The 52,870-nt window shown below is 59.6% G+C and overlaps 3 protein-coding genes and 1 long non-coding RNA gene across 9 annotated transcripts; 2 read left to right on the forward strand and 2 right to left on the reverse strand.

Annotated features, from left to right (window-relative positions):
• Positions 1-9,472: 9,472 nt before the first annotated feature.
• Positions 9,473-14,196, reverse strand: ZNF511 (zinc finger protein 511). 3 transcript variants are annotated; one of them, XM_036828461.1, is made up of 6 exons: positions 13,933-14,196; positions 13,610-13,683; positions 13,105-13,321; positions 12,863-12,987; positions 11,593-11,742; positions 9,473-10,787 (listed from the first exon to the last, which is right to left on the reverse strand). In XM_036828461.1, exons 1-6 carry the CDS (start codon positions 14,083-14,085, stop codon positions 10,769-10,771), a joined length of 738 nt encoding a protein of 245 aa, XP_036684356.1. In that variant the 5' UTR covers positions 14,086-14,196; the 3' UTR covers positions 9,473-10,768. The 3 variants fall into 3 exon arrangements, with proteins under 3 accessions (XP_036684356.1, XP_036684354.1, XP_036684355.1); XM_036828459.1 differs by having other exon boundaries at positions 9,473-10,816; positions 13,933-14,191; XM_036828460.1 differs by having other exon boundaries at positions 9,473-10,816; positions 13,105-13,306; positions 13,933-14,185.
• Positions 14,146-32,816, forward strand: TUBGCP2 (tubulin gamma complex associated protein 2). Of its 3 annotated transcripts, none has more exons than XM_036828456.1 (18): positions 14,146-14,241; positions 16,057-16,226; positions 17,133-17,261; positions 17,986-18,162; positions 19,024-19,183; positions 22,550-22,757; positions 22,922-23,139; positions 23,391-23,580; positions 24,155-24,300; positions 25,779-25,959; positions 26,374-26,554; positions 28,575-28,747; positions 28,878-29,006; positions 29,279-29,399; positions 29,911-30,054; positions 30,172-30,300; positions 30,974-31,137; positions 32,562-32,816. In XM_036828456.1, exons 2-18 carry the CDS (start codon positions 16,077-16,079, stop codon positions 32,695-32,697), a joined length of 2,736 nt encoding a protein of 911 aa, XP_036684351.1. In that variant the 5' UTR covers positions 14,146-14,241; positions 16,057-16,076; the 3' UTR covers positions 32,698-32,816. The 3 variants fall into 3 exon arrangements, with proteins under 3 accessions (XP_036684351.1, XP_036684348.1, XP_036684349.1); XM_036828453.1 differs by lacking the exon at positions 14,146-14,241 and adding an exon at positions 15,158-15,497; XM_036828454.1 differs by lacking the exon at positions 14,146-14,241 and adding an exon at positions 15,164-15,497 and having other exon boundaries at positions 22,940-23,139.
• Positions 30,307-52,232, reverse strand: LOC118882556. The gene is made up of 3 exons (XR_005016795.1): positions 52,220-52,232; positions 41,044-41,048; positions 30,307-30,561 (listed from the first exon to the last, which is right to left on the reverse strand). It is a non-coding gene; the product is annotated as an uncharacterized LOC118882556 (long non-coding RNA).
• On the forward strand, positions 35,028-47,119 carry ADAM8 (ADAM metallopeptidase domain 8). Of its 2 annotated transcripts, none has more exons than XM_036828457.1 (24): positions 35,028-35,152; positions 36,252-36,355; positions 37,297-37,373; positions 37,532-37,610; positions 37,705-37,781; positions 37,945-38,128; positions 38,447-38,509; positions 38,597-38,665; positions 38,971-39,140; positions 39,239-39,320; positions 39,627-39,775; positions 39,893-40,070; positions 40,326-40,415; positions 40,503-40,692; positions 40,788-40,869; positions 41,176-41,338; positions 41,776-41,853; positions 42,477-42,561; positions 43,203-43,362; positions 43,861-44,047; positions 44,493-44,558; positions 44,742-44,792; positions 46,127-46,204; positions 46,584-47,119. In XM_036828457.1, exons 1-24 carry the CDS (start codon positions 35,107-35,109, stop codon positions 46,632-46,634), a joined length of 2,559 nt encoding a protein of 852 aa, XP_036684352.1. In that variant the 5' UTR covers positions 35,028-35,106; the 3' UTR covers positions 46,635-47,119. The 2 variants fall into 2 exon arrangements, with proteins under 2 accessions (XP_036684352.1, XP_036684353.1); XM_036828458.1 differs by having other exon boundaries at positions 43,203-43,317.
• Positions 52,233-52,870: the final 638 nt, after the last annotated feature.

Genomic DNA, 52,870 nt, shown 5'->3' on the forward strand with positions numbered 1-52,870 from the left:
AGGCTGCCCGAGCTGGCCGGAGCCAACGCGGGAGGATTCACCCATCAGGACCCTGCATGGAGGGGTCCGAACTCCAGAGTCCTGCTCCCCCCAACCCCGCTGGTTCCCAGCCACCTGCCTCATGCCCGGCTGCTGGATTTGGAGACAGCAGCCCTGCCCTTGGGAGACCACCTGGACAGGGGGACAGGAGAGCAGTTCAGGGCAGACCACGCCTCTCTGGAGGTGCAGGGGCCACCTGATCTGGGGACAAGGAGTGGGACAAGTTACGCAAAGGTGTGGACGGTGCTGACCCCGGTAGTGCCCGAGTGGGGAAGGTGGGACCATGGAGGACCCTAGACAGTGACCCACCCAGCAAGCCTGGGTCTCAGGAAGACTGCCCTGAGGCTCCCACGTCAGGGTCACCTCTGGTTCCTGGGTGGGGATCAGGCTGGACCCCAGGGTCCCTTCCTGGCACCCAGTCAGCTCTAGGGCCCCTGCTGGCCCCTGGACCAACCTTGCCTACTCTGTGTCTGGGGATGCTGCTCTTGGCCCACCCCAGGCATGGACCCCAGGCCGCAGGTCTTGCACCTGTGGACCGCTCAGAGGGTTGGGCCAGGTCAGTCCTGCTTCAGTACTTCTGGGGGAGGGACTCCCGCAATCTGACCATAGGTCTTGAACGATCATAAAGAAGCAGTTGCCAGGAGGGTAGAGGCCCTCTCATGGGACTCCTAAAAGTAAACACTGGGTGCTTCTTAAGCTGGGTTGTGGGGCTGTGGTATCTACTGTCCTTGCCAAGACGTGTGATTTTATTTTTTTATTTTATTTTTTATTTTTATAAATGTATTTATTTATTTATTATTTGTTTTTTGCTGCATTGGGTCCTCGTTGCTGTGCGCGGCTTTCTCTAGTTGCGGCGAGCAGGGGCTACTCTTCGTTGTGGTGCGCGGGCTTCTCATTATGGTGGCCTCTCTTGTTGCGGAGCATGGGCTCTAGGCGCGCGGGCTTCAGTAGTTGTGGCTCGCGGGCTCAGTAGTCGTGGCTCGCGGGCTCTAGAGCGCAGGCTCAGTAGTTGTGGCGCACGGGCTTAGTTGCTCCGCGGCATGTGGGATCTACCCGGACCAGGGCTCGAGCCCGTGTCCCCTGCATTGGCAGGCGGATTTTTAACCACTGCGCCACCAGGGAAACCCAGACGTGTGATTTTACATTTGCTTTTGTGCGTTTAAAACATTTCATAACAAGAAAACACTACTTAGGCGGTACTTCCTCCCAACAGACTGTAAAGGTAAAATGATTGGCATGTTAAGAAAAATGCCATTTCTGCATCGCCAGAGATGCCATGCTTCATGGACACAGCCAGGGGCAGGCAAAGGGCAGGGTTCTCTGCTGGCCTCGCTGGTCCCAAATCTGTGCACGCCCTCAGGAAGTATTTCTGAATCACTGTACTGCACTGTGTTTCCCTGGTGTGATAATGCATAATGCTATCCAGATGGCCTGAAGCTCTGGTACTTTCATTTGACTTTTAAAAAAGTGTTGCCTCATTAACTAAATATACACAGTGTTTGCTATTTCTGATATTCTATACATTATGCTGTATTTCCATTGATTAGACCATTAAGAAAAATAACCATATAGCAAGTTAACCGACATGGCCATGATGATAAGATGCTAAATTTCAGAGGCAGTAAAATGTGAGCAGGAAATGTCTCAGCATGTTATGAAGCACGTGTTTTTAAAAACCACACCAAACAGCTGCATTGTTCCTTTACGCATCCAAGGGGTGTTACCGTTCTTCCAGGTTGACTTTGAAAATCTGTAGAACGAGGAACCATGTACTCACCCCTACCCTCGGCGAGCCCCTGTTTCCACAACTTGGGGCGGTGAATGCTGCACTCAGAGGCCCAGAGGCAGCGCCCCGGACCCTGCAGGAGGCTGGGGAGGCCTCAGGGGCCAGAGAGGATTGCGTTCCTACCCGTGTAAGCAATTGTTTGGGTTTTCTGTTAAATGGAACTGAAACAAAGCGCAGTGGTACCCGTCTCTTACCTCTTTCTCCTGTCTTACTGGGCTGGCTAGAGCCTGCAGTGTGAGTGTGGCTAGGAGTTTCCAGAAGGGGCATTTTGTCTTATCCTTGCTTTTTAAAGGAAATACTTTTAACATTTCACCATAAGCATGATATGTGCAGGGGGGTTTTCAAAATACCTTTTCCAGGTGACCTACATTTCCTTCTGCAACTAGTTAATAGGACATTTTATCATCAATGAATATTGTACTTTATCAAATGCTTTTTCTGCATATATTGAGATGATCAGTTGATTCCCCCATTCAATCTGTTAATGTGGTAAATTATAGTGCAAAGTTCGATTTCTCCATATTCTTTCCAACACTTGCTATTATCTGACATTTTGATTCCAGCCAGCCTAGTGGGTGTGAAGTCTCAGGCTTTAATTTGTGTTTCCCTGATGGCTAGGGATACTGACTATCTTCTCATGTGCTCATTGGCCATTTATATATCTTCTTCAGAGAAACATCTACTTAAGTCCTTTGCCCATTTTTCAGTTGGGTTGTCTTTTGTGTTGAGTTGTAGGAGTTCTTCATACGTTCAGGATATTAAATCCTCATCAGATACAGGATTTGCAAATATTTTCTTCCATTATGTGGGTTGTCTTTCCACTTTCTTGATTGTGTCATTTGAAGCACAAACTATTTTAATTTTGATGATATCCAATTTATCTATTTTTAATTTTGTTGCTCATGCTTTTGGTGTCATACCTAAGAATCCTTTGCCAAATCCAAGATCATGAAGATTCACTCTGTTTTTTTCCTAAGTGTTTTATAGTTTTGTCTCCTACATTTAGGTCTTTGATGCATTTTGAGATAATTCTTGAATATTTTGTGAGGTAAGGGTCCAACTAGATTCTTTCTCGTGTGGTTATCCAGTTATCCCACACCATTTGTTGAAAAGACTACTCTTTCCCCATTGGATGGTCTTTTTATGCTGTCAAATATTACTTGACCATAGGGGTATGGGTTTATTTCTGGACCCTCAGTCTATTCCATTGATCTATATATCTATCCTCCTGCCAGCACCACAGTGTCTTGACTACTGTTGCTTTGTAGTAAGTTTTGAAACCTTCCTATTTTGTTCTTCTTTCAAGAATGTTTTGGCTATTCTGGGTTCCTTGCAATTTCATATGAGAATTAGGTTGTCAATTTCCACAAAGACGTCCACTGGGATTCCGATAGAGATTGCATTGAATCTGTAGATTAGGGACTGTTTCAGGAAATATTGACATTTTAACAATGTTAAGTCTTCCAGTCATGAGCGTGAGATGTTTTTCCAATTATTTAGATCTTCTTCAATTTCTTTGAACAATGTTCTATAGCTTTCAGGGTATAAGTTTTGCATTTTTTTTTTGTTAAATTTATTCCTAAGCGTTTTATTCTTTTTGATGCTATTGCAATTGGAATTGTTTTCTTAAGTCAATTTTTGGATTGTTCATTGCAAGGGTATAGAAAGATAATTGATTTTGTACATTGATCTTTTATCCTGCAACCTTGCTGAGTTCTTTTATCAGTTCTAATCATTTTTCAGTGAGCTCCTTAGGATTTTCTACATACAGTATCATGTCATCTGTGAATAGAAATAGTTTTACTTCTTCCTTTACAATCTGGGTGCTTTTTCTTTCTTTCTTTCTTTTCTTTTTCTTTTTTGCCTAATTACTCTGGCCAGAACCTCCAGTACAATGTCGGATAGAAGTGACCAGACAGGTATCCTTCCTTGTTCCTGAAAGCATCCAGTCTTTCACCATTGAGTATGATGTGAGCTGTGGGGTTACCATAGATGCCATTATCAGATTAAAGAAGTTCCCTTCTATCCTTAGTTGGATTTTGTCAAATGACTTTTCTGCATCAATTGAGATGATCGTGTGGTTTTTGTTTTTTATTCTATTGATATGATGTATTATACTAAATGTTTTTCTGATGTTAAACCAACCTAGCATTCCTGGGATAAATCCCACTTAGTCATGGTGTATAATTCTTTTTTTTTAAAATATTTATTTATTTATTTGGTTGCACCGGGTCTTAGTTGCAGCAGGCAGGCTCCTCTTAGTTGCGGCTCACAGGCTCCTTAGTTTCGGCACGTGGGCTCCTTAGTTTCGGCATGTAAACTCTTAGTTGCAGCATGTGGGATCTAGTTCCCTGACCAGGGATCAAACCTGGGCCCCCTGCATTGGGAGCATGGAGTCTTAACCACTGCACCACCAGGGAAGTCCCATGGTGTATAATTCTTTTTATATGTTGCTGGATTTGGTTTGTTGAGGATTTTTGCATCATAGTCACAACAGATATTGGACTATGTCTCCTTTGTGATGTCTTTGGTTCTGGTAACACACAAATACTGGACTATAAAAGGAGTTGGAAAGTGTTCCCTCCTCTTCTGTTTTTAGGAAGTTTTTGAAAAATTTGTATTAATTCTTCTTTAACTATTTGGTAGAATTGGTGAACCTATCTGGTCCTAAACTTTTCTTTAGGGGTAGTTTTTTTGTGTGTTTTTTTTTTTAACTAATTTAATCTTTTCAGCTGTTATAGGTCTATTCAGATTGTCTGTTTCTTCTCGAGTCAGTTTTATGATTCTGTGTCTTTCTAGAAATGTGCCCGTTTCATCTAAGTTATCTAATTTGTTGGGATACAATTGTTTCATAATATTCCTTCATAGTCTTTTTTATATCTGTATGGTATGTGGTGATGCCTCCACTTTCATTCTGATCACTGGATGTAGGATTCTTGACAAATTTTTTTTTTTTTTTTTGGCTGCGCCTCAAGGCACGTGGGATCTTAGTTCCCCAACCAGGGATGACCCATGCTCCCTGCATTGGAACTGTGGAGTCTTAACCACTGGACTGCCAGGGAAGTCCCCTTGACAGTTTTTTAATAGCATAAGAGCACTTTGAATATGTTATCTCACTTCTTTCTGGCGTTTGTTATTTCTGATGAGACGTCAGCTGCTACTTTTATTATGATGTGCCTGGACACCCTTTGCATTTATCCTACTTGGAATTCATTGAGATTCCTGGATGTATAGGTTATTTGTTTTTCAATAAATTTGGGAAGCTTTCAGCCATTATTTCTTCAAATGTTTTTGCTCTTTTCTCTGTCTTCTCCCCCTGGTACTCCCATTACATGCATGTTGGTGTTCTTAACGGTGTCTCAAGTTTCACTGAGGCTCTCCTCATGTTTCTTCATTATTTTTCTCGATGTTTTTTGGCTTACATAATCTCAATCAATCTGTCTTCAAGTTCATTATTCTTTCTTCTGCTAGTTCAGCTCTACTGTTGGGTCCCTCTAGTGAGTTTTTAGAATTTTTCAGTTTTTGTACTTTTCAACTCCAGAATTTCCATTTTCTTTTTTAAAAAAATAATTTCTATCTCTTTATCGATAGTCTCTATTAGATGAGACATTGTCATCAACCCTTCTTTTCATTCTTTAATCATAGTTTCCTTCAGTCCTGTGAACATGTTTATAACATGCTTATAATGGCTACTTTGAAGTCTTTTCTGATAGATTTGACATCCTGTAATGCTCACAGGCAGTTTCTGTTGCTTGCTTTTGCAGATATATGAGTTATACATTCCTGTTTCTTTGCATGCCTCATAATTTTTTGTTGGAGATTGGACATTATAGATAGTATGTTGTAGCAACTCTGGGTACTGGTCCCCCTCCTCTGGGGCTTATTATTATTTGCTTGTTCATTGTTTTGGTGACTGGCTGGGTTATTTCCGTGAAGACTATCTGCCGCCCCACGCCCACACCCACAGTGTTAAGCCTCTGATGTCCTGAGGGAGATGCACCTCTGGGTAGGTCCACAGTCACCTGGGACCACACCCAGCTGTTAAACTCCAATAATTGCCAGCTGATTGCTCTACTGTTTTCAACAATCCCCTGGGCATAAATTCCTCTACAAAGTAATCCAATCAAGTTCTCTGACACAGTCTTTTCTGAGTCAGCGTTTCATGTTTGTTTCCACCCCACCCCGCTTTTCTTATCTCTTGTTTCCCTCCTGTGAACCAGCCTCCAACTTAGCCTGTATCTTGACCCTCCTCCTGAGTGCCCACCACTACCTCACTGTTCTTGAGAACTTGGGCTTGAACTTCTCCACAGTCTGTTGCAAACAGAGTCAGTTCCTTTGGGAAGAAATTAGGAGTGATCTGTTTTTCCGACTTGCTCATCACAGCCCCCCATCCCCCCAATCTCTGAGCCGTGGCTCTGGAACTGGGGTGAGGACAAGGGCAAACTTCTGTGTGACGCCCCCTCCAGGAGCTCCACGAGAGGGGCACCAGCCTGGTGTCCTCTCAGCCGCCTCTCCTGGTGAGAACCACTGCCCCACAGCCAGGGAAGGTGAGCAGGGCCTCAGCACCCTCAGTGGTGCCAAGGTAGAGCCTCCACTCCAAGAGCTGGGCTGGGCAGGAGGGAGCCCCTGCTCTCAACCAGCCTCACCCGCACCTAGCCTCAGCAGCAGGCACTGGGCAGATAGAAACACCTAGGCCTGCTGCTCAGGGAAGGAAGCCCTTCCACGCGGAGCCAGGGGACAGGAAGTCTTGTGTTCTCAACTGCAGCCTCTGGCGCAGGGTCCCTGCGTCCCCGAGCTGAGTGGGGAGGAGGGAGTGGTCTTGGGTCAGATACCCCACTCTCCTTTCTTACCAAATTTTCATAGATTTTCTTGGATAGATGCTTCTCTATTTGCTGTTTGCCTGTAGGACCATTCCCAGAGGTTGTAGGTATTGTTGTCTTTTTGTTTTTGTTGTTACAGTTTTCACCACTTTCATTGGGAATGGGTTGTGGAGCGCCTCACGCTGCCTTCATGTAAGTTAACCCGCAGGTAGTCTTGGTTTGGTTTTTTCAGTTTGTTTATTTGAACCTGGATCTCACTAAGGTCCACACACTGCCACTGACTGGCGTGTGTCTTGGGGATTTGGTGTCTGGGTCTTGCTCCCTGCGTCCTGGGTGTGGTTCACGTGTTCTGTGTCTGGAAGCTTGAGCAGGGCCCCGGTGCCTCTGTGCCCGCCTCACATCTCTCCGGCCAGCTGAGAAATGAGCAACTCCTCCTTGGGAGCACTCCTCCCAAGATGCCTGGGCCTGCCGACAGCATCTCCCACCGGCCGCTCTGAGGCTCCCCGCCCTGCGGCTTCTCTGACCACACTGACCCTTCACACTGCAGACCTGGAAGCGTGAGGGAGCGAGTTCATGCCCGTGGGGACGCCGGTGGACGAATCCTCTGCTCTCGGGTCTCCAGTGGGACAGAGCCTCAATTGCCCACAGTGGGGACCACTCCAATAATGCCCCCCTAGGGTGGGCTTTCCCTCTTTCCTTGTTTCACCCTCCCAGCCCCCCACTCCTGTCCCTCAGGATCATCTCTCAAAATAAACCACCTCCATGCAACCCCTTACCTCAGGCTCTGCCTTGATGTTTTGGCAAGACTACGTAATAGGTTGTGTGGTGAATGTCTATCAGGAAACAGCCAGTGTCTGGTTCACCCTTTTCGTAATGTCCGTAGATGCTGACATCAACACCTCGTTACCCAGAGGTGTAGTTCTTTCAGGAAAGGTAGGAGAAGTCCTTGACTTTCCCTTGATTTAGCAGTTTTCAAAAGATGTCAATTCCTGATATCCTCCCAAAGGTAGTCAATGAGGTTTTGCTTTTAAAGAATGATCATGAACTCATGGATTTAAGTATATTTCACGTGTTTCATTCAATGGTAGCTACTGTTCTCAGTGCCACTCAAGCTGCCCTGTTCTCGGCCAGCAGGACCTTTGTACGGTGGCTCCTGACGCCCAGCTTGGCGCTCCTCAGTAACTTCCTTGATTCCAAACAACTAGTCCAGGCTTTCAGTGAAGTTATTGATTTAATAAATACGGTATATACATTATGGGCTTATAGCAATACTTCAAATTCAGGACTATGGGGTTTTTATTAACTTCAATGATCCTAAACCTGTATCTTCTTTTTCCCAAGCCAAAAAATTTCAGTTCTCAACACTACTCAGATCATTTGGTACTTGGGACATTTGAGTTGTTCTCAGTAATTGGCTATTAAAAATTTCACTGAATAGTGAAATACCTTTAGGGTAGATATTTTGAATTTTTGCTAATGTGAGTTCAGGATATATCCCCAGAAGTAGGACTGCTAGGTCAAAGGGTAAGTAAGTGCAGAAGTGATTTTGTTAGGCATTGGTAAACTCCACTTCGTAGGTGGCTGCAGCATTCAGCACCCCACTGACAACGTGTGAGAGTATGAGATGCGTGTCCCCCCACCCCCTGCAACAGGGTGTGCCATCAAACCTTTGGGTTTTGTCAACTGGATGTGTAAGAAAGGGTCTGTGTGTTTTTATTTCTCTTTCTCTTGCTATGAGTGAAATAAGGGGGTGTGTTTCTGTCACTCAGATGCTCTGCTTTGGCTAAGGTTGTGGAAGGACAACACAGAAAAGGCATTTGCGGAAAAGTGAATTGGGGGTGAAAACTCATACCTAATGATTTTTTATTTATTTATTATTTTATAAATTTATTTTATTTACTTATTTTTGGCTGCGTTGGGTCTTCATTGCTGCACGCAGGCTTTCTCTAGTTGCAGTGAGCGAGGGCTACTGTGTGTTGTGGTGCGTGGGCTTCTCATTGCGGTGGCTTCTCTTGTTGTGGAGCACGGGCTCTAGGCGCGCGGGCTTCAGTAGTTGTGGCACGCGGGCTCAGTAGCTGTGACTCCCGGGCTCTAGAGCGCAGGCTCAGTAGTTGCAGCGCACAGGCTTAGTTGCACCGTGGCATGTGGGATCTTCCCAGGCCAGGGCTCGAACCCGTGTCCCCTGCATTGGCAGGCGGATTCTTAACCACTGTGCCACCAGGGAAGCCCTTTTTTTTTATTTTAAATTTTATTTTCTTTATTTTTTTGGCTGTGTTGGGTCTTAGTTGCGGCATGCAGGATCTTCATTGAGGCATGCAGGATCTTTTCGTACAGGTGCAGGCTCTTCGTTGTGATGCGCAGGCTTTTCTCTAGTTGCGGTGTGGGTTTTTTTTTTTTTTCCTCTCTAGTTAAGGCGCATGGGCTCCAGGGCGTGTGGGCTCCGTGGTTTGTGGTGCTCAAGCTCAGCAGTTGTGGCATGTGGGCTTAGTTGCCCCACAGCATGTGGGATCTTAGTTCCCCGACCAGGGATTGAACCCAAATCCCCTGCATTGGAAGGCGGATTCTTTACCACTGGACCACCAGGGAAGTCCCTCTTTTTTTTCTAATAATTTATTTTAAAGTTAAAGTGGTCCTAGATCATAGCTCCCCAGTCACGTGGCAGAAGCAAATACTAATTTTTTCATTAAGAACCCAGACATGTCAGAGAAACTCCAGAGGTAAAGTTCCAAGAAATACAAACTCACAGCCAAAAATCACAGAATTCACCAGGAAACAAGGCACCATGAGTGAGTCAACAGAAAAAATGGACAGAAGAATCAGACCCACAGAGTCTTCAAACATTGATATTATCAACCAGAGAATGTACAATAAGTTTAACATGTTAAAAAAGAAAAGAATGAGTTGAAAATGTGATAAACAAAAGCTATAAAGTCCAGCAAATTAGAACAACAACATAGAACTTAAAGAATTGAAAATCGTAACTATGGAAATTAAACACTGAATGAGTTCAACAGCCCATATGATACAGCTGATCAGAAAATTAGTGAACTGAAAAGTGGATCTTAAGAAATTATCCAGAATGTAGCAAAGACAGATAAGGAATGGGAAATACGGAAGGGCTGTTAGAAGACAGAGGGAGGGTGTCTGACGTACATTTAGTTGGGGTTTTAGAAGGAGAAGGAACAGAGATTCGAGTAAAGACAATATTTGAAGAGATAAAACCCAGATTCAAAACATTCAACAATGAGCAGGTAGGGCGATGAGTACCTTCTCCTGACATCTTAGTGGAACCACAACAGACAAAGAGAAGACAAGTAATCTTCCAAAGAACAACTTTAAACTGACAACCACCAGCCCTGACCCGTGTCTGCAGAGCTGTGCACAGGGCTTGGCGGGGCGGTCGCAGGCCAGCACCCGCTGCCCCCACCAGACCGGAGCCCAGAGTGGGAGCAGGCTGGGCGAAATGGGCCGAGCAGGGCCTCGGGCGGGCACGGCAGCACTGGGCACCGCAGGGGGACAGCTGGCTGGTGGGTCCCCACTCCCCAGGTCCAGCCCGGGGGCCCTGCTGCCATCAAATCGGAGGCAAGCCAGCTGCCCGCCTATGTCTGTGCTCCGCCCTCCCTGGCCCGGGTCCCTCCCGGCTCCCCAGCCCCACCCGAGGCTTCTGCTCACCTTGCCGAGCGCGGGTGCGAGGACCACGGGCATCTCCCTTGCAGCCCCGATGAGCTGCGTAAGCCAGTCACCCCCTCTGAGACGTGGCCGCTGAGAACAAAGTCCTCGCCAGTAATTGCTGCTGACCTCCCTCCCCCCAACACAGAACTCCAACCAGAGACCGCTAATGATAACCATTTACTCCACATGTTTCACAAGGACGTTGGGGGGCGGGGGCCGCTCCCCACACCCCAGTCACTGCACGAGGGGGCCCTTCCCGGAATCCGTGGCTCCCCCACGGCTTCCCACATAGCCACTGGCCTCGTTCAGTTGGTCACGGGCACGCGACATGGAGGGTGGCATGGGCCAGGGTCCTGGGGCCCCCGCGGGGCGAGAGGAAAAGCCCGGCAACACCGCCGCAGGGCCGCAGAGGAACCGCCGTTACTGGTGCTTATTTCTCTTCTTGGCGCTTTTAAATCCTCGTGAGGCACCTTGACCAAAACAGATGGTAGATGGTATCCTGAAATGAAAGACACCTTCACGCTAAACTGCTACGCTTTTGCTCACAAACAACCCAATTCATGCTGGCAGTCTCGTGGGCTTGCGGGGGTTTGATTCTTGTTCTGGACACTCCCTCTTCCCCCACGGACCGTGCAGGGTGTCCGCTCGCTCTCGCCCGGACTCTCCCCTCCCCGGCTGCAGCAGGCCAGCTGCTCCAAACCTGCTTCCGGTGGGAGACGCTCCCTGCCACTGACCACCTGCCGCTGACCACCCACCCAGGAGAATGTGGCCGGGCTCCAGCTCAGGCTCCCTGTGACCCGCCGTCCAGGTGGCACCTGGGACTCACTCTCAGGCCAAATTCTGGGCAACTGCGCGAGGGCAGCTGAAGGACACGAGTTCATCTCCCTGTCGGTTTGAATTTATTGGCGATTTTTTCCATTTCTCCAACATTTACCCCCAAATTAGATTTGAAATCAACTTTATCACCGATGAAAGCACAGTTAATACTAGAAAGACAGACTCGTAGGTTGTAACTCGAGCAATTACACCCTGGGTCTCTCCATCCCAGCTTAGGCCACGGTCGAAGGGGGCAGTGCTTTGCAGTCCTGTGCTGCTGGGGCTCCAGGTCGTCCGAGGGCAGCAGGATGGTTGGCTTTCACCTCCCGCTGAAGCCAACGCTCCAACCCAGCGGCGGTTTCTCTCAGCGAGAACTGGACCGGCCCAGGGTCAAACCCGGAATTCTCCAGGAGAAGCACAGATTCAGAACCTGCTTCAGAAAGGTGCCCAGGTACTGACCTGTGGCTGTAGGCCCGCCTCTCTCCCGCGGGTTCTGGCGAGGGCTCCACGTGTTCAGAGCAGACTTCCATGGCGTCGCCTTCCGACGGTACCCGGTCATCCCCCAGGGCTTCTGCCAACACCTGCTCAGCGGCACCGGGCACGGCTGGGCTGGGGAAGACAGGTGGTGAGGGCACTCCCAGGTGTCAGTGCCTGCAGCCCCAGCTTCCCCCAGGACTGAATTCGCAAAGCTATCTTATGACTGTTTTATCAGAGAGTAATTTTCAGGCTACCAGAACGTGGAGAAGTGAATGTTCGTGTGACGTAAGCCACATTCTATGAATTTAGGTATGATAATCACACTCCGTCTTTTAAAAATAGTATTTTTATGGTGTCACGTGGTAAATGACTACCAACGGTACCAAACGTCTCTCCGTCACAGTTACCGAGAAGTTTACTAAAAGCAACCGTACGATACTGAGCATCTCCTTAACGCCAGTGTCTCAATCCAGCATCGTAGGCTTCTTCTCCTTCAAATGATTCCTCGGAAAGGAAGGAGTTACCTTATACTCAAGGCCTTATAAAAATCTCCCATACTGAAGTCGGTTCTCCAGATTATTCTACTGTCAACAGCAAAGTCCTGTCTGGGGACAACAATTTAGTCTGAAACGACTTCAGTCAATGCAACTTTTAGATGGTGATGAAGCTTCACCTGAAGAAATCAGTTAATGAAAAGGCAAAGTAACGTAACACGCACTTACGGGCTACTCCCAGAGGTACTTCCCACAGTGCGTTCTGAACAGTACCATGTAACACGGGGCTGTGTCGTCAAGTTAGTAAATATATACTGACGGGACAAGGGAAAAACCAGACGGCCCCACGTGAGGTGAGGGGCTCACGGCCTGGGACAAATTCCCCAAGGCCCACATGAGGATGGAAGGGAGGTGATGAGCGGGGTTGAGGTGAAGCGTGAATGCAGAGGGACGCGGTGGTGTTCCTGCACGCCCGGCAGACCCCGAGATGGTACCCCAGCCACTCCCAGCACAGACCCGGGAAGGCAGGTTCTCCCCTTCCTGTCCTCCCTGCAGCCGGGGGGGCCACACACAGAACCACCCCATCTGCTTAACCCCTCTCGGTTAACGACTCCCGACTTGTCAGGGCTTCTGTAACCTGCAGCTAAATGTAACGTTAGCGGCAGGGATGCTGAACGAGGGCATCTGCACCCTCAAAGTCTACGCGCGCAAAGGCTTTCTAGGCTCGGGAGGTGGCTTCGCGGCGCACCGCCACGCACCCTCTGCTCCTCCTCGGTTTATCGAAGCGGAAGTCCGCAGGGTAGAGATGACGCATCACCAGGTGCTCCTTCCGGTCTCTGCTGGTTCTGAACTTCTCTGTGCAGCCCTCCACCAGGCACTGATACTGAAACGGAAACAGCATCACCCCACCCTGACCCCAGGCTCTGGCACCACGAGGCACACGGCTCAGGGACGAGCCCCCGTGATGACTGCCCTTGGGAGCGGGCGAGCCGTCACCCACCATGTCTTGCCGCTCGGCCAGAATCTGGAAGAGGGAGTCATGCCACTCGAGGATGTGGGTGTCCAGCAGGTGGCCGGAAGGGAACGCCCGCTTGCAGAAAGAGCAGACGTTTCTGTGCAGAGCGTGGTAGTGGTGCTCGTAGTCCTCCAGGGCGTCGAACACCTGGCAGCAGCCGGCCACCTGACAGGTGAACTCGGGCACCCTGGCGGAGGGACGCCTGGTGGGGATGCCATTCCGCGGCGGACAGAACGTCAGGCTCCCTGTCACCACTCCCCTTTAAGTGGACTGATACAGCTTCGGATTTTCTCTTGCAAGCCCAAATCCTACTTTCGTAACAATTACATTTTTACAGACAAGCTAGGCGGTGCTGAGGCCAGACACGCAGGCTTCGCAGGCTTCGGTGGTGCTACAAGCAAAGGGGCGGTGCGGGCACCAGGGGCGGGGCGGGCAGAGGGAGGGACCAGGAGAGGGCAAGAAGCGCCCCTTGCTGGGCCACAGCACTCACCTGGGCCTCTCGGGCGCCCCGCCCACCTGCGTGAGCACATCCTGGAGGTAGAGGTGCCGCTGCACGTCCCCGTCCTGCGGGAGACAGCGTCGTGGGTTCAGACCCGGCTCCACCCCGGGCCCCACCCCTAGGACCCCGCCCCTAGGACCCCGGCCCCACCCAGAGCCTCAGCCCCGCCCACCGGGAGTCTGCCCCCGCCCCACCCAGGCCCGGCCCACCCAGGCCCCGCCCGGAGCACTTCCCCCGCCCCATCCAAGCCCTGCCCCCAGGGCGCCGGCTCCACCCCCACCCACAACCACTCTCTCCTTCCTCCGCTCACGCACCTCGAAGAAGTCGTGCTCCCGTGGGAAGCGCACCAGGCGCGGCGCGAAGCTGAAGGGCGTGGTCCCGGCCGCGGGGTCCCGCTCCACGGGTAGAGGCTCGGCCGACCCGGGTGCCCCCGCCAGGCGTGCGTGCAGCGCGGGTGGCAGCTGCATCGCCCTGAGCGCCAGCGGCGCCACGGCCTGTCGGCCACCGTCCGCGAGCCGGCCGGGGCGGGGCCGGACGTGACGTAGAGCGCCACTTCCGCCGCCGGCGGGGCTGCCCTGCGGGCTTGGCGGGCTCGGCGGGCTCGGGCCGGGCGCGCTCCTGCGGTGAGTCCCGGGGCGGAGGGGCCTGAGCCTGGGGGCGGCTTCTATGCGGAGCTGGCCTCGCGCGTCCCGCCGATGGTTCGGGTCCCTTTCCCGACCCCGAGCAGCGCAGGCTCCCGGCTGTAGAGGCTCCCTCCCTCCCTCCTCCCTCCCGTCCCGTTTGTTTCTACTTTTCTGATAACAACAGTGCAGGCCCTTAGGTGCTGTATTTAATCTCCACCACAGCTTCGTGGGCAGGATTTAGTACTCACCCCTTTTCAGAGGAAGCTTACAGAGGACAGGCTCCTTGTCCAGGGCCCTACAGCCTGGAAGCACCAAGTCAGGGTTCAGGCTGCCTGGGACCCTGCAACCCAGGCCCCGTGCCCATGACTGTGATCACTGTGAGCCCTCCTGGTGTAGAATGTATGCATGCTGGCGAGTTCCACACCAGCTCACACTTACTGTTCCGCTTTCGTGTTTGGAGACACCCTGCCTCTGGCCGGTATTTGACGTTTATGTAGGTGACTGTGATATTTGTATGTGGGGAACTTGTTTTCCATCACTCACGATTAGAGTCTCTGGATGTAGAGATACAAATTAATATCCACGTTGTGGGCGTGTGTGCCGAGCCTTCCCCACCTGCTGTTAACTCATGGCTTGTCTTCACTGGAGCTGTTGACACAGCGGTTCTAACCTTTTTAGAGTCGCAGCCTTTGAGAATCTGTTGAAGGACCCTTTCCTCAGAAAAATCACAGACAGAAATGACTTTGCCTGTAGTTTCCAGCAGTCTTTGGTAGTTCGTGATCCCAAATTATGAACCCTGCGTAGGCACGTTGAAACGCTTATGTGAAGCATGTAAAGTTTGCTCATGTTTATTTGTTGAATCTATGACTAATTGGCCGTGTTTGTCTGTCTTACTCTTAATAATAATGTATAATTGGACCAGTCATCAGTGGGAGAACAGAAGTCCTCCTGCAGGCGACTACTGTCCCTTTGGGGACATCTGCATAGAAGTCCTCTTGCAGGCTATCACTGTCTTCTTGGTGGGATCTCATTTATGGTTTTGACCAAAAATGAGATCCAGTGGGGAGACCCTAGGACATCTGATCGACAGGGCAGATTGAGCTGAAGGGGAAGCCCACCCAGCTCAAGTACATAGGAGATGTGTAGCAGTCTTAGCAAAGCCCAGCCTGGGCGAGGAAAGGCAGTGTCCTGGTTACCAGGGTGCACAGAGAACACACAGCTGGAGGCAACTGGAGCTGCAGGTGTAGGCCTCACAGGTGAGGCCGCGACGGGCGGTGGCTTAGGCCTGTGCAGAGCTCCCTGTATAGATCAGGGTCCCTGAAGGGCTGGGACCACTGTATCTGCACAGCTGGGACTAGAAAGTGCTGTCTGCCACCTGAGGGGAGCAGCTCCCTGCTGGCCCAGGGCCACGTGTGGTTGGGGTCACCCAGGAGGAAGGGGGGCCCGGGCCTTAGGGTCACGTCCAGTCTGTGTGCACGTGCCAGCCCCCCCGAGCTGAGGAGTGAGCCTGGAACCTGGCTGGAGCTGATGGGGCTCAGCACTGATTCCCATGGGAGCTGCCTACAGAGACAGCGCCCAGGGAGAATGACAGACCCCAGTGGCGGGCGAGGAGGGCGAGGAGGAGTCTCCCCAGGAAGGGGCCCCACGTGCTGGTCGGAGCAGGCTGTGGTGGTGTCTTCACGGGGAACCTTCAGGCCAGGATGGGCCCTGTGACAATTTGGCTTCTCAAAGACCTGACATTGGCCAATTCAGTTGCTTTAAAACTTTTTAATTTATAGCGTCTTGTTTTATAAATGGCTCTCCTTTTACCTTTAGGAGAACACAGAGCCAAAGTCATGAGTGAATTTCGGATTCACCATGACGTCAATGAGCTGCTCAGCCTTCTGCGAGTGCACGGAGGGGACGGGGCCGAGGTCTACATCGACCTGCTGCAGAGGAACAGGACCCCGTATGTCACAACCACTGTGTCAGCACACAGTGCCAAAGTGAGTGCCTGTCCCCGGTGCTGCACTGGGCCCAAAGTTCACCTCCCTGCCGAGCAGCCACAGCGGTGCCAGTACGCTGGCAGACAGCACTTGTCAGATGCTTTTCATGGACCATGTTTTCGCTCAAGTCTGCTTCCATTGGCTCCTTCCCATCACCCGTTGCACAGATGAGTAAATGAAGGCTCGGGGAGAGTGTTGGACTGGCAGCCTGACCTGGGAACCCAGACTCTTAGCCACGCCCTCCCTGCGCCCCATGAGGAGGGAGGCCCAGATGGTCCTGATTTCTGTTCACATCGTGACAGATTCTCCTCTGGGTGAAAGAGGAAGCTCCTGGCCTTAGCCACATTGAAATCCCTTCAAAGTGGATTTTTTTAAATTCAAATAATGTAAAATTCAAAATTATAGGTTTTCAGTAAAAGACAATTTTGAAATCTATTTTAAAAACACATTGTGAGGCTTCATTTATTTTAACAGCCTAATGATGGCACAAGGATAATTCAGAAAACTTACTGAGCAGGATAGAGAGTTTAGGACACGTAGTTATGTCTAATTTATTTTAAGGGGAACATTTTAATCAGTGAGAAAACATAGCCCCTGAACGTGTGTGTAATAATGAATTCCAGAGGGAGAAGAGTTAAGTGTATGGAATGAATGCATAAACTACTAGGAAAAACGTAAGTGGTTATTCTCTGACCTAAGGCTTAGGAAGCCTAACATGGGAGAAACCACATTAGAGAATATGGGTAAGTTTAACAAAGCATTTTGATGAGTTTTTTTCATTTTAGTTCAGAGACACATGACTATTCCATCTACCTAATTTTACTCTGTTTTTTTGGGTTTAGTTTTTGCAAGGCTTTTTAAAGTTCCTAGTTATCGTCTCTAAATCATTCTGTCTGTGCTTTTGAGGTTAAAATAGCAGAATTTTCTCGTACTCCTGAAGACTTTCTGAAGAAATATGATGAACTGAAATCTAAGAACACGAGGAACCTTGACCCCCTGGTGTACCTGCTGTCGAAGCTCACGGAGGACAGGGAGGTGGGTGCCGGGCTCGGGGGTGGCTATGTGAGGAAGAGAGCCTCTCTGCGTCTGGGGGGATGGACGGACGGGTGTCCCGCCTGGCCCCCGAGATCTGTCCTCGCCTGGGCGGCCCCTCGTTAACCCCCCCGGCCTCACACCTGTAGCACTGAGGTACGCGCGCCTGAACGGAAGTAACGCGCGGTGGTGATCAACACGAGGAGCGTTAACAGTGACCTCTGGGGCTGAGGGCCTTTGTCCTTCGTTGTCCAGGCCGTGTTCTTGTCTGTTTTAAACTGAGCGTGTGTTACTTGTGATACTGAGGGAAGTGCGTGCAGCCTGAGGAGCCGTGGCCCGGGGCCTCCAGGGCTGGTCGGCGCTTCCTCTCGCGTCACGAGGCCCAGGGTCCGTTCAGCGGGGAAGCGTGTGGCCGGGCGCGTGGTGGCCACCTCGCCGGGACAGATAAAGGGACGTGGTCTCGAGCAGCAAGGGAGGCCGGTCTCGTGTGGAGAAAAGGCCGAGCCACTGGGAGCAGGGTTTGGGATCCCGACCTCCCGTGATCTGGGGGCGTGGCACCTCGTGGCGGGCAGCGTCGGGAGAAAAGGCTGCAGCTCCAGGGCGAGCGGGGCCCCTGCTCTCGGCCTCCGCGTGGAGGCTGCAGCTGGGGGCAGTGGGGCGGGGCGGCGGGGCCCGGTGGAGGGCACGAGCGTGAGGCCCGCGTGACACCGGGGCCGTGTGCTTCCAGACCCTGCAGTATTTACAGCAGAATGCCAAGGAGAGAGCAGAGCTTGCGGCCGGTGCCGCAGCCAGCAGCACTGCCAGCTTCGGCGCCCCCGCCGCAGCCTCCAAGATCTCCATGCAGGAGCTGGAGGAGCTGAGGAAGCAGCTAGGCAGCGTGGCCACGGGCCCCACGTGGCAGCAGGTACCATGTGGCAGAGGCGTCTGAGTGTGGATTCTGGCCCGGTGGGGGCCTGGCTCTGGGACAGGAGCTCCGGGCCCCGGGCGGGGGGTTCTGACTCACCTGGGGGTCAGCGCCTGCCGCCCGCCCATTCTGTAGGCTTGGCCAGTGCAAGTCCCGGCTCCCCTCATGGACGCTGGGCAATTGGTTTGAGGTGATGCTATATCTCCCTCATTTGCCGCTTTTCTTGCCTTTGACTTTGTGTCCAGCCCTGGTCTCCTGCCGTCCTTCTGTCTTCCCACAGTCTTGCCTCTGGCTCTCGAGCCCCTCAGAGCTGCATCCTGAGGTCTGAGCTGCAGGCCAGTGTGGGTTGGGCACGTCCTGTGTCCCCACCTCATGTGGTCCTCCCGCCACTGCCCCTCTCCTCGACGGCCCCTCGCCCCCTGCCAGTGCTTCTGAAAGCTGGGCGCCCGTGGGGACCACGGCTCCCTGCCCGAGCCAGAGTGGCCATCCCCCTCTGTCCTTCAGCCCCGAGGGGCTCGGGTAGGGGCGCCCCTTCTCCGGCCAACTCTCACTGGGCCTTCCTTTCACCTGGCAGCTCGGGTCTAGACCTCGTGCCACCGGGAAAAGCGGTGAGCTGTGCCCAGAGGTCTGGAGAGTGGGCCTGCTTTACCCGTGGGCCCCGTGCAGACCAGACCCTGATGAGGGGCTGGGCTCCGTCTGCCTTGTCCCCGGCCCCTTGCACTGCGATGGGCTCAGACACGTGTGTTTCAGTTCCACACGTGTGCTCAGTGATCTGCTTTTTCATACTGCGGATGTGTCAGTTTTAAGTGTTTGTACTGAAAACGTATCTTTCTTTTTTGTTTTTAAAAACCCCCCCACCAGTCTCTAGAACTCACGAGAAAGATGCTTCGAGACAAGCAGAACAAAAAAAACTTGGGCCAGCGCCTCCCTGTCTTCCCAGCGTGGGTGTACGAGAGGCCCATGCTGCTCGGGGACTTCCTGACAGGCTCAGGCGCGAGCATGGACGTGGCTGTGCCCATCGGTAGGTGACGCGCTGACTTCTGACCGCCGGGGCCTCGCCGCGGCAGGGAGGGCTGAGCCCTGCGGAGACGGCGGGCCGGTGTTGTGCCATCACCCGGGCCCTCTGCTGCCCTTGGCCACGTGGCAAGGAGCAGTGCCCGCCGGACACCGTCCTTCATGTTCCCATCCCCGGTCAGCAGTGGGTGGTGATGTGCCAGTGTCTGGGCTGGCTCTTGCCTGGCTTTCAGGAGCGCCTGCGTCCCGGGGCTTGGGCAGCCCTGGGACAGCGGGATCACCGGGTCGGCCTTCCCAACAGTGAGTCATGCTGCTGCAGATTCTGCTGCACGGGTGACACGGCCTTGGCCGCACAGGCCTTTGTGTGTCGCATTCAGATGGACTATGGGGCATCTGGGGATGTGGGTTTGACTACCGTCTTGCCCTCTGGCTCCGGGGGCACATGGGAAGCAGGGGCAGCAGGGAACACTCGGTGCTCACAGAGAGGCGCTCACAGAGCCCGCCAGGGGAGGGGAGCGTGGCCACGCCCGCTCTGTGGCCATCAGAGGAGCCTGGGCCCCGGGGCCACGTCCAAGGGTGAGAAGCAGGGCAGGCGGGGGCCCTGGTGCTGCAGGCCTGGGGCCTGGCATTCCCAGGGGCTGGCTGGGCAGGCAGATGAGACGCCTCGGGCTCCGCTGCACATGCGGCAGAACCTGGAGGACTCTGGCAGCAGAACCGCTGAGGGAGTCTCTTCCCCGCGGTCGTGGCGTCTCCGTGTTGCGTTTGCAGGCTTGGGCCAGTTAGAAGCCACGGAGGCTCCAGGCCCGCAGGAGGCGCCTTCGGGGGAGGCGCGACCAGGCGCTGGCTCTCCAGGGCAGGACGCGCTTACGGTGTTCAACATGCAGGGTTTTGCGTGCAGGTTTCCTGTGTGGCGGCGCGCACACACCGGCCGCAGCGGGCGGGCCTCGCATGGGGGTGGCTCCGAGGCTGCCTTGCGTGGCGCCGTTCCCGGGGAGGACTCTGTCCGGGTGGGCAGCCTGGCCCGTGTCCCTTCTGCAGCCACACCTCGTGGGCTCCGGAGGCCGGATTGACGCCCATCCCGCAGTCCTCTTGTCACCGTACTGCCCTCTGTCACCCCCTGGCCCAGGGCCTCAGGCCCTGACACAGCCTCCACGGCCCTCTGGCCCCGTCTGTGTTCAGGTGCCTGTGGTCAGCGTGGTCGTCCTCGGCCCTGCCTTGGCCTCCCCCTGGGAGAGCCTCACCCGGGAGGGACCTGCCTCCGTAGGTGACATGCAGCGGCCCTGCGGGACACCCCCACCAGCCACGCGGTGTCACCCCACCAGCCGTCCCTAGTCATCTTGCCGTCTGAGTCCCTGTTGGGGCAGGTCCCCCCCAACCCACTTGCCCGCCTCCCACCCACAGCCGGGCTGACCCTCCTCGCGCCGGCCTCCAGCTCTGTGTGCTCACCGGGGCCAGCCCGTCCACGGCCAGACGGCGTGGCGACTCCCGCCCTCACGAGGCCTGCCCTGACCCGGGGCCTTGTCCCCAAGGTCACGAGCGCAGGTGTCTTGTAACCGCGTGTGCGCTCCCGCGCAGCAGCCTCTGATGGGCCCCGAGCCTCGGGCGCAGGTCTTGCGGACGCGGTCGCTTTTCTGGACGTTTGGGCAGCACAGGCACCGTCCTGCGCCACACCCCCCCGGCCCCCCGGGGGACCCCTCGCCCCACCTCGTCTCGCATCCTCGGCCCGTGCTCCTGGTTCTCGTCAAAGGTCCCCTTCCCGGGTGACCACATCAGTTTGAAGGAATCCAGCGTCCCCAGTGTGACCCCAGCTCTGTCCCTGGCGCTGCTCTCCTGGACTCCGGGAGGATCTGTGTGCTGAGCGTGTCCACAACGGGCTCCGACCTTCCCCGGCGTCTCCTCCTCGCCGTGTGGGGTTTGCGTCCCTCCCGCTGTGCCAGCCTGGCCCCAGCCCCACCTCCACCTGTCCTTTCAGCCTGAGGGCATTTGTCCACTCCCAACAGCTGGGGTCTCAGCACGGCCCACAGAACTTTCTGTCTCGTCCAGTGCATGCACCGGCCACACGCAGCTGGTGGGCATTGGATGGCTGGCGTGGCTGAGAATTGGATTTTTGGTTTTCTTTAACTTGACCTTGGTGGCCGGTGGCCCTACACGAGGGTACAGACCTGAGTCCTGTCCTGCCCGGCCCCCAGTGCTCGTCTCCGTCGTCCCAGAGCCGGGTTTGCATGTCCGGCCTGTGCCCTGCACCTGGTGAGTTGCGGAGACCCCGGCGGCTCACGCGGGCTCCCAGCCCAGCCCCTGCACTGTGTCCCTCAGGGCTAGGCCTCAGGCTGGCCGTGCCTCCCGAAGGTCCTGTACGCAGTCTCTCGGCCCGCCTCACAGTAACGCAGCCCGCAACAATCTGCTGTCCACGCTGGCGGGAGAGGGGTTGGGGCCCGGGTGGCGTCTGCCCCAAGTCCCAAGGTGCCCACCCGGGGCCTGCACCCTGAGAGCCTCAGCCGGACCGTGGCCAGGGAGACGCCAAGGCTGGTGGTAAGCAGTGCAGAGGTTAGCAGCCCTGCACTCGGGGGTCAGGCAGCCGGACCTGCCTCCCTCAGGGGTCCTGAGGTCGGAGTCGGACCTGCCAGAGCCATAGAGGAAAACCACCTGAAGTTCAGGGGCGGCTCTGAGTCCTGAGTGACCCGTGCCTGGACAGGGGGCCACTGGCTCAGACCCGTCCTGCTTCCACCGGCAGGTGTGTGCCCGTGGACGTGCAAGGCCAGCAGGGCTTCTGTAAGCGTGGGCGTGTGGTGCGCCCCATCCCAAGCTGCCAGGCCCCTGTTCTGGGTGCCCTGGACGCCTCTCTCCCAGTTCTGCCTTTGGCCCAGCAGTGTCGGGAGGGTGCCCAGGGCCATCTGGGCTGAGAACCAAGAGGTGGGGAGCTGCTGGGGCTGCGAGGCGTTTGCGGGGCAGCCCTGGTCCGTGGCCTGTGACTGTCCTGAGTCCATCAGGGTCAAAGGGAACCATCTCGCACTGTTGAGAGAGAAATCATCAGCGTTTTAGAGCGTTCAGAGGAAACCTTTTTCTCCGTGAGTGACACAGGCTTACCAGGTTGTAGTGAGTGTTACGAGCACGACACGTATTGGAAGTGCTCTGTCGTTCCCGACTTTGTCCTTTTAAGTGCAAGCGGGTTATTTCTGTGTGGAGGGTTTTACTTGCTTTAAGGCTCCGATAGGCCGGTCCAGGCTGTGTAATCTCCGCCTTTGGCGCCCCGACGGGATCAGTTAAGCCGAGGGATCGCCTTGGCTTTCGTGTCCGCCAGCAATGGAGGGAGTCAGCCAGGGGCGGCGGAGGGGGGTCTGGGGGAGGCGAGACCAGCTGGCGTCTGCGCCCACAGGCACACTGCCCCTGGCCGCCCAGGAGGCGGCCGTCGTGGAGGACCTGCTGTACGTGCTGGTGGGTGTGGACGGCAGGTACGTCACCGCCCAGCCCCTCACGGGGAGGCAGAGCCGCACCTTCCTCGTGGACCCCAGCCTGGACCTGTCCATCCGGGAGCTGGTGAGCAGGGTCCTCCCGGCAGCCTCCAGCTACTCCACCGTGACCAGGTAGGCGCCCAGAGGGGCGCACTCAGCCCCTTGCGGGGACAGTCGCCGCCTCACTCCTGGGCCTGGAAGAGGGAGGGAGGCGTTGCCCACGGTGCCCTCTGGGGTTGGGGAAGAGGCTTCGACCATCCTTTCTGAGGCGCAGCTCTCACCCGCCCGGTGCTCAGGGCTGCCTTTCCTCGCAGGTTTGTCGAGGAAAAGTCCTCCTTCGAGTACGGGCAGGTGAACCACGCCTTGGCGGCCGCCATGAGAACACTGGTGAAAGAGTACCTGATCCTGGTTACGCAGCTAGAGCAGCTGCAGAGGCAGGGCCTCCTGTCCCTGCAGAAGCTCTGGTTCCACATCCAGCCGGCCATGCGCACCGTGGACATCCTGGCTTCCCTGGGTGCGCGGGCCTGGCGGGAGGGGCACCCTGGGCCCGGGCACTCCTCCTCCGATTCTTACTTTTGTGAGGCGAAAGCCGCGCAGCGTTGTGTTTTATTAGTTTGCGGGAGGAAGACTCCGGGAGCTTCCAAAAACCACAGCTTTATAGTTGGAGTTTATCCCAAAAGGAAGGCCTGTCCCCTGAGGAGGGGCTCTAGCCCGTCGTGGCCCGGTGGCCCTCTCGGCACTGAGTGCCGTCCTCTCCCCTGGCAGCCACCTCAGTGGACAAAGGCGAGTGTGTCGGGGGGTCGACCCTGAGCCTCCTGCACGACCGGAGCTTCAGCTACACGGGCGACAGCCAGGCACAGGAGCTGTGTCTGTACCTCACCACGGCCGCCAGCGTGCCCTACTTCGAGATCCTGGAGAAGTGGATCTACAGGGGCATCATCGACGACCCGTACAGGTAGGGGCCGCGGAGGCAGCGGGGTGGGGTGGGGGCCTGCGGGCCCTTCTCAGCTGACGCCACGTTCGGCGCACAGCGTGAAGCGCGTCAGCTCGCGGAGAATTCTATGCTGACGTGTATCTGTTGTACACGTCGGAACATTAAAAAAAATGAAGCTGTTGTCTAGACGTAATTTACTAACGACCCAGATGACAAAATCTAGCGTGAGGGCCTGGCGAGGAAGCCCTTCCAAGGTAAGCGTAGGTGGCGTCAGGGTGTCTGGCTCTGCCGGTGACAGGAACATGGGCCCCGATGGGAGCGTCGTCTTGTTGCCCGCGTTCGAGGTGGAAGAACACGCGAGGTTCCCGTAGGGGGGCGGGTGGAGTAGAGTGGAGTCAGCGTCCCGTCCAGCTCTGCAGACCTCAGTCCCCTCTGTGCCCGGGGAATGAGCACTTCGCCCCAGAGGGGGTCGGCGGGTGCGTCTCCGCTCGCGGCTGAGAATTAAGGGCGGCGAGGCCGTCCGTAGCCCCCGTGGCCTTCTGTTGTTGGGGGCGGCCTGTGCGGCGAGCCTGTCACCGGCGCCCGTGCCTTTCAGCGAGTTCATGGTGGAGGAGCACGAGCTGCGCAAGGAGAAGATCCAGGAGGACTACAACGACAAGTACTGGGACCAGCGCTACACGGTGGTGCCGCGGCAGATCCCGTCCTTCCTGCAGAAGATGGCGGGCAAGGCGCTCAGCACAGGTGACGGGGGGCGGGGCCGGGTGGGCAAGGCGCTCAGCACAGGTGACTGAGGGGGCGGGGCGGGGCGGGCGCCCGCAGGGCCGCACCCCGGTGGACTCACTCCGTCCCCGCCCCTGAGCTTGACTCACCGTCCTTTCGTGATTCTTAAAGCTCTGCGGCCACTTAAAGGAAGACTGTTTTCTGCTCCCAGCGCTTCTGACCGCAGGTGTGTGGGTTTCCGCACAGCAGTCAGTTCTCCGCTCCCTGTGGACACCAGCTGGGTGACCCCCCCCCCCCCCCCCCGTTTAACTCAGTTCTGGCGCTACGTGCCAGGGTCAGTGCACGCCCCACAGGGTCAGGGCTCCATCCCTCGAGGCCGCCCCCACCAGGCGCCGGTCACAAGTGTCGGGTCCCCAGGCCACTGCACTCCGTCCAGTGTGGCCATGAATCGGGTTCCCACGACCCCCTCCTCAGGTTCGATGTTTGCCATGACAGCTCCCAGACTCAGGAAAACACTTGACTTAACTAGACCGCTGGTCTGTTACAGAGGATGTTGTAAAGGATGCAGATGAACAGCCCGATGAGGAGGTCCATGGGGCAGGTGTGGAAGGGTCCCGAGCACAGGAGAGCCTGTCCCCGTGGAGCTGGGGTGTGTCGGGCACCACCCTCCTGGCAGGTGGACACGTTCACCAGCCCAGAAGCTCTCCAAACCTCTACCCCCAGGGTTTTCATGCAGGTTCCGGGACAGGGCACGGCTGATGGGCTCGTGGGCCGTTGGTAATTAACTCAGCCTCCAGCCCCTCCCCTCCCCAGATATCGGGACGGGGCTGAGGGTTTCACTCTCCCATCACGTGGTTGGTTCCTCTGGCCGCCAGCCCCCATCCTGAAGCTCTGTAGGGATGGCCAGGAGTCACTTCTTGAGTGTAAACTCAGGTGTGGGTGAAAGGGGCTTGTGAACCACAAAATCCCAGGGGTTTTAGGAGCTCAGTGCCAGGAGCCAAGAACAAAGACCAGAGGTTTGTGTCTTATTTCTCAGTATCACAGGCTAGCACAGGAAAAGCAGTAAAGGACACGTGCCCCACTGGGCTGGCAGGGTTTTTAGTCATCTCCTTGTGGTCAGGAACGTGATTTAGAGACACATGTGGGATGAGTTACCTGGAGACACGCTCCAGCCAGGGCCTCACACTTTGGTTCTGAGATCTGGGCTGAGGGAAGGGGCCGGGAGGTGGTGTAGGATCTGGTTCTCGTGAGGCTCTCTGAGGTTATTCCTGTGCCCTTGATGAGGCAAGTGCAGGTATAAAGTCACAGGAGGTTGCGGCCCTTTGTGGCGACAGCTGTGCTGTTCTGCTCTGGGCGAGGGGGTTCCGGGATGTGCTCAGCTGGTTGGCCCTCTTGCCAGCCTCTGGCCAGCACTGGGGCTGCGACGTCTGCGGCTCAGGCCTGTGAGTTATCACGTATACAGCAAGCGTGGTAATCTGACTTTTTCCATCCCTTTCCAGGAAAGTATCTGAATGTGGTCAGAGAGTGTGGCCATGACGTCACCTGCCCTGTGGCCAAAGAGGTCATCTACACACTGAAGGAGCGCGCGTACGTAGAGCAGATCGAGAAGGCCTTCAACTATGCCAGCAAGGTGCTGCTGGACTTCCTCATGGAGGAGAAGGAGCTCGTGGCCCGCCTGAGGTGCGCCCGCCCCCAGAGGCCGACAGGGGGCCGTGTTTGCCCGCCAGGGGGCCGTGTTTGCCCGCGTCCCCTCGTCTGTGGTGGCACAGCTCCCTCCTTGCGGCCGCCAGCCCCCTCCTTGGCCCCCTGCCCTCCCAGGGACCTGTCTGCAGTCCCCAGTGCCTTGCTGGCAGCATGTCCTGCACAGTGCTGTGACCCCGCTGTTCATTTCAGCACATTTGGAGCCGACCCCTGGTCCCCCCGTAAATGTATTTCTTGGCGTGGGCACCCGTGGACTCGGGGCACCCGTGGGCGTGGGAACCTCCTCCCGGTCTCCGCCCAGCTCCCCCCATCACCCCAGCACCCCTCGTGGGGAGCACTCTGCGGGTCTGGGCTGTCCTCGTGTCCACGGCCTCTCGCCTCTCCTGCCCGCAGGTCCATCAAGCGCTACTTCCTGATGGACCAGGGCGACTTCTTCGTGCACTTCATGGACCTCACGGAGGAGGAGCTGAAGAAGCCGGTGGACGACATCACGCCCACCCGCCTGGAGGCGCTGCTGGAGCTGGCCCTGCGCATGAGCACCGCCAACACCGACCCCTTCAAAGATGACCTCAAGGTGAGCAGGCGCCCCCCAGCGACCTTGGAGAGAGAAACAGCAGAAGCCAGCCCTTGACGAGTGCTTTTCCTGCCTCGGTTGAAATGCTCACAGGGTTTTCCTTGGCTCTGTTAGGGACGTATCTCGGGGTTGTGGTGTGTGAGCCTCTCCATGGGCTGCTGTACCGGGGGGGTCGGGGTCTCTGGGGGACTCTGCATCCGTGTCTGGCAGGGATGTTGGCTTTAGTCTTCTGTAGCATCTCTGGCCTCGTAGACTGATCTGGAAGGGTTCCCTCCTCCGGATTTCTGGAAGAGTTTCAAGAGGGTTGGTGTCAGCTCTTCCTGGAGTGTTTGGTAGAATTCACCAGTGAAGCTTTCTTTGTTGTGAAGGTTTGGTCGTTTCTTCCGTCTCCTCTCCGGTTACAGGTCTGTTCCAATTTTCTGTTTCTTCTTGAGTCAGTTTTGGTAGTTTGTGTGTGCTCAGGAATTTGTGTAGGAATTTGTTCTCATTATCCTGTTTATTTCTGTAAGGTTGACTGTAATGTCCCCACTTCCATTTCTGATTTTAGTAATATGAGTCTTCTCTCTTTTTTTAGTCAAACATAACTAAAAGCTTATCAATTTTGCTGATCTTTCAGAGAGCTAACTTGGTTTCATCAGTTTTCTCTGTTGTTTCTCTGTTCTGTGTTTTGTTTATTTCTTCTCTAATCTTTATTATCTTCTTCTTTGTGCTGACTTCGGGTTTAGTTTGCTGTTTTTCTAGTTTCTTAAGTTGTAAAGTTAGGTTGTTGACTTGAGATTGTTCTTTTTTAACGCGGGCATTTGCTGCTGAGTTTCTCTCTGAGCTCTGCTTTTACTGCATCCCATCAGTTTTGGTTATAGTGTTTTCATTTCCCTTCGTCTCAAGATGTTTTTGAATTTCTCTTGTGATTCTTCCTTGACCCATTTGTTTTTAAGAGCATATTTAATTTTCGCTATTTGTGAATTTTCTCATTTTATCCTACTACTGATTTCTAACTTCATCCTGTTGTAATCAGAGGGCATGTTACGATGTCAGTTTTGTTAACCTTATTAGTAAGTCTTGCTTTGTGGCCTCACCTATGGTCTGTCCTGGGGAGCGTTCTGTGTGCACTGGCTGTCTGGGGCCGTGTCCCGTGGGGGTCAGTCAGCTCTCTGTGCTCACGTCCTGTCTCTGACCTGCCCGGTTGTCTCTGTTGTTGACAGCAGGGTGTCAGGCCTCCCACTGTCACCGTAGACCCTTCTCAGTTCTGTCAGCTCGCACTTCATATGTTTTGGGGTCTCTTGTGAGGTGCAGGAGTGTTCTTATAGGATAAGATCCTGGAAGTCAGATTCTTGGGTCAAAGCACACGGCCAGTGCTCCACTGGGCTGACATCACTGATGCTCAGTCCCCGGGCCCCGGGCTGCCCGCTGAGTCGGGCCACGGCCCTGGTGGGAGGGAGCACAGCCACTCAGGGTCCACTTCTGCAGCAGGTGACGTGAGTTCTCATCTGCGGATTCCTGCTTATTTCTTCATCCTTCCTTGTTTGTCTTTCATTGTGGTTCTGTCATTCATTCTCTATCCTCTCAGTTTCTCATCAGTTTACAGGAATTGTCCCACGTCTCTGGCACGTAGGTGGCACCTTGTAAGGGTGTGAATGAGGCAGTGTGTGGACCGCATTCCCTGCCCAGAACCACTGTGCTGTCCTCACCACGTGCTCCCTCCGCCTGGCCTGTGCAGGTGGTGGAGAAGGGCTAAGTCTCGCGGGATTCAGGGTTTCCCACTTGCCCTTGTTTCTCCTTGATACCATCAGGGATGTTTTTACAGTAATTTCTCTGTACTCTTCTTTTTCTGTTTCGACTGAAAGCAGTTTTGTTTTTTAATTAAGGTTTATCAGTAGATGTTTGGTGTTTTAAGCCAGCCTCCCAGACTTAGAATCCACGTCTGGAGGAGATTCCTCGGCCCTGGCCTCACTTTTCCATTTCGTGACGCAGGGGCGGGGCGGGGTTGGGACCTGATGCTCTTTTGTTTCTCTTTCCGCAGATCGACCTGATGCCTCACGACCTCATCACCCAGCTTCTGCGTGTCCTCGCCATTGAGACCAAGCAGGAGAAGGCGATGGTCCACGCTGAGCCCACCGGACTCACGCTGAGCGGCCTGGAGGCCTTCTCCTTCGACTACGTGGTGAAGTGGCCCCTGTCTCTGATCATTAACAGGTAAGCATGAGGCTCTGGCGCTTGCTTAGGCCCCCGGGGGTTACTGGCTGCTCAGGTCACGCTCCGCCCCGTGAGCCTCGCGTTTGACGTCTGGTGCCAGCAACAAGCCCCAGGCGTCCGTTCTTCGCAGGAAAGCCCTGACCCGCTATCAGATGCTCTTCAGACACATGTTCTACTGCAAGCACGTGGAACGGCAGCTCTGCAACGTTTGGATCAGCAACAAGACTGCCAAGCAGTACTCCCTGCACTCGGCCAAGTGGTACGTCCTCCGGGGCTCCCGTGGAGCACGGCGGTTCCTCTCCACGCCCCGGCAACGGAGACCCAGGAGCTGGCATGTGCAGCCTCCGTGCCTCTGATGTTCCATGCTGCCGTTAGACTGTGGGATGGCGGGGCATGTCTGGGCCAGAGCCCTTCGTGGACCCCCGGCTCCTCCAGGGCTGGGAGCGCCTGCAGGCCCAGGGGTGCTCGGCACATCGCGAGTGCTGGGGGCCCGCGGGCGCCCTGTGTATCTGACGCCTTCGCCTGGCGCAGGTTCGCGGGCGCTTTCACCCTGCGGCAGCGGATGCTCAACTTCGTCCAGAACATCCAGTACTACATGATGTTCGAGGTGCTGGAGCCGACCTGGCACGTCCTGGAGAAGAGCCTGAGATCTGTGAGTTTAGCCCAGCTGGTCACGCCGCCTGGTCAGAGGTCAGGGAGGCAGAGGTGGGGCACAGACCCTACAGCTCCCCCGATGGCCCCCCCGATGCCGCCAGAGCCGCGTTAGCAGTGGAGGGCAGGGCACGCAGCACCGCGTGGCCCAGGCTCAGGCTGCCGGAAGAGCGTGCCGCTCCCTCGGGGCCTCGGCGCTGGGTCAGCGCCCCATCCAGGCCCATCCCAGGGCCCCTGGGGGCCGTCAGCCAAAAAGTTCATGTCACCAAATTCCAGGAGCGGAAAGTGCAAGGGGGCAGTGTTTCCTCCTTGTTTTCTGTTTTTCAAAACGAAAACCTTGGACCTTTTAGGGCACATTCAGTGTGTTCTTTTAGCGATATTTTGAAGTTTTCCCCCAAAAGACCGCAGGATTGTTTAAAACATGGAAACGACACAGAGCATGCAAAGCAGCCCAGGCAGGGCCTTGGCGCGGTCGTCTCAGCAGAGCGGCTCTCACAGTGTCTCCCGCCCAGGCCTCCAACATCGATGACGTGCTGGGCCACCACACCAGCTTCCTGGACAGCTGCCTGAAGGACTGCATGCTGACCAACCCCGAGCTGCTGCGCGTCTTCTCCAGGCTCATGTCCGTGTGCGTCATGTTCACCAACTGCATGCAGGTTCGCCGCCGGGGCTCTGGGTGGCGGGGGGCCCGTCCTGCAGGCCGCCCAGCCACGTGGGGGCCGCGTTTCCTCGAGTGGGCCGTGGCTGATGAGCGTTTCCTGCCGACCCCCAAGAGATTCACGCAGAGCATGAAACTGGATAGCGAGCTGGGCCACCTGACCCTGGAGCACGGCACGATGCGGGGGCCGCCCACGGAGGCCGAGCGGGCCGAGGAGCGTGCCCGCAAGGAGCTTGCCCGCAAGGTGGGTGGTGGCCGAGCGGGCGTCCCCGAGACCCTCCTTTCTCCCGCTGGGATTTGACACAGCGTTAGGGTCACAGCGCTTAGAAAGCACACCTGCTACAGCCTGCCATTCCTGTCTTCCCTTTGATTGATAAAAAGACTCTTAAGTTTATGTTCCAAATACAAGCCACGGAGAATCTCCCTTCCCGACTTCCCACAGCAAGGCTGCGTCGTTCAGGGGGTGTGTGGTAAGGCTGAGCCGTGCGGACGCCCCGCAGGGGCCCTGCGGTTGCTGTGACTGAAGTCTGTCCGTGACTAGAAGGGCCAGGCGTCTCGGCGGGTGCAGGTGTGCGTCCTGTAGGGTGGGGTGCGGCGGGGCAGGGTGAGCCCAGGCAGGCGCTCCCGGGTTCCCCGCTTGCTGAGCGGCGCTCAAGAGAAAACAGTGTGAGCTGGAAAATCTGAGCCCCACACGGAAACCCTGAGGTTCGCGTCCTTCCAGGTTCCGTGTGGTGGGGCCGCAGGGCCGGCTACCTGGAGCGTCTCTAGGTCCTGCCGTCTCAGGGGTTTTCACAGTGCCTAACGTTTTACCTTTCATCACGTGAAGAATTCCCGAGACACATTTTTCTATTTAAAAAAAGAAGAAGGGGGGCTGAGCTGCTGGCGGGCGGCCGAGTCACTACAGCTGTGTCTTGCAGTGCCTGGCCGAGCACGTGGACGCCCCGCAGCTGGCCTCCAGCTTCGAGGCCACCATCAGTAAGTTCGATAAGAACTTCTCAGCCCACCTGCTCGACCTCCTGGCCCGGCTGAGCATCTACAGCACCAGCGACTGCGAGCACGGCATGGCCAGCGTCATCTCCAGGTGGGCGCCCCGCCCCCCGCCGGCTCCCTGCCCCGCCGCGCCCTCCCGCCGCTCGGAGCAGGTGTGACCGAGGCCGCGGCTGCTCAGCCGAGGCGCCGCCCTTGGCCTCCTCGTGCTGCTGCTGGTCACCTGCTGGAGGAATGGCATCTGGGCTTTCACACGTGTGAGGGTGTGCGTGTGTGTGTTCGCACGTGCGTCGTGCGTGCTCACACGCGTGCTCACGTGCGTGCACGTGTTGACCAGCACACGTCAGGCCGCCCCATCAGCCCCCTCCCCGTTTGTCTGTGTTCCGAGGGCCAGGCCTGGGTCAGCTGCACTGGCCGCTGTGCCCCAAGCCAGGACCCAGGACGCTGGAAGGGCCCTTTGGCCCCCAGCCGCGGGCCGTCGCACTGTCTCCAGGTGAGCAGTGAGGAGGCGCTGCCTTCCCACTGGCGGCAGGTCAGAAGACCTCGGGGGACGCGCGGAAGGTCAAGGCAGCGCTCGCCTGGCCTGCCGTGTTGGCATGTGGGGCCGGCCGCGCCTCGAGGGCCACGTTGGTGCCCCCCTGGGGTCCACCTCCCGAGACGCCGGGAGCAGCGAGCGTGCAGGTCTGACGCAAGCAGGAGTCCGCGGAGTCTGGGGGGCCATGGGGGAGGACTGTGCAGAAACGGTGAGGACGGGCGCGCGGGGCCCGAGGGCCGGTCGGTGGGGTCTGTGGACCTGGGGCTGGCGGTTGCCTGCTCCTCAGAGGGGACGTGGCGGGCCTGCTCACTTTGGGGGCGGGTTCAGGTGAGGAGGGGGCTGTCCTTGCCCTGGGAAGCCTCCTGTTGGGTAGCCTCAGGCTCGGCCAAACGTTGGGCTGCCCTGTTCTGCCCACAGGTGTTCCAATGTCCCGGGCTCCGGGGTTTGGAGAGCCCCAACATCCAGGGGCTGGAGACATTTGTCTCACTTCACCTGTGTCTTTTTTTTGTGTGGCTGTGTTGGGTCCTCGTTGCTGTGTGCAGGCTTTCTCTAGTTGCGGCGAGCGGGAGCTACTCTTCGTTGCAGTGCGCGGGTTTCTCATTGCGGTGGCTTCTCTTGTTGCAGAGCGCAGGCTTCAGTAGTTGTGGCTCGCGGGCTCTAGAGCGCAGGCTCAGTAGTTGTGGCGCACGGGCTTAGTTGCTCCGCGGCATGTGGGATCTTCCCAGGCCAGGGCTCGAACCCGTGTCCCCTGCATTGGTAGGCAGATTCTTAACCACTGCGCCACCAGGGAAGCCCTCACCTGTGTCTTTAAGCTTTATTCTCAGTATTGCTGGGGCAGGTGGAGCCTGGGGCCCGTGTGTGTGTCCACGTGCGCGTGTGCTGGCGACTTGAGTGCCTCCCATGCCCTTCACCGTGGGGTGGTAAGGGGGTCGCCGGTGTGGCCATGGAGGCGTCTGCAGGGACCCTGCCCACTTCCCCTGCAGGCTCGACTTCAACGGCTTCTACACAGAGCGGCTGGAGCGCCTGTCTGCAGAGAGGAGCCAGAAGGCGGCCCCCCCAGTGCCCAGCCCGCGGGGGCCCCCAACTCCAGCGCCCAGGGTCGCCGTCACTGCGCAGTGAGGCCAGCGCTCCTGCCACAGCTGAAGCCTCAGGTGGATGAGTTCAGAGGTTTCTCACCAGATGTTTCCAGAACGCTTGTGCTGTGTGTCCTGTTTAAACATAAAGTTGAATTGTCTGCACTCAGCTCCTCTCGTTTCTCGGGGCTCGTGCACTCAGACCAGAGAGGGTCTGCTTGTCTGCGCGCTTTCCTGAAGCGAGCAGAGTCACGTTAAAGAGTTTTTTGGTTTCAAGTCAGACAAAGTGAGAACACATGGCCTTTGAACAACATCAGGACAGTCACCAAGGTGCCAGGCGGGGGCGAGGTCTGGGCCTGATGTCCACACCCGTCCCTGTGAAGTGGGGCTGGGCTCCCTGGGGTCGGCAGGAACCCCTCACACCGCAGGCAGGGGATTGGTCCAGGCAGCAGGGGGCAGCACAGCCCCTTGTCCCGAAGCTGGAGCAGCTTGGGGGGTGAGTCAGCGACACGCCCACTGAGGATGGAAGAGCTGCCTGGGGCTGGCGGCTGACGCTGTGACCTCCGTCCTGTTAGGCCCAGCCTTGTCCGGCCCCTCCCGACGGGCAGTGGGTGGCACGGCCAGCCCCAGGTGTGGCTTGCGGTGAATACCTTTGTGCTGCTCTGCTCCCCTCCCAGCCACGCTACCCCTTCCTGCAGAATTCCTCGTGTGTCGCTTTCAAAATTCAGTTCTGACCGCCTGCTCCAGGTCCCCCCCCCCCCGCCCCGACCTCCGCAGATAAGGAACGACAGGGTTCCCCTAGGGGCAGGGGTCGGGCAGCTCCCAGCCCCGCTGTTGCCCTGCGGAGGGGGCACCCTGAGCTGGGGGCCTGGACTCAAGCCACAGACTGCTTCCTCTTCTAAGCTGCAGTGCGTGCAGGTGCACCCAAAATGCCACAGTCCGGGCTTCTGCAACACAGGCTCTGGGCAGAGGCGCCCACTGGCCCTCCCACCTGGCCCGAGGCCCAGAAGCCCTGCATCCCTGTCCTGGGCTCTGGGCATTGGGCTTTCCTGAAGGAGACACCTCCGGGTTGCAGGTGTTGACGGCGGGAGGGGAGCACCCTGTGGGCTTGGGGAGGGGTTCTCTGTGGTAGGGGGGCTCTGTGGGCCCACGTTGGTCCTGTAGGTGGGGTGGGGGTGCCAGGGCTGAGCCCCTGTTGCCGAGTTCCCTGTTGAGGTCTGGGCAGCAGAGCATGTAGTCCCAGCAGCTGGGGTTTTTGCCCAAATAGGGACACGTAGCCTTTGAACTTCTGCTATCAGATAACACGCAATACCAAAAAAGAGAAGTACAATGGCCAGGAGGATTTGGGGTGGTTCACACGCATCGTTGTGTGAAACACGGTCATGTGTGGGCTCAGGGACACAAGCTGCCTGTGCCCCTTGCTCACTGTGGCCCTGGGGGCTTCTGTCACCCACACCCGAGATACCCCAAAGAGTGTGCAAACCCCTCCTGCCTTGTTTTCCTTTTTCTGCTGTTCACTTTGGGGGAAATGATGGTCCGTTGAACTTTGACCTCTGGTCTGGACCCACTGTGGACACCACACCCTTTCACCTGAGGCCTTGACATGCTCTGATGTCCTGCCTTCCCAGGGGCACGTCCAGAATGAGGCTGGGGTGCCATCGGCCGGCTCAGCTGCAAGAAGCCTGGGTCCCCAGGTACCAGGCCAGAGTGGGGCGGCCCCAGCCTGCAGGGCAGGTCAGGGCGGGTAGAAACTGGGGGCCGGGGGCAGCAGCGGGCAGGCAGCTGCGGACTTTGGCCCATAGCAACCGCATCCCAGGGCTGTCCACTGGGCCTCCACATCCGCCCTCTCCACAGAGCAGGGTCTGCTCCCTGAGCCAGGCGGCTGCCTGGCACCTGGCCAGCAGCCCCCCCTGTGTGCTCCCCTTGCCCAGTCTCCCCAGTGAGGCCTCAGGAGCCTGGGAGCAGGGCTGGCCACGGGCTGCTGGAGCTTTCGCACGCCTCACACCCTCACACGCAGCAGGGCCTCCACTCCCAGCCCCACCCCCGCGGGGCCCCGGCAGCCCCAGCCTGTTTCTTCACCTGCCTGGGGGATGCGGTGGCAGGAGTGGCCCAGGGTAGTCTGTCCACCTGCCCTGCTTAATTCAGTCCACGTTGACAGAACTTCTGTGTGCTGAGCACTGGACACGGGACACTGTCCAGGAGCCCCAGGGGACCAGGAGACCGGGGAGGCGGGGTGGGGGCGGGACGCACCCTCAGGTACCCAGGTCCGGCCCCTCCCAGCCCTGAGGGGCTGATTGGCTGCGGGCAGGGGGCTGGTCGCTGGGGCAGGGCGGGGCGCGAGGGCATGAGCCTCAGAGGCGAGGGCAGGACCAGAGCCAGCCTGAGCACGGAGCTCCTTCTCCCCGGCCCCCCGGAACCGTGGGTTCGGATCCGCACCCCGCCCGCACCCCCCGCCATGCACGGCCTCGGGCTCCTGCTGCTTGCTGCGCTGTGGCTACAGGGTGAGTGAGTGCTGGGCGTCTGGCTCTGGCTGGTCCGGGCGCCTGACCCCCGCTCCCTGCGCGGGGCTCTGGGCTGGTCTCGGGGGTTCGGCGGCATACAGGTGGCCAGTCGGCGGGGAGGCCCTGGGCGGTGCACACACGGAAACTTCAGAAGGGAAGTGCGTGGGGAAACGGCCACCTGGGCGTTTCCTGCGCTGGAGGTGGGGACCGGCTGGGACAGAACGGGGTGGAGGGCCTGGCTGCTTCGGCTCCATTCCGGGGCCTCGGGGAGATTGCCCACCTCCACGGGGACCCCCCAGCCTGGCAGGGAAGGGAGGACCGAGGAGCAGTGGCCTGGAGCCGAGGGGTTGGGGGCACCCCAGGGGGTTGTTTTGCCACATGGGGACCTGCCTCTCCTCTGGGGGGACTGACTGTGCTGCTGGCCTTGGCCCCCACCCTAGCTCCTGAGAGCCTCCTGGGGTTCGGGGGAGAGGGCGCTTACGGGGCAGGCCCTCCCCACGGCCTTCGCTCCGGGAGGTTTGCCAGATAGCGGTTACAGAGACACAACCATTAACCCCTTGAAAGAGGGAGAAAAGAGTCACCTGGGGAGTAGGTTTCCAACTCGGCCTGGGCTGGGTCTCTGCTGTCTGTTGTTGGATACGGGGCAGCTTCTAGATCTGGGCTGGGTGAACCCTGAGGAAGAGGGCTGCCAGTTCCCCGTTAGATGCAGTCATGTGATTAGTTGGGATGAAAAATGTCAGCTCTCAGCGCTGGACGGGCAGATCTGTCGTCCCGCGCCCCCCCTCCCCCGCCCAGGGCCGGTGTGTGTCCTCATCCTGAGAGGAGGAGGGGGCAGCTGGGCCACCCCAGGGTCTGGGAGGCAGCCTGGTGGGCTCCTGGAAGGGCAGGCGCAAGTCTGCCCGACCCCACCCACGGCGGGGGTCCTGTGGCCTTTTTCACGCAGAACCCGGCTTGGGCTGGGGAGCCAGGCCTCAGCGTCTGCGGTCCCCACGCTGCCGGGTGACTCCCCAAGAGGAGGTGCCGGCGCACAGCAGGCTGGGGAGGGACCCCCCAGGGCGGGAGGGTGCCCTGTGCGCCTGCTGACCCCCCTCTCCTGCAGAGGCCGCCCCCAGGGCCACTCTGCCCCACGTGGAGCAGTACGAGGTGGTGAGGCCCCGGCGCCTGCCAGCACCCCGCACCCGCCGAGCCCTGCCCTCCCACTCGGTAAGCCTGGGCAGGAGGCTGGCCTGGGGGTCCCTCCCCGGCCCTTCAGAGCCCGTGTCTGTCTGTGAGCAGGGTGATAGCTCCCCGTGTGCCCAGCGAGTCGTGAGGGGCTGCCTTTGGGGCTGAGGGCCAGGCGGGCTTCTGGGCTTTCGGGCAGACCCCTGGGGAGCTCACAACCCACCTGGGCCGTCTCTGCCTGGGCCGCCCTCCTCCTCCCCCCAGGGCTCACCTTCTTCTTCCGTCCCGCCCACCCTTGGGCAGGGCCACAGCCGCCCCGCCTCAGGGGGTGGGGGGTGCCGGCTGGGCAGGAGCTCCGCCAGCCGCGGCCACTCCCCAGTTTCACTCCAGCGATGAGTCAGACTCTTCTGAGACCGGAGGGGATGGCCCAGCAGGGGCGTAGCTTACACCCCTCGGGAGTTTGGGGCTGGGATTCCCCGGGGCGCCTGGGGGCATTCTGAGACCTGCAACGTGTGCGCCTGCGTCTGGGCGGGTGTGCGGATGGACGTGCCCAAGTGTGTGTCGAGGACAGCCCCGTCCTGACCTCGGGGTGCGGGCACAGGGCACAGTGTCCTAGGGGTCAGCTGCGGGCTGGGGGCACCCCTCTAGTCGGGCCCAGGGCTGGAAGGGGCGGGGCCTCGCAGGGGCGGGTCACCTCTGCCGCCTGGGTTCTAAGGCTGCCTGTCAGGGGCTGTGTCCCCCCTCCCCTTGCTTCCTGGTAAGGGGCATTCTCCTTTTCCCTGTGTGGACTTGTGAGGAAACCGAGGCCTGAGGCACCCGAGGCGGTGGTTCCGGGTGGAGCTCCCCACCTGCCCACTGCCTCCGGTACGGCCTGAGGCCCCACCTCCTCCTACTGGCCAGGTGCTACCCACCCCCAGGTTTGAGGTGGGCGTGGCCGGGGCAGGGCCCCTCTCTCTGGACCCCTCCCTTTTCTCCCGGCTCAGGGCCTGTATCCGGAGAGTGTGAGCTACGTCCTGGGGGCCCGAGGGCACACCTTCACCCTGCACCTTCGGAAGAACAGGTGAGCAGGGGCCTAAGCCTGCAGCCTGCTCCCACCCCTGCCCCCAGCACACCTGTGTCCTGGGCATCCAGCTCCCTGGCCCAGCCTCTCCTCCACACCAGAGGTGGCTTCTGGGGCAGGCAGGCGGGGCCCAGAGCATCATGGGGGCTCTCTTCCAGGGACCTGGTGGGCTCGGGCTACGTGGAGACCTACACGGCCGCCGATGGCGCCCAGGTGACAGAGCAGCTGCCGAGGCAGGTATGGCCCCCCGAGTGACCCTCCCCAAGGCCAGTGGTGGCGGTGCGGGGAGTGCGGGCACCGGGAGCGGAGCCCTCATGCCCTCCTCCCGCAGGACCACTGCTTCTACCAGGGCAACGTGGAGGGGCACCAGGGCTCCGCTGCCAGCCTCAGCACCTGCGCCGGCCTCAGGTGGGTGCTGCCGACCAGGCGGGGTGCGTCAGGACGTCAGGGCCCAGCGCTGTCTCACTCTCCAGCGAAGTGAACTGAGGCCAAGAAGAGAGGGGTGGGCTGGGGGCAGCTGCTGCCCTGGGTCCCTCACTAACTCAGAGCCATGGGCTTCGCTCTGCCTCAGGGGCTTCTTCCAGGCCGGCTCCACCGTCCACCTGATCGAGCCCCTGGATGGGGGCGGGGAAGAGGGGCAACACGCGCTGTACCAGGCGCAGCACCTGCAACAGAAGGCCGGCACCTGCGGGGTCAACGACAGCAGCCTGGAGGCCGTCCTGGGGCCGCGGGTCTCGGCGGCCCTCAGGCCCCGGGTGAGGGGTGGCCCTGCCCGCTGCTTCCCCGTCCGCTTGGCCCGTGCATCCCCAGACTCCTGGGTGCCCAGCGAAGCGGGGGCGCTGCCTGCCACCCCCGTGGCTGGGGTGGGCCTGGGCCTGGCTGCACGCTGGCTGCAGAGCCAGCTCCTTAGTCTGCGCCAGAGCGCCCCCCCCGCCCCCCCCCGCTCCCACCAAGGCCCCCCCAGCACTGCGGGGCCAGCTCCGGGGCCCGGAGCTGCTCAGTGTGCACAGACGGGCTGAGGACAGGCGGGCTGTGGCTGGGTGGCTGACCGGCTTCTTGTCCCCACCCCTCAGAACTGGCCAGTGCCCCGAGAGACCCGCTACGTGGAGCTGTTCGTGGTCACGGACAGCACAGAGGTACCTGGGGCGGGGCGGGGCGGGGGCGGGGGCGGGGGCGGTGCAGGCGGGCCGACAGGCCGCAGCTGAGGGTCTGCTGTCCTCCAGTTCCAGCGGTTGGGGAGCAGAGAGGCTGTGCGCCAGCGGGTGCTGGAGGTGGTCAACCACGTGGACAAGGTGGGGGCCGCTTCGCCCTGGGGGCTTCCTCTCAGCAGGGGCTGCCGGGACCCCGCGGCAGCACACACCCAGCCCAACAGAAACCCTGGCTGTAGAGGCCTGTTGGGGCACCGGGAGAGGAGGCGAGGGCTGGCCATGGGGGGCGCCCAGCTGCCGGTAGAGCCATCCGCCAGGTGATGGGGGGGCTAGGACTCTGCCCCAGCCCTCGTGACCTGTCCCATCTCAGCGGACGCTGGGGGGACCTCTGGCCCTTTGCTGGCCTCACCCTCGGAACCTGACCCTCGGGGCTCCCTATCCTCTGGCAGCTTTATCAGGAGCTCAATTTCCGCGTGGTGCTTGTGGGCCTGGAGATGTGGAACGGTGGGGACAAGATTCACGTCAGCACCCAGGCCGACACCACACTGAGCAACTTCCTGTCCTGGCGGGTGCGAGACCTGGCGGGGCGGCACCTGCACGACAACGCGCAGTTCATCACGTGAGTGGGCGGAGGGCCACGCTGTCCCCGGGACGAGGGGGCCCCCAGGGGAGGCGGGTTCCGAGGTGTCCACGTGCAGACACTGCTCTCCTTCCCAGCGGGGTCAACTTCGCAGGGACCACCGTGGGACTGGCCAAGGTGTCCGCCATGTGCTCCCAGGACTCGGGGGCTGTGAACCAGGTGCGGAGGATCCAGCTGGGTTTGCTGGACAGAGGCTGGAGCTGGCCACCGGCGGTGGGGGGCAGGGAGTGGGGATCGGAGCTTGAGCTGGGGCCTGTGAGGGGGGCCTCAGGACTCAGGTCCACCTGCTGGTCCCTACGCTGTCCCCCGGACACCTGAGCAGCTGCCTCTTCCGAAGGATGCACTGACGCTTTAGGTTTGAAGAAGTGATGTTGGCAGGAGGCACCGCCGAGCCCCTCAGCCTGCTGGGGGCGGGCGGGGGACTGGCCACCAGAGTGGCCCCAGCCAACATGGCCCCTCCTGTAGGACCACAGCCCGAGCCCCATGGGCGTGGCGAGCACCATGGCCCACGAGATGGGCCACAACCTGGGCATGGACCACGACGAGAACATCCAGGACTGCTACTGCCCGGTGCCGCGGGCCGGCGGCGGCTGCGTGATGGCAGCCAGCATCGGGTGAGGCTCGGCCCCAGCCAGCCCGCCCGACGGCCCCCCGCCGAGCAGGGGTGTCCCAGGGCGCGGGCGGCCGGCCCCCACCCACCCTTCTGATGACAGGGACTCCCCTCCCCACAGCTCCAACTTCCCCAGAAAGTTCAGCCACTGCAGCCGGGCTGACCTGGAGACGTTCGTGGAGAAGGCCCGGACGGCCTGCCTGGTGGACATGCCGGACCCCGCCCGGCTGGTGGGCGGCCCCGTGTGTGGGAACCAGTTCGTGGAGCGTGGGGAGCAGTGCGACTGCGGCGCCCCCCAGGTGCAGGGCCGGGCCCCGCCACCGCCCTCGGCGTTCCGCCCGCCCACATGGGGGGCCGGCCCCCATACACAGGCTGGGGCGACCGTTCCTGACCCCCGGGCGCCCTGCGCTCGCACAGCGACACCTCCTGTCCTCTGGCACCGAAACGACTGGCAGGGCTCATGGGTGGGAGTGACCAGACCACCCGAGGGGAGGGCCTGGGGCCGGCCCAGCGTGCAGCCCGCTCAGACCTTCGCCGTTGCCCCCGCCCCCCAGGAGTGTCAGAACCGCTGCTGCAATGCCAGCACCTGCCTGCTGGCCAAGGGGGCCGAGTGTGCCCACGGCACCTGCTGCCACGAGTGCAGGGTGAGCCTGGGGTTCTGGGGCACAGCAGCAGGCGTGGGTGTTTGGGGGCCTCCCGTTCCCGCGGTGAGCTTGGCTCTGCTGAACCAGGTGAAGCCGGCCGGAGAGCCGTGCCGCCCTGCAAAGGACCAGTGTGACCTCAGAGAGTACTGCGACGGCCGGCAGCCTGTGTGTCCCGAGGACGCCTTCTGGGAGAACGGCACGCCCTGCCCGGGGGGCTACTGCTACAACGGGGCCTGCCCCACGCTGGCCCAGAGGTGCCGGGACTTGTGGGGGCCAGGTGAGGCGGGCTTGGGCCCCGGTCATGGGACCCTCAGGCCTGCCAGGATGGCTGCCGGTCCTGAGCCGGAGGGCTGACCTGCTTCTGCCCCGCAGGCGCTCGGGTTGCCACGGAGACGTGCTACAGCTACAGCATCTCTGCAGGCTGCAGGAGCGGGATCCCCCTGGACTTTGGCAGGTGAGCGTCCACCCGTGGCCCGACTCCCCTGGGTCCAGGGCACGGAATGTTTCCACCAGGAGAGTCCTCTGCACAAAGGAGTCCGGGAGCTGAGTCAGGGGCCTCTCTGGGGGCCTACCTGGCCCTGCAGGACCCCCGGGCCAGAGCATGCTGCCCTTTGGGAGAGTGGGTCACTGCGGCTGGGCTGTGGACCCTTGCAAGTGGACCCAGGGCCTCACCCACAGCTCCTGGTGCGCTGAGCACGGCTGTGAGCACCGAGCAGGAGTCCCCGTGGAGCTGGCTCCACGCACGTCCCTCTGTCCTCAGGGTCAACAGGTGTGGCACTCTGTTCTGTGAGTGGGGGCAGAAGCCCCCGGAGCGGAGTTCCTGCACCCTCACCTCCTCCTCGGGTGATTGCCAGGCTCTTGTCCAGGACAGCAGCAGCGCGTACGAGCCAGTGCCAGAAGGCACCAAGTGTGGCAAGGAGCAGGTGGGCCGGACGTGCCTCTCGGTCGGGCTGCTGGACCCCAGGGCGAGCTGGCGGGGCCCAGAGCAGGGCGGTGGCGGCTGGAGAAGGGCTCTGTTCTGGGTAGAAACTCGGAAGGCGCACGGGGGGTGCGGGAGAAGACCCTTCTCAGTTAATGGGTTTAAAGACTATTTGTCCTGCAAGCCCTCTGGGGATGGGCGGGGCCAGTCCTCTGTGGCCCCGGTGGCAGCAGAGGGCTGGCCCGGCAGTGCCTCTCCCCGTGGCCAAGGCCGGCCAGCAGATGGTCTGCGGGCGAGGCCACCGGGGGTGTGAAGGCTGTGGCCTGCCCCTCCGAAGCCCAGACGCAGGTTTTGGATCCACTCTGGTTGATGGTGGAGAGCGGGGGTGCTTCAAGCAGGAGTCTAGACTGGCTGCCTACGGAGACCCCCACTGCCCTCCAGGTTTGCTGGAAAGGCTTCTGCCAGGACCTCCGTGTCTACAGATCCAGAAACTGCTCTGCCCGGTGTAGCAACCACGGGGTACGTGGGCCCAGGGGGTGGCCTGCCACCAGCCCTTTGGGCTTGAAAGATGCGCAGGCCGTGCTTAGGATAGCCCAGACAAACAGAGGGCAGAGGCTGGTGCCCTGGGGCTGTGCCAGGAGCCCGCTGGGGCCTCCCGAGGCTGGAACTGACAGAGATCTGGGCATCCCGTGTAGACACGGAAGCCCGGGGTAGTCACGGTGCCGGTGGACACGTGGGCCAGGCCGGTCTGATGTTAAGTGTCCTATTCTGAGCTCTTAGTAACCTGTGCTATGACGTTGGGGAGGTCAGAGCTCTGAGGGCTAGAAACCGGGGGGCCTGGGGCAGTGCCCTCCTGTGCCCCCGTCTCAGGAGGACAGCCTGCCCCGAAGTCACCCTGCCCGTCCTGCGGCGATGCCTGCTTTGCTCAGAAAGCCCGCAGCGTCCCGTCAGAGCCCTCCTCCCTCACCTGGGGAGGGGCCGCTGCCATCAGCACATCTGACGAAACCTGGGTGGTGGCGGTCCTGGACCCCTAGCTTGTCCTCTGTCAGTAGGGGCCCCAGCAGAGCAGCCGGCGCCTCAGTGGGCACTGGGCAGTGCGGCAGGTGGGGGTCTGGAGGCCCTGACGCCTGGTCGTCCCCCAGGTGTGCAACCACAAGGACCAGTGCCACTGCCACCCGGGCTGGGCCCCGCCCTACTGCGCAGAGCTGCTGCCTAAAGTGCGCACAGGTAGGCAGGGCCCGCCCCGCCCTGTGCCCCGCCCTGCGCCCCGCCCTGCACCTTCACACACCTTCACAAGCCCAGTGGGGTCTGGCTGCGGGTCCTGCAGCCCCCGGCATCCGGACCCCACAGGTCCAGAGCGGGGACCAGGATCCCGAGTCCCCACCTCGGCCCTATGGGAGGAGGGGGGCCCGTCCCAGAGGGAGAGCTGCAGGAGCAACGTGGGACAGCGCCAGCTCCTTGCCGGGTGCTCCGCCCCATCCTGGGCCCGGGAGCCTCGGGGCCTCCCACCCCCACAGGTGTCTTCCTCCCCAGTGGTCAGGCCTACAGGGCCTGGCCTGGCCGCACCCACGTCACTGAGGGCCTGGGGCCACCCACTGCCAAGCCCTCCAACCGGTCCCCTGAGAGCCCAGAGCGCTGGCGTCATGTACCGGTTCTCAGGGCCAAGGGTCCTCAGATGGCCCTGGCCTTCGCAGGGGGCCCAGGGCTCTGGGTTGTTGGCGTGGCCAAGCAGGGGGCACCTTCCTCAGCCCCCTCCTTGGCCCCAGGCTGGCCTGGACGGGCGCTGAGCTGCCCGCAGACCCTCCCAGCCCCTGCTGCCTCGAGGCACGTCCGGCCCTGGTGGCACCTGGCCTCTTGTGTCCCCACAGCTTCCGGGAGCCTCCTGGTGGGCGTGCTGGTGCCTGTGGCGCTCCTGGTGCCTCTGGCGCTGACCCTGGCAGGCGTGGTCATCTACCGCAAAGCCCGGACCCCCGTCCGAAGGAGGTGCGTGAGCTCTGGGCTTGCAGAGCGTCAGCGTGTGTGTGCAGAGTGAGTCGCCTGCTTGCACTGCTGGAGGGGGAGAATGCGCTCTGGGCCCCCTGCCTTCACTGACACGGGAGCAGGTGCGGGTTGTGGTGACAGGTTGGTGATGTGGAAACGCAGGGAGAACCCCGTCTCCCCCTCGCACCCCAGTGGGCGCCGGCCCACCGCCCTCGGTGGGCACTGCGCTCTGAGCCTGCCCTGGGCTCTGGGTGTCCCCGGTGCCCACTCTGGGGGGACCTCGACCCCCACGCTGGCCGCAGCAGGACACACTTGCCCAGTGACCTCCAAGTACCTCCTGCGGGCCCACCTGGACCCCAGAGCCAATGGGGCCAGGACACGTGAGGCCGCCTCTCCCTCTGCGCATGGCTGTCACCGGCACATCCCGAGGGGCAGCTGCAGCTGAGTGGGCCTCTGGCCAGGCCAGGGTTCCCACGCCCAGGAGCCCCAGGTCCCTGGGCTGAATCCTGAGGCCAGGAAGCACTGACCAATCTTATTTCTCCCCAGGAATGTGGCAGCCAAGACGGCCATGGGGCTCTCCAACCCCCTGTTCCACGAGGGGCACAGGACACCCGTGAAGGGCAGGGACCCGGCTCCCACCAGGGGGCCCCCAGAGCCGGGCCTTTCCTCCCACCCCAGCCAGCCCCCCAAACCCACGGCTTCCACGGTGACCCCTAAGTGGCCACCCCCTGCTGTAAGCACCAGGCATCCCCGACGGGCTCCCCAGGCCACCCCAAAGCTCAGGCCAGGATGCGGTCCCCTGGGGCTTAGAGTGGCCACCACGACCACCATTTAGAGGCAAAACGAGGCTTTAGGACGAGTGGAGCTGGTGACAGAATTGAAGCTGAGGCTCGAGGCCTCTGCGAGGTCCACCTCGGGGCGGTTTTGAGGCCCAGACGCCCTCGCTGCCGTGCGGCGCCTGTGTGCGTCCCCAGGGCTGTGGGAAGGGAGCGTAACGCAGGGCCCTGCCCAGCGGTGGGGCAGGATGGCGCCCCCTCTGCACACACGGGGCTTTGTTTTTCCCACTCTGGGAGGGGGGCCGGAACCTTGGGTCCTCAGCTGGGTGGGGGCAGCTCCGAAGCCAGGGCTCCCTGGAGGTGGCCGCCCTGAGACCCAGGCTCACGGCCACCTTCCTGCAGCCTCCAGCCACTATGTCCAGCCCACCGTCCCCAGTTCCTGTGTATACCTGGCAGGCCCCGGGCCAGGTGAGTGGGGGGCTGGCAGAGGGGCCGTCGCGGTGGCATAAAGCAGATCCTGGGAGGCGGAGGGTCTGGGGCTGGATTTGGTGGGCCAGGGACCCTAGGGTGGTGGCCACTGCACCCTCAGGGGGCCGACATGAACTGAACCCAGGGGAACTGGGGTCCTGACCGCTCCTCCCTTCCCACCAGCTCAGACCTGCTCCTCCCACCAAGCCCCTCCCGGTGCTGAAGGCCAAGCAGGTGAGAGGACCACCGGGGGAGGGGCACAGGGGTGTGCGGGGCCGTGGGCTCCATCGTGGTGCTCCCTTTGGTTTGAGGCTTCAGGGGTTTGGGAAGGGTCTTTCCCAAATGTGAGTCACTGGAGCCCCAGCAAGCCCCCTGCCTTTGGGCTCGCTCGGGAGGCCCTCCCGCCTGTCCTGAGGTCTGGCCCTGGCGGGTCCCCTCCTTTGCTGGGAGCCCCATGGGTACTGCCGAGGGTCCTGCGCACCTCTGGACAGGCACACTCACCTCCCGGCAGGCGGGGAGGTCACCTGCTCTGGCGAATTGTGAGGCAGGGAGACCCAGGCTCCTCTCTCCGCCCACCAGGAGCCTGGGGGGCCCCGCGGCAGCCTGTCCGCCGGGCGGTGTGGAGTCATCACTTGGTTGCAGTGGTGTCTGCAGGGCTCTAAATCTCTGTAGGGCCCGTCTTCCCTTAGCGGTTAATGTCGTGGAGATACTTGGAGCGATGCCCGGCTGGTTACTTTCTAAACTGACCCGCGGTGCCTCCGTGGGTGGATCTCGCCTACAACAACCATTACTGTGGCGTTTGCTTAACGGAGATTCTCTATTTTTTGCTTTTTATTTTGAATTAATTTTAGAGTTACAGTGAAGTTACAAAAATAGTCCGTAAAAAAGTCTTAGGAGGGGTTTTGACAGGCCAAACAGGGAAGGGGGGTTGGGCAGAGAGATTTCTGGCCAAGGAAATGGTGGCAGCCAGGGACTTGTGCTGGGGGAGGAAAGTGCAGGCGACTTCTCCCTCTCTGCTCAGCAGGGCCCTTCTCAGTGTGCTGGGCCCACCCCGTCCCCCTGGCACTGGAATGAGCTGCCTGGGCTGAGCAGGGCCCCTGCTGGAGGTCTTCCTTCTCCATCCCAGCCCTGGCCCCGGGGAAAGCTGAGATGCAAACAAATGCAAATTCTAGTAGTGGATCCTTCGCTTTAGAGCTTCCAAAGACACACATTCTGGCAATTTAAGAGCTTTTCCTGGGTAATGTTGGGGTAGGGTGGAGGGGGGAGTTGAGGGAAGAGGGTGGGGGAGTTGAGGGAAGAGGGTGGGGGAGTTGAGGGAAGAGGGTGGGGCAGTGAGATAAGCCGATGGGCCCAGGAATGGGGGCCCTGCCACATTTCGGTTTCATTCCGGGGCAGTGGCAGCTGTGGGTGGGGAGGGGGTTGGGGGCACTTCTCTGTAGAGAGCTCAGCGAAGAGAAACGTGCAGTCCGGTCTGCAGCAGAGCAGAGCACCCAGGGAACTTTCTAGAAGGTGCTCGGAAGCTGGCGCCCTGGTCCAGCTGGCCATCAGCTGTGTCTACCTCCTTCCAGGTCGTCAAGCCAACCTGCACTCCACCGATGCCACCTGTCAAGCCCCGGGCCGGAGGGGCCCAGCCTGGACCCACTCAGGTGAGGCCCTCACACACAGGGCAGTGCCCACCTCGCCGGGCAGAGCGAGCTGTCTTTCCCCATCTGGCTGCCTGGGGCACAGCCCTGAGAGGGTATAACATCCGCCCTCTACCCTGTCAGAGGACTTTTCGGTGCTTGCCGCTTCTTCCAGCTGTTACTGTGTCTTTTTCTCCACTAGTGTAAGCACAGAAGTCTATTCTTGATAAAGCATCAGTTGTTAATACCCGGGCTGTCTCCACTCAGCTCTGAGCTCTGAGCCCAGTCATATCGTTGGATGAACTGAGGATCCAAATTTTAAGAAAAGTAAAAGGAAATTAGATTCAGTTGTGCTCTTTGTAGCAGATGGTTTTTAATGTCAGTTCTTTCTTCCTTTTCCAAGGGAGTTGTTGGCCCAAAGGTTGCTCTGAAACCCCCCGACCAGAGGAGGTGATGGGGCCTGAGCTCAAAGCACCCTGGGGGGCATCTGTGCGCCTGTCTGGACGTTGCCTGTGGTCATGTGACCTCGCCACCAGCACTGACAGACCAGCTGCCTGGCCCCAGGCCCTCCGTCCCCCTCCCTGAGGGCTGGGTCCACTGTGAAAAGTCCTAGCGGAAGAGCCAACTCCTCATGGCCAAGGTCACTCTTCACCCCACGGTCACAGCCCAGGCCCTCTCCGCCCAGGACTCCGCGGTTGGGCCCTCGGCTGCTGTCCTGACCTCAGGAACGGGGGCCAGGCCAGTGCCTTCTCACCCACGTGTGCCTCCAGACTGCCACTGGTGTCTTGTCTGGGTCTCTGGAAACCTCAGATGCACATTCAGTAGGGCTGAAAACTTTAATGAAATTTTTGCATTCTACAATTAAATTATTGATCAAATTCTAAATGACGGGAGATCGGTGGAAAATGTTGCATGCGAAACAATGTGGAATTTATAAGATTTAAGGGTCCAACGCTTGTTAAAATAAAAGTCTACTGTAAATGGGTAAGGTCAAACTTTCCCCGTATTTTCTTCTTAGACTTTATCGTAAGCCCTTCTCTGCCTAAACTAAGCAGCGCCCCTCCCCTTCCGACCCCGCTCCGGTCTCCCGGCAACGGCCCCGCCCTTCCGCCGCCGTCTCCCGGCAACGGCCCGACCACCCTCCCGGCTCCACGGTGGGCGCCGCCAGGCCGAGCCCCCCGCCTCGGCCGCCGCTGCTGCCCGGCGCCCTCCGTGGCCTCTACGCCTGGCTGGACGCACTGCCGCTCAGCCGCCGCGAGCGCCACCTGGCCCGGGACTTCAGCGACGGCGGTGAGGGCGGGGCGGCGGCCACGACGGGGGCCGGGGGCCGGGGTGACCGCCGGGGGTCCAGGCCGCAGGGCCGCCGCCTGTCAGCCGGGTCCTGGCGCTCTCTGCTCAGGGGAAGAGCCCAGCGGTCATCCCTCCCGGCCAGCGAGATGTGCCGGTAGTCGGGACGGCCAGGCAAGGGCCGCGGCCCCGGAAGTGTCCCCGCTCCCCGGGCTCCCTGCAAAATGCAGAAGACCCCAGAGGCAGAGCGTGAGGGGCCTCTGGAAAGAGTGGGCAGGACGTGGGAGGGGCGCTGCCTCGATGGCCCCAGAAGAAGGAGGAATGCGGCAAAGAGAGGGGCCGGTTATACGTTCAACCTGGCCACGGGAATTCCTCCTGCCCCCGGACCCCGCGTTCCCCGGGGGAGGATGGGGCAGACTGGGGGTCTCCTAGCAGCTCCTCTTACCCCGCCGGCTCTCACAGCCCTCTCCCCTGGGGCGCCCACACCCTGCGGCTGCTCCCCAGGACTTCTCTCTGTCCTCATCCGCCTCGGAGGCCCTGGATGACTGATGATTTAAGGCATCCAAGGACTCTTAGCTCACCTCGCGCCCCTGCCCGCTCTGCCCCAGTGATGCTGGCCGAGACTGTGAAGCTGTTCCGCCCCCGGCTTGAGGACATGCACAGCTACATCCCCACCTGCAACACGCTCCAGCAGCTCAGCAACTGGAGCATTCCCAACAGGCAGGGCTTCGTGGCGGGCCTTCTGCCCCCTGCCCTTTCTGCTGGGGCCCCACTCCTCACTCTCCGAGGCTGGCCCCAGCCCCTCCCAGCCCCTGGGACAACTTTTCAGGCTGCGTCCCTGCTGTGGGTCTCCCTGACACCGTCCAGTCCAACCTGGGGCTCCTTGGGGCGCCCCGCCAAGAGGATGGCACCGGTCAGCTCGAGACCCGCTCACCGGGGCGCCAGCCTTGCCCTCTGACGTCGTGACCGGCTCATGCTAACCACACCTCTCACCCACCCACCCGCCCGCCCGCCAACAACTCTGGCTGACAGACTCTGCTCAGGCCCAGCAGACACAGCAGTAAATGGGCCCCTGCCTTCGTGGGGTGTACGTCTGTGGGGAAGACAGATAAATGAAGAGATGGGACCAGTGCCAGCTGTGACAAGTCACATGAGGGACAACGAGGCAGAACCTGTAAGGCAGTGACATGAACGGAGTGGGGCTGCAGTGGGGAGGGGATGTCACCAAGGGTCCTCGGAGGACACTGCCTGGGGGGGTCACTGCCGTGGCGGGGTCGAGGACTTATTCTGGGGAGAGGGGGGGCTCTGGGGACGGGGGAGGAGGGTGGGCTGACCCCGAGGCGAGAGGATGGCAGCTGCAGGCGGATGTGGTGAGCGGTTTGGAGGAGAGCCAGGACCTCCGCCCAGAACAGAGGAGACCCGGGCAAGAGGGTGAGTCCTCCGCAGAGCCCCTGGGACACTTATCGGGGAGCTGGGGGCCCAGGCTGGGACTCGCCTGGCCTGAAGGCACAGGGCACCATGTGTCCTGTGACCCCTGATGGGGCGGCCGGGAACGAGATGGCCACGGGTCTCCGTGGGTACCGGGGTGGGGCAAGCAGGTGCCCCTGTCCCGGCCCCTCTGCGCGGAGGCGAGCCAGCCCTGCTGCCCGGGAGGGCTGCACCCTGCTTCCTCTGCAGGAAAGTCCTCCACAAGCTGGGTTTCTGTGTCTCGGAGGAGGAGATCTGCAAGGTGGAGGCCAGCACGCCTGGGGCCATCAAGCCGGTCTCGTGTGCAGTGAGGGATAAGGTGGAGGCCGGCGAGGACCCGCCCGGCAGGGCTGGACATGCGGGTACCGTCGTACAGCCTTGGAACCTGCTGTGTTTGGACGTCGGCCCGTTATCTGCCAAAGAGAGAGTAAAACCAGGAAATAAGTGGGGATGAAGCCCCAGGTTCCCACGGCCCTGGGGCCCAGACTGCAGTGAAGTCTTGGCTGCGCTGCCAGTGCAGGCCCAGGCCAGGGCCCCTTCCCGCCTGACCCGTCTGCTTCCCTTTTCAGAAGTGCTCAGGCCCAGCCCCCCCCCAGTTAGCCCCTCCCCACTCCCTGTCTTTGACTGGGAGACCCAGCAGTCAGCCCCTCCCGCCGGTCTCCCTGCACAACGTTTGAACCCTCTGCAGGACCCAGGAGCCTCCAGTGGCGACACTGACAGACCATGGGTGGGGCTCACCACCTCTGCACACGCTGGTAATGGCCAACACCCCCCCACACACAAGTGGGCGCCCCCGGGCCCTGTCCACAGGCCGTGCGGGGAGGCCGTCGTTCAATGGTCGCCTCTCCAAACGGGGAAGCCGTTCAGGGGCACCGAGGGCTGCGCCTGGGCACCACGTTAGGCCCGACTGTGCCCCCGTGGTGCTGTCGATGTGGGCTCAGCCCCCCATCCCACCGCGCCCCTGTGTGCCCCTCTCCCAGCCGGAGGCCCTGAGCTGGCGGTCCGCTCATCTTGCAGGCCTGCCGAGCCCCTCAGCACCCTCCGGGGCGGAGACCCTTGGGAGTCAGAGGGCTCCAGAGGAGACGGGCTGCTGGGCACACAGAGGGTGGGCCCCATGTCGAGCCTTCTGCGCCCCCAGCCCCACCTCCGCTGGCCCGCGGGCCGAGGGCCCCGGGTTTGCCTTTCAGTCGGGGCCCAGCTGGCGAGCCCCGGCAGCGCCTGGACCCTGGGCTGCAGCGCTGCTGGAGGAGAAGCAGACGTTCTGCAGGAGGCAGTCAAGGTACAGGCCTGGGCGCCCCTCCCAGCAGCTCGGACGGTGTGCGGGGAGGTGGTGGGGGGCAGGCGGGGCCCCTGACCGGGGACCCACGTTTAGTTTGATTATTTAAATACAGGACGTTCCGAAGATACCTAGAAGCCCCCATCCCCACAGACTGACCACCCAGCTTCACCAGTCATCAAACCTGGGGCCCACGAGCCAGGGGCTACAGACTCACAGGCGTTGCCCCCGGATGTGCTGGACAGCAGCCCAGGGGCCGTGGGGCCGGGTCAGGGAGAGAAGGCACATCCCTAAGGTGCACACCTGGTTCTCGGGGCGCAGCCCGGTTCTGGGAGCGCAGCCCGGTTCTGAGGGCGCAGCCTTTTCCCCTCTCTCTCACCAAGGGTCTCCAGCATTCCTGGGTTCAGGATGTGCTCAGGTCCCTTCACTGCCACACAGCGACCACTGCGTGCTCCCCCAGCCCCCTGGGAGCACAGGCTGCATCTTTGGGCCCAAGACAGGGGGGGCGGGGCGGGCGTGCAGGCCGAGCATGTCAGGCCTCAGGGTCCGAGGGGTTGTGAGGAATTGTGATGACAGCGCGGTTCCTGAGGGCTGCGCAGATCTTGACTCAGTTTTCTTGAGGAAGCAGGAAAGTGGCGTCATTGTGTGGTTTGCGTGTGTTGGACAGCAGAGAGGAAGCCGTGGTAGGAACGAAGCTGCTGTCTCAGCAAGGCCCCTCGCAGCCCTCGTGCCCATGGCCGTGGCTCTGGCCACTGGGCTGACACAGGGAGCCCTGGCCTCCGTGGGCCCTTGAATAACATGAGTTTGAATGGCGCGTGTGTTTTTCAGTAGATATGCACCACGGCGCTGCGCTGTCTGTGCCGCAGACCCAGGGTGCGGGACTGAAGGTAAAGTTGTAGGCGGGTTATTGATTGTGCGGGGTGAGGCAGGGTTTGGCACCCCTAACATCCCGCCGCCACTCCTCAACGCATTGTTCAACTGCCAACTGTGTTTTATTTTATGAAACCCAGAGGGGAAAACAGTTCACCTGCCATTTAAGATGGTGACACAGGGCTTCCCTGGTGTCGCAGTGGTTGAGAATCTGCCTGCCAATGCAGGGTACACGGGTTCGAGCCCTGGTCTGGGAGGATTCCACATGCCGCGGAGCAACTGGGCCCGTGAGCCACAATTACTGAGCCTGCGCGTCTGGAGCCTGTGCTCCGCAACAAGAGAGGCCGCGACAGTGAGAGGCCCGTGCACCGCGATGAAGAGTGGCCCCCGCTTGCCGCAACTAGAGAAAGCCCTCGCACAGAAACGAAGACCCAACACAGCCAAAAATAAATAAATAAATTAATTAATTAAAATGAATAATGCTTTAAAAAAAAAAAAAAGAAGCAAGCAACTGAGTTTAAAAAAAAAAAAAAAAGATGGTGACACAGTTAAGTGCCCTTCCCGTGACTGTCACTGATGTAAGATAAAGCAGGTGGGGGAAGGGCCGTGGAGAAGCAGCAGCCCAGGGGCCTGGGTGTGCCGGGCCGGAGTCTGCTGCGTCGACTGAAATTAGAACTGGACACGCTCAATCGGTGTGCCGCCTCGGGTCGCCCCTGCCCTTCGCAGCTTGTCACTGGGGGGAGAGGTGTGGCCAGGTCGCATGGGGGGTGGCACACTGTCTCTGCTGGTGCACCCTGCCCAGGGGCCTCGGAGGGGTCTGTCTGCTGACATGCCGACCCCCTGCCTCGGCCAGCTGGAGCCATCTGTCCTTGGACACGGCATCTGGGGGCAGATGAGCTTTTCCAAATCTATTCTCTGTCTCACCTGCTTGAGCGAGGCGGGCTCTGTGTTCCCAGTAAGGGGAGGCTTGCGCCGTGGCCGCCCGTGGAAGGAGGCTCGGGAGGGCCAGCGGCTGCACTCGAGGCAGGACAGCGGAGCAGGGGCGCCGGGAGGTCCCTCCCAACCGTCAGTCTTCACGGGAGCGTTTTCTTGGCTGTTTCCCTTCAGAAGTGACCCCTGCACATGGCGCTGCACCATACCTCAGCGGGCGTGCTCCAAGGACCTGCCCGGGGCCAGGCAGGGGCTGCAGAGGGGATAGGCCGGGAGGCTCCCGGAGGTCTCAGCCCACGGCTGGCAGGACCCAGGAGTAGGCTGGAAGGGATGGGGGAGGGAAGCCAGCCCCTCCCTCTCGTGTCCTGCCCTCCATCACCCTGGGTCCCTCAGGCTCATTTCGGGGAGATGAAGGCGGCCAGGCTGGAGCACCTGGTGAAGCTGGAGGACCAGCGGTTGGAGAGCTCATGCAACAGAGACCAGCCCCGGTGACAGAGCGACCCCCAGGGCTAGAGGGGCCACGCTCCCCGTCCACCAGACTCTGACCTTGAACCCACACGGAACTCCCCCAGACCAGGTGCTTCCGGGTGTGGCCGCACACCGTCCAGCAGGCTCAGAGTGCCGCGGGGGCCGAGCGAGTGTGTCCAGAAGCGTGAGGCCTGGGCCCGTCCCGGCTGCGCGTCCCAGGGCTCCCGGCCGGCGTGGCTCCCCCGCGCCCGAGACTGGTTTGGACGTGAAGACTTGGGTCCGATTCCCCGGAGGCCCTAAGCTGTCCCGTCATCACTGTGTCTGTGGATGTGGAGGGTCTGCGGCGTGCTGTGTGCCGTGGGGGCCCGGGGGCGGCAATGTTGCTTGTCAGC

This window comes from Balaenoptera musculus, chromosome 16 (genome assembly GCF_009873245.2).
Source record: "Balaenoptera musculus isolate JJ_BM4_2016_0621 chromosome 16, mBalMus1.pri.v3, whole genome shotgun sequence".
NCBI classification, from domain to species: Eukaryota; Metazoa; Chordata; class Mammalia; order Artiodactyla; family Balaenopteridae; genus Balaenoptera; species Balaenoptera musculus.

Coding starts and splice junctions, on each gene's coding strand:
- ADAM8 (XM_036828457.1), top strand. CDS start 35,107: ATGCACGGCCTCGGGCTCCTGCTGCTTGCTGCGCTGTGGCTACAGG. Junction 38,129..38,446: donor CGGCGGCCCTCAGGCCCCGG/GTGAGGGGTGGC, acceptor CCCACCCCTCAG/AACTGGCCAGTGCCCCGAGA. Junction 44,559..44,741: donor CCTGGCAGGCCCCGGGCCAG/GTGAGTGGGGGG, acceptor CCTTCCCACCAG/CTCAGACCTGCTCCTCCCAC.
- TUBGCP2 (XM_036828453.1), top strand. CDS start 15,380: ATGTGTAGCAGTCTTAGCAAAGCCCAGCCTGGGCGAGGAAAGGCAGTG. Junction 19,184..22,549: donor GGACGTGGCTGTGCCCATCG/GTAGGTGACGCG, acceptor CTGCGCCCACAG/GCACACTGCCCCTGGCCGCC. Junction 30,301..30,973: donor GCAAGGAGCTTGCCCGCAAG/GTGGGTGGTGGC, acceptor TGTGTCTTGCAG/TGCCTGGCCGAGCACGTGGA.
- ZNF511 (XM_036828459.1), bottom strand. CDS start 14,085: ATGCAGCTGCCACCCGCGCTGCACGCACGCCTGGCGGGGGCACCCGGG. Junction 13,684..13,932: donor GGGAGCACGACTTCTTCGAG/GTGCGTGAGCGG, acceptor TGTCTCCCGCAG/GACGGGGACGTGCAGCGGCA. Junction 10,817..11,592: donor AGGCGGGCCTACAGCCACAG/GTCAGTACCTGG, acceptor CTTTCATTTCAG/GATACCATCTACCATCTGTT.